Source organism: Pinus tabuliformis, chromosome X (assembly GCF_031772625.1).
Source record: "Pinus tabuliformis cultivar Carrire ecotype Pingquan chromosome X, CPIR1, whole genome shotgun sequence".
Classification (NCBI taxonomy): Eukaryota; Viridiplantae; Streptophyta; class Pinopsida; order Pinales; family Pinaceae; genus Pinus; species Pinus tabuliformis.
In genome coordinates this window covers 1616091656-1616163744 of record NC_142308.1, presented here as the reverse complement: position 1 = coordinate 1616163744, position 72089 = coordinate 1616091656, and the positions used below count along the sequence as shown (strand labels likewise).

The window sequence follows — 72089 nt, the reverse complement described above, 5'->3', positions numbered from 1 at the left end:
TCGCATCATATCACAAGCATTCTCTTACTTGTTAAGCGATCCTACTATACACCTCGATTTCGAAAATCTGCTCCTTTTGTAAACATGGAATTTCGGCATACGTTGTTCCTTTATGACTTTGTACCATGGCAGTTCAGTATGTTGCTCCCTCATTTGACGACCGAGGATGGCCTATCACATTACAAGGGGAGGCAGGTGAGCTCATAATTTGATGGTATACGTGTCAGACTATTATTCGGAAAACTTTTTACTTGGGAATAGCAAGGCTTAACGATATATTGTTTTTCAATTTGCATGGCTTGTTGTTCCTAAGCCATTTCCGTATTATGCTCTGCAGCAATTAGTAAGTGACTCAGGATTTGAACGAGCCTTGTTGTTTCGTTATTTTCTCTGTGTTTCTAATAGTTGGAACAGCCTGTTGTTCCATTATCGTCTCTACGTTTTTAAAGTGAGCTAAAGCATGGGAGGAAGATCAATTCGGAGAGAACCACAGGTATTGACAGTTTCTGATGTTGCACGGGAAATCCTGGCAAGGGCAGGATGGTTAGTTTATCTTAACCGTTTACAGGAATCCAACGAGACTGTAGCAATAGAATTCCTGCAGAATTTGCAAGAATATCACTCCACAGGAGACACATAGCAATCATCGATGACATAATTGCAGAGGTCTCAGGATTGCCAGCCATTGGACCTGTGTGGACTCTAAAGCAGGAGAGACTGCGAAAGATCATAAAAATCTTCCAAGATGAAGGCCATAACCTAACAGTCAGAGGAAAGGGAGTCCTACCAGTAGCATTGGAGGAGCCGTGGGCATAATTGGCAAAGATCATCCAGAGCTACATCACCTGTGAAGGCAGGAAAGACATGGTAAGACCACGACACCTTAAACTCTTAACCATATTAAAACAGAAATGCTCTGTGAACTTGCCTGCATTTTTAATTTCATTACTTCATGATGTTTCCCGAAGCATGAAAAATCACAACATGTAGAATCAGTAGTAAGTCACCATAGGCTGATACGACTGATAGTTAGTCACAGTCTTGCTCAGCAATAGAGCAGCTGGGAAGAGCTAATTGCCATGATAGTCGGGGGACTGACTCTGCCAACCCAAAAATGTAAGCATGCTACCAGTACATCGAATAAACCATTGAAACGAAGGAAATCAGTCAGATTGGCATGGATTAGAGGGAGGCTGGAAAATTCCCATGGGAATACTAGCCAACCAGTGGAGATAGATGATTTAGGGGATAAGCAACCCCCGCAATTGGAAGGAGAAGAGAACGAGAAAGGATTGGAAGGAAATGAGGAAGGAGAATTGGAGGAAGAGACCGAGCAGCCTTGGCAGGCAGAGGAAGAGACAGAGCAACGCAAAGAAAGCCCATTGCAAAATCCATTGCAAGAGGATGAATTGGCCCAAATTCTGGCCAATATGGGTGAATATGCCTAGCCTCTCAGCCTGCTAGACCTCCATATTGAAGAAGAACCAAAGGAGAGTTCTTCTCAGGACAAAAATACACTTGAGGAATTATGCAACGAGGAAGAAAAATAAGAGATTCATTATGTTCATGATGGAAGTATGACAGCAGAGAAGAGTGATACAGAAGAGGAACATTTTTTTCCCAACCAAACTACGCCGGAAGAATTTCAGGGAGAAGAAGGGGTGGAAAAAGAAGTCACCCAGGAAATAACAGAACCGGCTAGGGTTTTTACTCCTGAGCAACCCTAGCAGGACAACGAAGGAGCACCCCAAGAAGAAAACCAGGGAATTGGCCAAGATGACAGTCCAGGTCCGAGTAAACAGACAGTTGTTCCTTCTAACAAAACAGAAGAAATTAAAAGATTACGAAAGGAACAACAAAGACTCCTGAATGTGATAGCACGACTTCGACAACAAATCAGGGTTTTGAAAATGAGAAAGAGAGCAAAAAGGACTTTGGGGGTAAGACATGCAACCATTCTAGCGAGACCCCTCAAGAAAAAGGTTTGGAGTACTCAAGTCCAGTCTGTTGTTCAAAACCCTGTTGAAGAGCAGTCTGCTGTTCAAAACCCTGTTGAAGAGCAGTCTGCCATTCAAAACCTTGCTGAAGTGCAGTCTACCGTTCAAAACCAAAAGGAACAACATTCAACTGTTTCCCATGTTGAAGTGCAAACAGATGATATATCGGCCTATGATAAAGAAGTTCAAACAGAGGCACAGCCCTCTGAAGGAATGCAAACCATAAACACTAGGCGATGCAATAAGAAGATTCAAGTAAATCTTCCACTTGCCACTACCATGTGGGATAGTAATCCGAGGACAGTAACCCTATGAGAGGGTTTGATGCAAGCTTAACAAGCAGTAGAAAAACTCACAGAACAAGTGGTTTCTCGAGAAAAGTATGAAGAATTACAACAGCTAAGGAATGTCAGTTTATCCGAAAGTTGGGCTTTTGAAGGATGGTGAAAGGAAGAAGATAAAGTCACAAAGGTAACTCATAGGTTAGATGTAGTTATCAAGCATATGGATACCTTATGCTCTTTGTACACTGACGTCCTAGCATTTAGAGCCCTTGCTAAGAATTATGCCTTGTTTTTAATGGAACGATATTTGCAATTGAAAATTAAGGCTGTCAAAGCAGGAGCCCCTATACAAATTAATATTATTGATGATTTTATAAATTGTTGTAAGCACTATGGAGTAAAGGTTCAAATATTATTGTGTGAATTCTATCTGCATAACCTTGTGTTAGATCAAGAGATAGAGCAGAACCCCCGCCCTTTCGTTGGGGATATCCAACTATAGGCATTTATTTCGTTTGGAGTTAATCAAATCAAATGGCTTAAAGCCTATAATGCCTTCCAAAGATAAGAAAACAGATTAGACATATGGGTAAGAGCTGAGCCTAGAGATCCATTACAGTTGTGGAATAAACATAGGAATCTCATGAGGACTCCGGGCGTGATTGAAGCATTAGGACCCATTCATACAACAATCAATCGGCAAGCGATAGAATACTTCTTTACCATTAAGGACCTTGCCATTGCAGCTGCTAAATTTCGATATCAAAACTCTAATCTGAATATCCAACTCAGGGAACCATTTAATTATGAGAACTTTAAGTTAGTCGCTGACCACTTGAGCCGCTATCGTGAACTTATCTTGAGGGCAGGGCCATCTTGGTTAGGATATAGGTTCAGAAGTCTGATTATTTTGCACCCTGCACCTAGGTACCAAGCCCTGTATGAGATGCCTGAGGGTCAGACAGACCATCTTTTTGAACACCTAGTTAGGCATCATGGTTGTAGACCACCACATGAAATCCCATCTCCGGCTTACTCTCTCACTGCCTTACATGTCAACTACAATGTTTTCATGAGGGCATGAAAAAGGGTAAGCAAGGGGGTGTGTGGAGTACTAAAGAAGGTATGTTTTTATTGATTATTTTGTCATCTTTTCATTAAAACTCATAACCCCTTTGCGTCATGAACTAGGTAGATAATAAGAAATTATGGCAAAATATATGGGATTTGTATGTAATGCAAAACAACTAATAATTTCCATTTTCTTATGCAGAAAAAGGGAAAAATGAAAGATTGCCATCCCAAAGAAAAAGACAGGGCAAAGTTAACTGTTGTCCCTTTGGCAGGGAACCACATGCAGACAAGGCGATCCAAATTGAAGTGTATCAGCCAAGGAAAGGAAAAGGAGATATCGAATCGGCGCAAGAGAACAAATGGATAACTGGGAATTAACAGTTTGGCAAATCCCTCAGGATCCTTTGATCCTGAGGGATCGCTATCTTAACTATTTTTGCATCATTGATATCTCTGCTCGGTTGTTATAAAAAGGGGCAACACTGCTAGCCCGAGGAGGACAACCTGTCATTATTCTTATGTAATTTCTCTTTGTATTTAAAACTTTGATCATCGACTCTCGTTGAGAAGTGATCCACTGTAACTCTGATTTGATGCTTTAATATAAATCTGGTTGTTGTTCCATCTTTGATCTTGGAATAATCTCAAGCGGTGTGTCCCTAGAGGCTAAGGGCCTAGCCTGGTGGAACACTTGCTCTTGTACCATTATCTTTAATTCGTGCATAGTTTTCATTATCAGCTTTGTTCGGTAATCTGATGTGTTTTTTATTTTACATCACAGTTCTGTTATATTTACAATATCATTCTCTGTGACAGGAATGTCATATTGTTCATTCTGACTTTGTAACGCATTGTTGATCCTTTAATCATTGATATAACACTATTGTTCCTCACAGAATGCTACTATTGTTTAATTACAGAGTAACTGGGCTGTAACATTCATAAGTTGGTATTACTATATTCATCTATGGTTTACACTTAATCGCGATTGTTGTTCAACTGACATTTTTGTTCCATTACAAATTGCAATCGTTATTATTTGTAACTGAGATTAATATTTGTGGTATCGAAGTCAGATTCCTGTTTCTCTTAATATCAAGGCATGCTGTGTGTGTTATTTATTTGGTTTACTATACATTCACAGTTGGCTCTAAGTGTTGTTCTATATTTCATTGCTAATTAGTTGTCATTCTATTTCCATTTGTTGTCCAATTTATTCTTAGAGTAAAGATTAATATCTGATTTCTGTACGATACGATTGCTACCTTTGTTTCCTTAGAATAAGGTTTCGTTGTCTATAATAATTAGTTGATGTTCCATTTCCTAGTTGCTATTCCATTTCCTGTTATTTGTGTTGTCATTGCTTTGAACGATATGAGACTGTAGTGAGAATTGACATTTGTTGTCTAGTTCCTAGGTTGATGACCTGTTCCTTAATTATCTTTAGTTACATCAGTTTACATAGGGATGAGTTACTGTTACTGTACCCTTGACTGATAATTCGCTTAGTTTTCTGAATGCATGATTTAAGTCTTAAAGTGCTTTGTTGTAAGTAGATATTGTTTTAAGCATATGTTTACTCTTGTATTTTGAGCACTATACTACTAGCATTACTCTGACAAATGACCGCCTCAAACTGAGTACACTCTTTCAGATAACAGATCGTTCTTGGATTGATAAGTTAATGTGGGTTAAATAGAGGTGAAAAAGGCCCTTTTTATGGCTCGACAATGAGTACTCCCCCAGTCTTGCAAACTCCTCTAAATGAGGAGAAAAACCTCAAAAGAAAAAAGGAAGAGGCCACTACTTTAGGAAAAGCAACCACACAGGCATATGCAGAGACCACCTTGATCAAAAGGCAAAGGATAAATCCTGTCTCTGAACAAGAATTCATAGAAGAAACAGTTGGGGCCACTAACACAGAAAGAGAAGCAAGCAAGCATGCCACTCCCTCTGGAGGCACACCAGAATGTTCCACATCACACACTCAGATGTTGGAAAGGCAGCAGAGTGTTGAAGTGTCCTCATTTAGGATGCCAGCTGACAGAGAACAAGATATCAGAGAAAGATATAAGGACATAAAAGCTAGAAATGAGAGGCTAAAAGCCCAAACTTATGCACAGTACTTAAAGATGGCACCTACCAATTAAACAAGGCTTATGTCAGCCTATGATGTGAAAGAAGGCAAAATCCAGATGACATTTATGAAGCCTACTACTCAGCAACCAAGAACAGCAACAGACTTCAAAAAGATAGATTTCGAGGTACTGGCAAAGGATATTCATACTATTGACCAAATTGAGCTACACAAGCAGACAGGGAAGATGATTTACTCCACCTTGATAGGGAAAGCCATTGTAGCCCACCAATTGCAAAACTCCTTGAATAACATATCAGATCAGTTCAAATTGGAGAAGGCCTCTTCACAGGCCAAAGACACTGGAATCAAGTCCTTAGAGTACTTAATCATTGAGTTGGGACACGATCCCAAATATGTAAAGGCCACTGAAAAATTAATAAATAAGAAGAATGATGACATAGCTGCTTTGAAGAAGAAACTCAAGATTCCAAAATTACATCACCCACAAACAGCAGAAGTCCTAGAGACACAAAAGGGCTAAGAAGAGCTCATGGACTTGGTCTTAAATCTAAATGACCAACTAAAAGAAACAGAGAAGGAATTAGACACATTGATTCAGTCCAAACAAAGTGACTTGGCCACCACTTCTAGGACTGCCATTCCCACTGTTTCTACTACAGTTCCTTCAACATTGGCAGCATCATTGGCACCCATAGCTCCACCTGCCATAGCACTGCCAATCACCACTGAATCTACAACAGTAGGTACTTCAACGGAGAAAATAGCAGAGCTAGTAAAAGCCATGGAGGATATGTCAATTTAGGCAACAGAGCTCAAAAGGCTAAAGGCGAAAGTGGCAAACTTAGAAACTGACTGTAAGCTTGCCCAAATTCAACAAAGAGAAGAAACACAAAAAGCCCTAAGGATGGGTTAGAAGATCAAGGTCCTAGAAAAAGATTTAACTCTGCAAAAGCCACTAGGACAGACCAAGGAGATGCTCTGGGCCAATATCATTGACTCTGTCAATGATATTTGACCATCAATTAAAGTTATATTTGAGCAAACTGAATTGGTGAAAGTGGCCATTGAGGCTATTTAGAAAGTAAGGGAAGATTTAGGAGATCAACTTGAGGATGCAAATCGACTCATCCAATTCCTGAACAGTAAGAACAGACATGAGCTTAATGAGCTTGGTGTAGAGGATAGGGCTAAATCCATGGGCTAAAGCCATCGTAGGGCTAAAGCCATCAACTTAGAAGAAAAATGCCATAATATGCAGGTGGCCATTAACAGATTCATGGCCAAATTTCAAATTTTGAGGGACAAAGGCCTTCCCAGTCCTATGGTCATCCATGATAAACTTATGACCCAATTGGACTACACTAATAGACTAAGGAAGTTTGCCAAGGAACAAGCGAGCACTTCAGGTATCAAAGCCTTGCTAACTGGAAAAGTATTGTATGATACTTTGGAGAATCTGTTTTTTCTAGTGCATGAGGTGAAACATTTGTTTTTCGCCAGGCCTAATTTTTCCAAATAAACAGAAGTAGAAGAAATCTACAGAAGAATGCTGAAAGTAAAGTTACCTTAGGATGAATGGTGGGAAAAGATGACAGATTTACTATAAGTTACCACAGTAAATCTGAAGGCAGCCAGATAAAACAGGTAAAAGAAAGATTAGCAGGGTCAAAGAGTAGCAGGTTAAAGAGTATCAGTGAAAGATTAAAGATAAATATGATTCTAGCGTACAAATATCAACCAACTTAAAGGGCTCAAATTCAACTGCAACAGCCAGCACTACCACAATAAGAGGGACAACGTGATGCAGTTTTCCATCTGTCCCTACCTTCATGCTTGAAGATATTTTGATTCCCTAGATTAAATCTCATATTGTTATGAGATATTTTGTAAATATTTTTTGTATAAATACTTCACATTTCGAAGTATTTAGGGTGGATTCAAAGACATTTCTGTAGACTTTTCTCTCAAATCAAAGTCTTATTGTATCAAAACTGGATTGGCTTGCTAGATCATGGAATAAAGCTCAGATATCTTTTAGGATTCTTGTGTTAAGCGAAAATCAAATAAGTATTCTCTCATGTTTATTATTGTTTTTCCTTATGTTTCTTAATAATCATATGTGTTTCTATTAAATCTGAATGTTAAACTAGGAATGATATTTCAGAACTTGCTTAAATGCACTATGTCTTGACTGTTTACATTCTTAATGTTTTCTGCTAAACTATTTTAGCTAGGAAATTCTTAGCTGCTCCTTAGCTTCCATAGTTTTCCTTTTGGTCTATGTAGCAAAGGATTCTTAATTTCCCTTTGTTGATGATCACCCTCTGTTCCTCATTCTAATCCCGGTCCAAGGATTCTTAAGTGCCCTTCACCCTGGTTAGAATCATTTCATCTATCAACCCTTGAAAATTTGCCTTTTGCTTTGCTAGCCTGCCCTGTGAACACTCCCTTTAATGATCTGATCCAGTTATGCTATCCTTTTATTGACTCCATAGCCCAATGGCTTGAAGAAACTAGCTCTATCCATCTGTTCCTAGAATTCCACCACCCAACCAAAACCAAAACCTTATGAACATTAAGAACTAGCCTAAAATACCAGCCAAGCAAAGTCAAATTATAAAGAGAGAGCCCTCTCTGGACTTAGGTTGGATAGAACCTGAGTCTGAATATTGGTTTGTGGTTACCTCAGATTATTCCTTCTTTTGATAAATTCTAGGGAAGACTTCTGAGTGATAACATAGTGGCGACGATACTGGGGACTCAAATCCTCAGTCTTAATAAACCTTTAGGAAAAATTCAAATCTTTATTTCAAGCCTCTTGAAGGGTTTATTAGAAGTTATTTGAAAAATTTTACAAAAAGAAAGTAATTAGAAAAGCTCGAAACCCTAGCTTCAAGGAGAACTCACTATACTAGGGCCAACCCAAATCCAAATCCTTCCCCATTAGTGGATAATCCCAACCTGATTTCGAGAAGATCCAGAAGACAAGAGAGTTTAGTAAGCCCAATACCTTCAATCAAATCAGGTTCATGCTTTGATGAGTGGTTGTTTTTAGAAGACCTTCCCTTTGATGAGTCATTTGACCTTTCCCTATTTAGAACTAGGTCTGAAAGTGCACTTGATGACATAGTTCTAGATCCAGAGTTTATTGCAGATCTTGAAGTCCAAAAGGAAAACCTGTCAATTGATCAGTATATTCTAAATTCCCCTCAGTCATCCCTTACTACTGTTAAGATCCCTGAGCTTTCTGAAATAGTTTCAACTCCATTTGGTTCACCATTATTCCCTTCCGCCTTTGAATTTCATTTCTCACCTCCATTTATACCTTCACTTCCCCACCAACCTATCACTACACATCAATCACCTATTACTCCTAGCTCTCCATCAACTACTGTATCATCTCCTAGTACCCCAACCCCACTTCTTAGTCCTACCCAACTTAGAGCCATGGAAAATAGATATACTCCTCTTGTGTTACCTGCTCCACGTGGTGCCATGCCCCAATATTACCAAAACAAAATTGTCCAATTCGATGGCATAGGAACTTATACAACACAACAACATGAAAACAAAATGACGGATTTCTTTGAATTACATGAAATTGACATTGGAGATGTCCAAATGATACTTTTTGCTTAGACTCTAGCTAGTGATGTAAGAACATGGTTTAGAGCTTTACCTGCTAATAGCATAGACACTTTAGAAATATTTTATCAACAATTTTTAAATAGATGGGAAAATAAAAAGAACCCTCTACAAATCCTTTCAGAATATGAAAACATCAGGAGAGGACCAAATGAATCAGTCCATGATTACTGTAGTAGATTTAACAATATATACAATGCAATACCAGTCAATCTTAGACCCCCACCTGGCTTAGCTCTGATAAAGTTTCTTGATGGGTTTGATACTGATATGGCATTCCAACTTAGAGAGAGAAATCCTCCAACTTTAGAAGACATGCAGAGTGTAGCAGTTAGTGTAGAAGCTAATTTGCTAGCAAAAAGAGCTAGGGTTAGGAATGAAAGGAGAGGACCCCTAAAAGATGAAGCCTCACCCTCTGACCTTAAAATAGATGCCCTAACCAAAGGAATGGAAAAACTGATGGATAGGATAGAGAACATTGAAAGGAAGCCTCACTGGGATAATCAACAAGCACCTCTGGTGAGAAATCCAAACTTTAGAAAGAATCAAAATCAAAATACTGGGAAAAATGGACCTGATCAAAATATTAGGCCTCCTTTTCAAGAAAACTATGTTGAAACATCCCATTCAAAAGACCCTGAACAAGACACACAAATTAACTTAATGGGATTAGATGATGAGGAAACTGTCTTTTTGACCCAAGATGATCAGGAATTACATATGCTTCAACAATTACAAACCCAATCCGGAGAATCATTCGATTACAAGCAAGGGTATGATTATGATATCTTCGAAGTGCACAAATAATACAACTTGAGGAGTAAAAAGAACACTGATACTACTGACCAAAACAAGAAAGCAGTACCAAATCGACCTAAAAAATCAAAACAGTTCTAGTTACTAAAACTCCCCAAATCCTCCCTGGACCAAACCAAAAACCTTCTGGTCCCACCATTGTAGATATAACCAATTACCAACCCCTTGATGATAAATCTTCCACTTCAATCCCCTCCAATGAGACAATGGAGAAATCTCCAAACACCATCTTAGAAAATCCACAAAAAAAAGATTTCAAATGTAGAAAAAGAAGAGCAACCTACTCCAATTCCTGCTATGAAAATTCTAAGCATTCAAGTAGAAAAATCCCCTTTGCCTTTCAATTTGGGAGTAGAGGTGGCTAAACTGAAAATATTCGTTCCCTTAACAAAGGTGATTAAAAATGAAACTTATAAATCTCAAATAAGAAAAACCTTAAACTTCGTTGAGAATGAAGACTCTGTTAACTTGTTTGATGATCAGTCTAAGCTTATATTCTGTCCTGATGTTGATGGCGAACCATTAGAAGGAGGGATACCACCCTTTTATATTAGCCTTAACATTCATGATAAAATCTTACACAATGCAATGTTAGATTCTGGGGCTTCACACAATTTAATGCCTAAATCTATTATGGAAAAATTAAACTTGGACATTACTAGGCCTTACAAGGACCTATTTTCATTTGACTCAAGTCAAGTAAAGTGTCTAGGGTTAATTAAAGACCTGTGTGTTTCCTTAGTACAATATCCTGCTAAGACCATTCTCATGGACATAGTTGTTGCTGATATACCACCTAAATATGGCATGTTATTGTCTAGATCATGTGGGGCTAAGCTCCAAGGATATTTGCAACTTGACATATCATATGCCACAATTTCAGTCTTTTGACATCCTAAAAAATTGTACAGAGAGACCCTAATGAAATATCTAGTGAGTAGCCAGGATAGGCCTCAGAACTTTCCTATCTATTCCATGCATTCTGACATCAATTCTTTTATTATGTAAAATGTTGAACAAACACAAGAAACTACTTCAAACAACATTATTTTAGAACCAAAAGAAATTGCAATTACAACTCAAAATGAAACTGTCCAAACTCAAGAGCTTTCAGATAAAAAAGATGATCAAGACACCTTAATCAATGAAGATTTTGTCCCCCCAGATAGTAAGAATTATGAACATGAAATATTATGGCATCTTGAATTTGATGGGTCAGTGAATAAATTAGGAGCAGGAGCAGGAGTGTGGATTTACAATTTAGAGAATGATCACTCAGAGGGCCATGCTTACAGACTGAATTTCAAATGCACTAACAACATGGCTGAGTATGAAGCACTTCTTTTAGGTCTTAAATTAGTTAGAAAGTTAGGAGCTATAAGAGTTTCTATTATGGGAAATTCTGATTTGGTTATAAAACAAATTAATGCTGTATATATGACCAGAGATCCTAGGTTAAGTTTTTATAGAGGAACAGTTATAGAAATATTGAACACTTTTCTAGAAACTAAGCTTGTAGTCATCCCAAGGCAACATAATATGCAAGTTCATAATTTAGCAATGTTTGCCAGCATTTGTAAGTTACCATTTCAACCTAACCATCAGTATACTGTTGAGGTTAGGCATAGACCTACTATCCCAGATAACTTGAAAAACTGGAAAGTATTCACTAATGACCAACAGATAAATAATTTTTTAACTTTAGAAGAAGAATTTGTAAATAGTAATATAGATACTGACATAACAATAGATCCTCATCTTAAATATAAAATAGAAATTAATGAAATAGAAGATGAAGAAATAGATAGATTCCATCCCACTAAATTTACAAAATCAGATGTACAAAACCTAAAGCAAGTTGAAATTGAAGAGATAATTAACGAAGATTCTAAAATCATCAATCTCAAAGACAACTTTTTGCCCAAAGGATTAACCCCTTTGGAAGACTTGTTTGATTCAAATGATGTCCCTAGAAAACCAAAGCTGAAACCCTTAAAATATGATATATAGGAGTGTAATATAGGTACTAAGGAGAATCCAAAACTAATAAAACTTTCGAAGTCCTTACCTCCTACTGAAAAAGTGAAATACATTGAACTGTTAAAGGAATTCCAAGATGTCTTTACTTGGAGTTATGAGGACCTCAAGTCCTATGACACCAGCATAATACAACACACCATCCCCATAAAAGAAAACTAGAAACCTTTTAGACAGAAGCTTAGGAGGATTAATCCCATTCTATTTCCTTCTATTGAAAAGGAAATCAAAAGGATGTATGAAGCTAAGATAATAGCACCAATTAGATTATCTGATTGTGTTTCAAATTTGGTGCCAACAAGGAAGAAAACCGGTGAGATTAGACTGTGTGTTGATCTCAGGAATCTCAATAAAGTTTCACTCAAAGACAATTACCCTCTCCCTAAAATGGATCATATATTACAAAGGGTAGTAGGGTCAACCAGAATCTCACTATTGGATGGGTTTTTTGGTTACAATTAGATTTTAGTTCACCCAGATGACCAAGCTAAAATTGCATTCACTACTCCTTGGGGCACATTCATGTATGTGAATATGCCTTTTGGATTAAAGAATGTAGGGACCACCTTTCAAAGAGCTATGGACATAGATTTTGCTAAGGCAATTCATGACTTCCTAGTAATATACTTAGATGATATCACTGTATTCTCAAAATCTGATAAACAACACTTATATCATCTATAGCAGGTCTTCATCAAATGTAGGAAGTATGGAATTTCTTTGAATCCTAAAAAATCTTTATTTGGGTTAGAAGAGGGAAAACTATTAGGCCACATAATCTCTAAAGGTGGTATCTAAATAGATCCTGCAAGAATTGAAGCCATCTTACAGATACAACATCCTAGGAGCATCAGAGAATTACAAGCCGTTTTGGGAAAGATAAACTTCCTTAGGAGATTTATTTCCAACCTAGCAGAATTAATCAGATCATTGAATAACATGTTGAAGAAATATTCGACCATAAAATGGACTATTCAGGCTAAGAGATCCTTTGAAGATATTAAGCTAGCCCTAACAAAAACACCAGTTTTGGTCAGTCCAAAGTTTGATAGGGATTTCATTATATTTTCTTTTTCCTCAGAACACACAATTGCTACAGTCCTACTGCAGAAAAATGATGAGGGTTATGAAAAACCTATTGCCTTTTTTAGCAAAGCCCTGAGAGATGCCCCTTTAAATTATAATATAATGGAAAAGTAGGCCTTTGCTCTGGTCAAAGCTATCAAAGATTTTAGAGTTTACATTTTATATTCTCATATAATATCCTATGTCCCCAACACAATAGTCAAGGATATCCTAACTCAGGATGGTCCAAATGGAAAGAGAGGGAAATAGATTGCTACTATATTAGAATGTGACCTAGAAATCAAGCCAACAAAGTTAATCAAAGGCCAAGGTTTAGCCAAGCTAATGGCTGAATCAAATTGTCAGGCCTTAGATATAAATTTTATTGTAGAAATGGATAATGGAGAGGAGATGGAAACTCCACCAATCAGTCAGGCCTTTATTGAATCACCATGGGATGCTGACATCATATATGTTCTACAAAATTTACAAGCTCCTCCTAAATTATCCAGGACCAAAAACAGGTTTTTAAAAATGAAATCTTTAAAATTTTACATAATTGACAATGCTTTGTTTTGGAGGAATCATGAAGGTATCCTTCTTAATTGTTTACTGAAAGAAGAATCTGACAAGGTGTTACAAGAGTTTCATGCAAGTGATTGTGGAGGACATCTTTACTAGAAAACCACTACTAACAAGATTCTTAGAGTCGATTCCTATTGGCCCACTTTTTTTCTGATGTAATTAAATTTGTAACCTCATGTCATAAATGCCAAATTTTTTAAGGAAAGAAAAAGCTTTTACCCCTCCCCCTAAAACCAATATCTGTTGAAGCACCGTTTCAACAATGGGGTCTTGACTTAATTGGTGAAATCTACCCACCTTCCTCTGCCTAACACAAATGGATCCTCACTGCTACAGATTATTTTACCAAATGGATAGAAGCCATACCATCAAGGCAAGCCACTGATACTATTATAATAACATTCCTTGAGTCCAAGATCCTATTTAGATTTGGGTGCCCAACCAAGATCATCACTGATAATGCAACAGCCTTCAAGTCTATGAGAATGATTGATTTCTGTAATAAGTACCATATAACATTGGGCCATTCCACAGCTTATTACCCTCAAGGAAATGGGCTAGCAGAGTCCTCAAACAAGAGTTTAGTGAATATCATCTAAAAATTGTTAGAAGATAACAAGAAAACATGGAACAAGAAGCTAGTAAATGCCTTATGGGCAGACAGGCTAACCACAAAGAAGTCTGTTGGTAATAGTCCTTATCAATTACTTTATGGAATGGAAGTTGTTTTCCCATATTCCTTGGGAACACAAGTGATGAAGCTACTCCAAGAATTGCAGGTTGAACCAAATGACATCCAAAGAAGAATCAACCAAACAATTCATTTACAGCAAACCAGGGAAGAAGTGTACATCAGATCTTAAGTTGTGCAGGAAAGGATCAAGAAGACTTTTGATAAAATGACTAAGGCAGAAGATTTTTACCTAGGAGACAAAGTTTTTAAATGAGATTCAAGAAGAGAGAATAAAGGTAAACATGGGAAATTTGATTTCCTAGGGAAAGGCCCATATATCATCTATGATTTTACAGGTAATAATGCTTTCTTCCTCAGAGAAATGGATGGCACAGAAGAAGAAGGAGGACCAGTTAATGGTCGAATGCTTAAACACTACATTGAACCTAGTTACTGATTTCACTAATCATTTGTACATATTCTGTTTTTCAAAATTCTAGAGTGGATTGGATAGTAATTTTTGAAGTTGAAGATCGAAGATAATGCCCTAAGCTTCAAAGGTTTTACTATCATAAATAGAAATAATGCAGAAAATTGAAAAGGAAAGTTACAGGAGAACATCACAGCAATTCAAAAGGCCATTGCTCTACAAAGTTCTTGAAATTTCACCAGGAAATGCCATCCCCAAGTGGAGCCACTGTTAGGTTCCTATACCAATAGGAGTTATAATTTTTGAATGACTGAGATTAAAACTGTAATATGTACATGCCTTTTCTTTATACAAATGTTTTCCATATCCAAAAAATTAAAAAATGTAAAGAGGGTATGTCCTAAAATAATAATCAAAGGACAAAAAGAATAAAAAGGTCAAAAAAGATGAAAAACATGAACCCCAAGAAAAGAAAAGACCATGAAAGTGAGCAAGCCAAAATGCCACTACTATTTACCTTTTGTGCAAAATAAATGATTGTGTGCAATTTGTAATCCTTGCCACAATCCATGATAGTCAAAATGTTTAAACTTGGTTATTTCATGTTTTAAATTTCATGTTGATAGTTAGAGAATGAAATCTGGCCAAACTATTTAATCTTGGCAGATAATTACATAGGTAGAGTAAATAAAAGAGCTCAACTGTTTAAACTGAGCCCTTGGATGTAATAAGGTTAGATTTAGTTAGTTTACTATTGTAAAGAAAAATAAAAAATGTTTGACAAGGGTTTGCTAGCTCAAATGCACCCTGATAAAGAGAAGTAAAAATGGTAGGATGAGTAGATGGGCAAGTAGAAGAAAGGTTGCAGAATTTTGATGATTGATTAGACAAAAGCATGTGTATCATCTTTTTCATCATAGAATTTCCAAATGTGAATGGGCACTCAAGCATGTAGATGGATATCAAAGTCAATTAATTAATTCCCATCATTCATTTCACCATTTACTTAACTAAGTTCCCACAATAAAGATCAAAGTACTTAAAAACCCTAAGTCAAAGAGGCTTAGAGCATTTCTCTAGATTTTGGAGGGACCGGACCCTTGGCTCAATGACTTATAGGCAATAAGTACTAAATCCCTTCATAAGAATTCATTCCCCCCTTTCAGTTCATTCATTTTCCCCTAATAATATTCTTTCATAAGGATAAATCACTTTTACCTAGGAAAAGTATTTATTCCCCCACATAACTCATTTTCACATCAAAAACCCACAAAAAACACTATATCCTATGTTTTATCGGAAAGCATTAAAAACATGAAAATCGTATTCTTTGGGTATGGTGCCCCTTCCACTCATTTGACTAAATTATTAACTTAGTTATTAAATCCCTAATGAAAATCCATTTCCTGTATATATATTAACTCCCACAATATTAATTAATCCCTCCCTAGCTTAATTATATAAACTAAGGTTTTCTACCTCGGACCCACTAACTAATCGATCCTCGATTAAGTTTGTTAAAATGCCCAATTAAATCCCACCCAATACCTTAACCCCCACTTTAATCTCGCATTAAGCCAAAACCGTCGTGCTTAAATGCCCACCGGGCCCCCACATTACCTTCTGTGCAACTCCATTACCCAACCACCACACGATCTCTCCCCTCCCCATCTGATGACTTGTGTTGATTTTGAAAGGGCTCGAGATCCGAACGTTACTTGCCCAAAATGGGTTGTTTTCCATTGGGCCCCCAAGGCGATGTGGCGCTCGATGAATGGAATCAGGCAGCCTCCCCCCAATACCGCCAGGAGCCCAAAAGCTATGCAAAGAAAACCACTTACCACCAGCCCGCTACATGCCAAAATAGCCACTGTTCATCCATACCCACCAAATTGAATTTTCACGCATAAATCCAAAAAGCCCAAAATTATTGTTTTTATCATTTTTTTTTTAACTGAAAACTTCCATGCACGCACCTGTGAACATCAAAAGTTGTCAACCCATGTACAATTGCACCTTGAAGATGCCATAAAGCTCCCATATTGCCTTCTAGCCTGCTTGAAGCTTTTTCGACCATTCATGGTTGCCATTCACCTAGTTCATACCTAGTTTTCTTCAAATTCCAGGTATTTAACCCAAAATCCATTGAAAACCCTGTCAATTTCCAGACCAGTCACTAATTTTTCAAAATTGAAATTAAAGGGAAACTCTAGTAATTGAGACCCACCTGGAATTGAAACACCTTTTCCCTAAAAGACTGACAATTTACCTCCCCCATTCTCAAATCCACAAGAATTGAGAATGGTTGCCCCAATTTTTCTACCAGTATTCAAGTATTCCTCAGTTTTGTACCACATTTTTCTATATTACCAAGCTGACAAGTTCCCCTTTACTCTCCAAAAGCTTGATACTAAAGGTCACCCTAGGTCAGTGATTTTCTGGACTCCTTTGATCCATAAGTATGACTCACCATATCCATACACAAACTTCATAGATCTTTTTGTACATCCTATAGTAACAATGCTGATAGGCAGCCCTCCTCCAAGAATCAGTTCAGATATCAGGAGGATCCTACAGCTTTCAAAACAACACAAAGTGGGAGATTGGTACTTGTACCAAAATCACACTGAAATTAGGATTTATGGCTGTGAGTTGGCCCCATATAAACTTCCCAGATACCTCCCAATGAGGTTATTTGCTCTGGAGTACTACAGGCAAATAATCAATTCAGATGAGGTACATTTTGATAAAGCCATAAAGAAGGCCCAACTCAGAGTCAAAGATCAACTAGGCCCCTTTGTGTGTAATAGTTGAGAAGTCGAAAAGGAAGCAGATCAAATCCTTTAGAGACTCAATCTGCAACAGAAGACAAAAAAACAAGATGGCTCCCTACATTCACCACTGAATCCCTGAAATAGAAAAATATGCAAATCAATTGGAATGGGTGGAGAATACTTTAGTGGATAGGGATAGCACTGAAGTTGTTGTTGAAAATACTCTAATTGATCTAGAGAAACAACTTGATGAAGGTTCTTTCCTGTAGGTGCCAAGAGAATCTCAAGCCCAAGGAGAATCACAGGAACAAGGGGAATCATAGGCACAAAGTGAATCACAGGTAGAAGAAGAATCCCAAGTACAAGAAGAGTCAGAACAACCAAACCTATCAAAGGAGCTAACTCAAACAGGTATACCAGAGCCCATCATGAGTACTCCCCCAGTCTTGCAAACTCCTCTAAATGAGGAGAAAAACCTCAAAAGAAACAGGGAAGAGGCCACTACTTCAGGAAAAGCAACCACACAGGCATATGCAAATACCAGCCTGGACAAAAGGCAAAGGATAAATCTTATCTCTAAACAGGAATTCACAGAAGAAACAGTTGTGGCCACTAGCACAGAAAGAGAAGCAAGCAGGCATGCCACTCCCTCTGGAGACACACCAGAATGTTCCACATCACACACTCAGATGTTGGAAAGGCAGCAGAGTGTTGAAATGTCCTCATTTAGGATGTCAGCTAACAGAGACCAAGATATCATAGAAAGATACAAGGACATAAAAGCCAGAAATGAGAGGCTAAAAACCCAAACTTATGCACAGTACTTAAAGATGGCACCTACCAATTAGACAAGGCTTATGTCAGCCTATGATGTGAAAGAAGGCAAAATGTAGATGAAATTTATGAAGCTTACTACTCAGCAACCAAGAACAGCAGTAGACTTCAAAAAGATAGATTTCAAAGTACTGCCAAAGGACATTCATCCTATTGACCAGATTGAGCCACACAAGCAAATAGGGGAGATGATTTACTCCACCTTGACAGGGAAAGACACACAATGCACCAATTCCAAAACTCTCTAAATAACATATCAGCTTAGTTCCAATTGGAGAAGGCCTCTTCACAGGCCAAAGACACCAGAATCAAGTCCTTAGAGTGTTGGAAATAATACTGAGAGGGGGGGGTGAATCAGTATTATCAAATTCTTTTCAATATATCTTCCTTATTTATACTTTGAATAATTCTTCAAATATTGATCATTACTTTGTATGTCAGTATCATAAAATAATGAGCAGGAACAAGAAAAGCAAATAGTCACACAAAAGAACACCAGATATAAGGTGGAAACCCAATGTGGGTGAAAACCACCTGCTGCAATATGTCTCTATCTTCTTTCAATTAGAAAATTCCTTTTATAATGATTTTGTACTGGTGCAGTCCTTTACCAGTACACAGGCTACAACCTACAGAGAGCTACAACCCTCTCTCGTTCTCCAGCTTCTTCTGGAAGGGAGCTACAACCCCCTTAGCTCTTGTACTAGCCAAGATACTAGTACGTAGGTGCTGGCCCACTGAAGGCTACAACCTTCTCTTTCTTCCAGGGACCACGTTTCATAAATTTTCAGACTGGATCCATGAACATCAATCAATCATCAAGTATATCTGCATCAAACAATCTCCTTTCCCAATTAGCACTGAATCAAGTAAACACTTCCCTGACAGCTGTACCCAGAACACAGTAACAGTAACCACACACCAAATTCTGAACCCAGAATACTGCAGCAATAGACAGAGTCAGCTAGATCATAATTTAAAGATATAGGCTACTTCAACAACCTGAAACCTGCGTGCAGATCTATAAAGGATAATTCCTTCTTTCAAATATTCAGACACTAATTAACCCAGATTGTCAGATTTATAGATCAAGCATGCGCCTCATATAACAGATCAAAATCATGCAAAGATACTATTATTCAAGCATAAAGATTATGACCCATCAAAAGAACTTATCCTCCTTTATGCGCTAAGGTTCCTCCTTCATTCAGATCCAGATCTGCACCATAACCCAATCACAAATATTTCATATCTAGCACTTATGAGAAATTCAATTCATTCGATGATGTTTTTCCAAATTATCTCCTTCCTCTTTTATAGTCTTAGGCCTTCCACAATACCACGGTCCAAAACCATAGGATCAAAAAACTGTTGGACTAATACCATGAACCAACCATGAAAGTGCGTGAAATTTTCTCTTCATGAAAGGAACTTTTCTCTGCATGAAAGTGCGTGAACTTTTTCTCTACATGAAATAAACTTTTCTCTGCATAAAAGTGCATGAACTTTTCTCTACATGAAATAAACTTTTCTCTGCATAAAAGTGCATGAACTTTTCTCTACATGAAATAAACTTTTCTCTGCATATAAGTGCGTGAACTTTTCTCTACATGAAGGAAACTTTTTTTTTTCTTCATGAAAGAAACTTTTATCTTCATGAAAGTGCGTGAACTTTGTTGCACTATAATTTATCATCTGAGATGAGTGGGTTGCCATCAAGTACAACATATGTATCATAATGCCAACAATCTCCCCCTTTGGACTTGATGGCAACAACAACCAATCATTCTCCCCCTTTGACATCAAGGGCAAAGGGTTATGCTCCCCCTAAGAACATGCTCCCCCTGACTATAAACCAGATCTGCAAAGAAGAACCATAATCCATCAAACACCATAAATGACCATGAAAGAGATAGAGACGTATTGCAGCAATATTTAGACTAGCATCCATGATCTCCTTCTTTACTTCCTCCATAATGCCAACAATGCATGATATGCTCCCCCTGAACCTGTGTCATTCGATCTTTGACCAATCCGCAACCCAGCACATGTACGCATATACTTCAGATGAACCTTGCGTACAACCAACAATCAGAAGAGATTCAACAACAAGATGATGCATCAACAACCCCCAGCTTTTGCCTGAGGTATTCAAAGGTCTCCCTAGGCAATGGTTTGGTGAGTATATCAGCAACCTGTTCCTTAGAAGGAACATACTCCAACTTGACCTTTTGTTCAAGCACTTGTTCTCAGAGAAAGTGATACTTGATTGGTATGTGCTTGGTTTTTGAATGCATGACTGGGTTCTTTGAAATGTTGATTGCACTTGTATTATCACATAAGATGGAGATGGGTGGTGTACAAGTGATTTGAAAATCCTGCAAGGTCTGCATCATCCAAAGGAGTTGAGTGCAGCAAGATGTAGCAGCAACATATTCTGCTTCAGCTGTAGACAAGGCAATCGAACTCTGTTTCTTGCTGAACCAAGATACTAATCTGGAACCCATAAATAATGCACCACCACTTGTGCTCTTCCTGTCATCCACGCTTCCGGCCCAATCTGCATCAGTATAAGCATGAAGTGTGAGATCTGTATCTCTAGGATACCATAAGCCATAATTTTGAGTCCCTTGAAGATATTTGAAGATTCTCTTTACTGCCTGAAGATGAATTTCCTTTGGATTTGCCTGAAATCTTCCAACTATTCCCACTACATGCATGATGTCTGGTCGGGTACCTGTCAAATAAAGTAGACTTCCAATCATAGATCTGTAGGTTGGTTGATGTACTGCTGCTGATTCATCATTTGCACTGAGGCTACATCCTGTGACCATGGGTGTACATACTGGTTTTGCATCTTCCATGCCATATTTCTTCAAAATCTGCTTGAGATACTTGGTTTGAGACAACAAGATCCCTCCTTCCTTTTGTTGGATTTGCAGGCCAAGAAAATATGTCAATTCTCCAAGCAAGGACATTTCAAATTCTTTCTGCATCACCAAGGCAAAGCTTTGACTCATAGATTCTTCATTGCTGCCAAAGATAATGTCATCTACATACACAACAAGTATTAGCAATTTTTCATTTTCAATTTTTATATAAAGATTGCTATCTGCTGATCCTTTTGAAAAACCTTGTTGATGAATATATTTGTCTAAACGATAGTACCAAGCCCTTGGAGCTTGTTTAAGACCATAGAGAGCCTTTTTCAGTCTACATACAAGATTTGGATCATTTCCAAGAATGAACCCATCTGGCTGCTCAATGTATACTTCTTCTTCTAAGTCTCCATTCAGAAAGGCTGATTTCACGTCCATTTGAAATACTTTGAACTTTTGAAAGCTTGAGAGAGCAAGGAACATTCGGATGGCCTCAAGTCTTGCAACAGGAGCAAAATTTTCCTCAAAATCTATTCCTTCTTGCTGCGCATACCCTTTACAAACAAGTCTTGCCTTGTTTCTAATTACTTCCCCATTTTCATTCAACTTATTTTTGAAGACCCATTTTGTCCCTATAACATTCTTATCCTTTGGTCTAGGAACCAACTCCCAAGTGTTGTTCTTTTCGATCTGCTCAAGTTCTTCATCCATTGCTTTGACCCAACATTCATCTTTGCAAGCCTCTTTTACATTTTGTGGTTCAGTGGAGGAGAGTAATGCCAAACAGCTTGAAGCTTCTGCAATTGTTCTTCTTGTTTGTACACCTGCTTCTTTCTGCCCCAAAATCTGAGATTCTGGATGATTCTTCTGAACGTACCGGGATGGAGTCTTCTCTTCTATTCTTATCTGTTCCTCTGGTGCTCCTTGAGGTTCTTCTTCTTCATCATTCTGTCTTTGAGGGTAGTCTTCATCTTCTTCGATATTTTCATGATTTACTTGCCTAGGAATGTATCCCTTTTCATCAACCACTACATCAATGTTGTCAACAATTCTTCCAAGTCTTTTATTGTAGCACTTATATGCTTTGCTGTGTGGAGAATAACCAAGAAGAATGCCTTCATCTGCTCTAGGTTCAAGTTTGCTAAGTTGCTCATCAGTATTCTTAATATAGCATTTGCTCCCAAAGATTTTGAAGTGCTTTACCGAAGGAGTCTCACCATACCAGAGCTCATGAGGAGTTTGAGTGTTTTTCACTCAGACATTTGTTTTGTTGAGAATAACAACCGCAGCATATGCGGCTTCACCCCAGAAAGTTGCGGGAGTTCCAGACTCATCCAACATAGCACGAGCCATTTGTTGGACTGTTCTGTTCATCCTTTCCACCACTCCATTTTGTTGAGGAGTTCTAGCTGTAGAGAATTCTCTTCTTATCCCATGTTCTTCACAGAAATCGAAAAATTCATTTGAGGTAAACTCCCCACCTCTATCAGACCTGAGGCACTTAATTTTGTAACCTGATTCATTTTCAACCAAGGCTTTGAAGGATTTGAATTTCTCGAATGCTTCGTCTTTGTGCTTCATAAGTCCTAACCAAACAAACCTGGAGAAATCGTCAATGAATAATATCAAGTATTCTTCTCCTCGAGGTGTCCTTTTCCTAAATGGACCACATACATCTGTATGGACTAGCTCAAGAGGCATGCTAGCTGATCCTTCCTTCTCTGGAAAGTTAGTTCTGGTTTGCTTTCCAAACTGACATGATTTGCATATGGTGTTCTCTGGAATTTTGATATCTGGAAGACCACGAACTGCCTGATATTTGCATGCTTTCCTTATTTGTGAAAAGCTTAGATGCCCCAACCTCTGGTGCCATAACCAGTGTTCATCATCCTTGCTCAAATAGCATTGTTGTTGTCCTTCTTCAAATATGTATAGATTATTTGGAGTTCTTCTACCTTTGATCACTGTTTCACCTGTATCAAGATCACGAACACGACATCCGTTTGATCTAAATATCACCTCGGTTTCTTGATCACACATCTGGCTGACACTTAGAAGATTATGCTTCAATCCATCAACATACAAAACATTTCCAGCTTTGACCTTTTCTTTTAACTGAGCAGTGCCTTTTCCTTTTATAGCTGCAGGAGTATCATTTCCAAAAGAAACTTTCTTTCCCTTTTCTAAAGCAGAATATGATTCAAGTTTTTCTTTATCACCTGTCATATGTTTCGAACATCCACTGTCAATGTACCATAGATTTTCTTGTCCTTCTGCATAAAATTCTATCCCACATCTTTCTGTTTGTGGTTCCTTTATTCTCCATGTTCTGGTGCTTGAGGCTTGTTCCTTTGTCTGCTGAAACCTGCTCCTGCATTCAGAATCTTCATGACCAAATTTATTGCAAATAGAACATTCAACTTCATTTTCAAGAGCCGAAAAGTTGTTATAGGTCCTTTTTGTAATCCCGATCATACTTCTTTGTTTTTGAGCTTCTCTAGTCATGATTGTTTTATATGCAACACATTGAGCTGCTTTGTGACCGAAGTTATGGCAAGAGAAACATTGCCCATTGAAGAAACTTCTGCGATTATCAAATCTACCGGCCAAATGATTGTAATTTCTATTGTCATCCATTCTTGAAGCAAATTGAGAAGATTTTACCTGTGTCTGGTTGTAGCTTTTGTTCATCCTTAAGACAGATTGCCCCTGGTTTACCTGATAGTCTTTGTTCATTCTTGATGTAATTAGTCCCTACTTTACCTGGTGATCTCCATTGTGCTTTTGCTCATTCCTTCTTGCTGCATCAAGATAACTCTTTGAGGTGGATGCTTGAGATGTTTCTCCATTATACCCCACACCTGTCTTGTTTAGCAGAGAACGCTGTACATTGATGATCTCATCCAGAGTTTCAGATCCTTTGACAAACTTAAGATTAATAGCCTTTGTTTTCTCAATTTCTTTTCTAAGGTCAACAATTTCACCTTCTAACTTTTCAAGATATTTTTCTTTTTCATCAATTTGAAATTGTAGAGTATCAATGATCATATTCTTTTCTTCTATACATGTCTTAAGTCTAGAAATCTCTTCATAAAAACTATCCACATCTATAGCATCCATGTAATCATCATCTTCAAATGCCATTAAAAGTTTATAGTCATTACCTCGTTCATCTTCATCACTATTTGATAGACCATCACTGTCTTCATGAGTGTAGTAGCTTTTCTTATTTGCATTATGTTTCTTGTTCCATCTAGCAGGTTCCTTTCCTTTGTCAATCTTATCCTTATGAGGACATTTGGCAGCATAATGACCTACTCTTCCACAAGAAAAACATTTAAAAGGTAGCTTACCTCTGAACCTTCCAGTACCCCGTTGAAGATTTCTGACAAAATTTGATTCTTCTTCTTCTTCTGGCACGTGACTTGATTCATAATAGTCTCCTTTGCCTGAAGCCTTAAAAGCAGCTTCTCTCCTGTCTGATGGACCTCCTTTTCTCATTTCATAAGCAGTTAGAATTTCGTGTAGCTGAGACATAGTAAGAGTTCGTAGATTTTCCTTTTCTTCTATTGCAGATACTTTAGATTCAAACTTGGGGGACAATGATCTTAGGACTTTTTCAACCACAACAGCCTCTTTTATTTCTTCACCCAAGTTTTTCATACAATTAACAATCTCATCTACCCGAAGGAAATAGTTAGCCACACTTTCATCATTATACATTCTGAGATTCTCATACTGAATTCTGAGGGTTTGAAGTTTTGCACATTTTACCTGTTCATCTCCTTCGTAGCTCAAAACAATCTTGTCCCATATTTCTTTTGCGGATTTATATTGCATAACCTTCACGAATTCAGATTGAGATAGACATCCTAGAAGAGTATTAAACGCCTTTGCATTTGTTTCATATTTCTTCATCTCAGCTGAATCTGTAGGAGTAGCTGATGGAAAAGTATACCCTGTTTCTATAATGTCCCATACTTTTGTACCCAAAGATTGAAGATAGGCAGTAACTCTTACCTTCCAATATACGAAGTTTGTCCCATCAAAAATCGGTGGCCTGATTGATGCTTCCCTCTCGTAGTTGCTCATGATGTTAGATCTTCCTTCAAGCGATCAAGCTTCTTCAGAAGGACCTGATCTGATACCAATTGTTGGAAATAATACTGAGAGGGGGGGTGAATCAGTATTATCAAATTCTTTTCAATATATCTTCCTTATTTATACTTTGAATAATTCTTCAAATATTGATCATTACTTTGTATGTCAGTATCATAAAATAATGAGCAGGAACAAGAAAAGCAAATAGTCACACAAAAGAACACCAAATATAAGGTGGAAACCCAATGTGGGTGAAAACCACCTGCTGCAATATGTCTCTATCTTCTTTCAATTAGAAAATTCCTTTTACAATGATTTTGTACTGGTGCAGTCCTTTACCAGTACGCAGGCTACAACCTGCAGAGAGCTACAACCCTCTCTCGTTCTCCAGCTTCTCCTGGAAGGGAGCTACAACCCCCTTAGCTCTTGTACTAGCCAAGATACTAGTACGTAGGTGCTGGCCTACTGAAGGCTACAACCTTCTCTTTCTTCCAGGGACCACGTTTCATAAATTTTCAGACTGGATCCATGAACATCAATCAATCATCAAGTATATCTGCATCAAACAATCTCCTTTCCCAATTAGCACTGAATCAAGTAAACACTTCTCTGACAGCTGTACCCAGAACACAGTAACAGTAACCACACACCAAATTCTGAACCCAGAATACTGCAGCAATAGATAGAGGCAGCTAGATCATAATTTAAGTATATACGCTACTTCAACAACCTGAAACCTGCGTGCAGATCTATAAAGGATAATTCCTTCTTTCAAATATTCAGACACTAATTAACCCAGATTGTCATATTTATAGATCAAGCATGCGCCTCATATAACAAATCAAAATCATGCAAAGATACTATTATTCAAGCATAAAGATTATGACCCATCAAAAGAACTTATCCTTCTTGTTGTGGGGAAAAATGCCTATGCAGGACGATCCTATCCACCTAAGGTGTGACAGTGCCTTAGCAACAAACAGAGATAGCTATTCTAGTATTCTTCCTTTATGAATTAAGAATGAAGAGAGAGAGATGGATGGACTAACCGGTGTCTTCCGTTTGTCCCTCGATCCGGCTTCTCTTCTCTTGGAGAGTTCCCAGCTACTTGCCTTCTCACTCGCCCAGCTTCAAGAGGTTTCTGCAAGATCACAAGAAGAGAACACTACACAAGACATGGATTCATATTCATAACTAGTTCAGGATTAGAAATAAACTAAACATACTAATGCATTCATACATCAAAAATACACCAGTATATAGGAGAAACCAAGATAGCTTTATTGATGAATAACAAGGTTCAGGAAGAGATACAACCCAGAGGGCTCTAATCCAGCATCTCCTTCCCAGCAAATGGAATTCCTATCTTCACCCCCTTCAAAGCATTAAGCACCCAATAGTTCCAGTCTCAAACCAACAGCAATTCTTTGCAATAACAAAATTCCAGCCCCCAGATCTCAAGGAGGAGAGATCCATATATAGATGTTTGGAGAGAGGATGAGTCAGCTTGAGATCTTACTAGTGTCCTCTCCCTCTGTCAGTTCTTGATTCCACTTGGAGGTTCTTGCTTCCACTTGGAGATTTGGAACCTCTTACTCATCACCAGTCGAATTCCCTGAGGCAAGTGTCATTTTGGAAGCTTCCTGGGTTTTGACACCTTGAGAAATGAGCTTGCCACATGTCCATTCTCGTTCAGCGCAGGTAGCCAGTGTTCCATTTGACATTCAACGCAGGTAGCCAGTGTTGGCTTTGACATTCAGCGCAAACAGCTAGTGTAGCCACTGAAATGATCCTGAATTGACTTGTTTTTGAGCAGTTTCTGGTGGAGAACTTCTGTGAATTGCTGTGGTTTGTTAGCCTTGTTCCTCTAGGGGTAGGAACAACATGTTTAGGGACTTTGGATCCCTTAGATTATGGACATTTCATGCTCAATGTTGTAAGGCACAAAAATGTCTATAACAGTTGCCCCCTAAAGTATGAGGCTGTTTATCGGGTGAAATGCTTTATCAGGGGGATCTGAAGTTCATCCAATGCTGGGAGGAGACCTGTAATGAGATACAATACAATACATTATTTTTCATACTGCTTTCATGATCTAGCTGAGGCGGGCATTCCCATGCTCAGCTTTATAAATTCATTTTTCTGTACATAGAACAGACAATCGTCTGATGGTAGACTGATAATTTTGATGAAATTATCATCCTTTGAGTAGGATGATTATCTGCTGCAATGATGTACATGTCAATGTCTTTATCTTTCCTGAATATATATCGCAGCCCGGATGGATGAAACTAGATTCGGGGTCTTCAAACTCGTTCGATCTTCACTCTAAGTACAAGTCGATCCATGTGAGAAATGTTCTGGAGTCGAACATGGAAAGACATCGCTTGATTACCGGTCAATGATGTAAACCGTTAACAAGCGCGAGAGGAATCACCGATAATGATAATGACCCTCAAGGTACTGCAGTACAATTCACGTGGTGTGAATAAAGGACTTGGCGTCGAACACCACGCAAAATCTTTCGGTCGAAGGCCATTGATGTATACCTATCGCCGGAAGTGAGAAACTTACCATTGAGGCATGCAAGCTTCAAAGTACTGAAGGGGTTGTTCCTAGATCAACTTCTTGGATAATGAGCTGATGTCGACAAGAAGCGATCCGTCAAAGGAGGGCCTTAATGAATCCCACATCAGTGACACGGAACGGAGCTAATGATTTTAATGGAGGTGAAAACGATCTGTGACATATGATTCAGGGTGGCGGTCATGAAAGGATGAAGGATAATGTATGGCAGTGGATGGGACACGGTTGACTTTTCTGAACGACTTCTCTTGAACATATGGCGACACTGATTTATATGGATTGGTAGCATTACCCCAAATATGGATGGTATGGCGAGACCATGGATGTGACCGGTGAATGAAACAACCCAACCCAATTGTGGTACGGAGGAAAAGTGTCATGTTCAAGAGCGACTTGCTACCATCAAAGTTTTCTTTAGTTTCTCCCAATTTTTCCCCAGTCATTGCTGACCAGTACCTCTTTATTTTTGTCAAGCTTGAGGAGGATAACATATGCTTGTTCTATAACCTGCCCTTCGGGCAAGCCCATCGCTATGTTTTAACGAGCCTAGCGATAGTGAAACTCGTTCTCATCTAAAGACAAGTTTGTCGCTATTTAATGATTTTAACGAGTCTAACGACAAGGATAACTCGGTCCTTTTCAGTTTTAGAGAGTCTGAAAAGGTACATAAAGTTAATTCCAAAAGTCCTTTTTCGTCATCTAATCCCTTAAGTCCGAAAAAGTATAAAACAATACAGAAGGGATGAGTTTTCGATAGTTTTAACGATCCGAATAAAACAAGCGCTCGATCTTTTTGTGCAATAATCCCTCAGGTCCAAAAAGATTAAAATCTAGAGGAGGGATAGCTCTTCCGGTCGCTTTAACGAGCTGGAAGGCCAAAACTCGGCAATCTTTTCATATTTTACGAGTCAGATGAAAAGAGCTTAAAGAAGACTCGTCTTTTGAGGAACGAGTGATAAACAGGGTTAGCAGCTGATTCCAGGTACAGGTTGGAATTTTCCAATCACGGCAGTGTCACAAGGATGGCTAGGTGAAATCACTCTTCGCAGTTGTTCCTCAAAATGGGTAAACAAACATATGGAGGTGAACGATCGGCCAATGGAAAAGTGGAGGTGACGGTGCAAACACGACCAAGGCTTTAATGGCTGATGATATTACATTCACAGTGGTTATTTACCGGGATAGTTCATTTTTTAACGAGCTTAAACGCGGGTGGAAACATTTGCTCGGATCTGTTTATTTTTTAACGAGTCATGAACTATGGGCTAAAACTGCTCGGATCTGTTTATTTTTTAACGAGCATGAACTATGGACTAAAACTGCTCGAATCTTGCGTTTATTTTTTAACGAGCATGAACTTTGTGCTAAAACTGCTCGATTAACCCAGTCATATGATAAGAGTGTCTCATCAAGATTCTATTTTTTATGGAGCTTCATCTCACTAAGCTTTGCTCTGCATCCTTTCTTTATGCAAGTTAGGAAACGGCTAGTCCAAAAAAACAGATAAATAACCGCTCTTTGCTTGCACTCCAAAAGGTTTGCATGCCCCCAGGTATAAAGTATGATTTCAAGGTTACCTCTACTTCTTTTCCTTCAAAACAATTGTTTTAAAGAGAGAGGCTTACCTCTTTCAGGTTACCCAAAGATTGTCTCGTTAATCTTTCAAACAAAACACTTCCTCAGCAATGTCTACCGAAATAGACAAAGGTGAGCGACGATGCCCGCCAACTCACATAACTTTGACAAAAGAATCTTATTCCAGAACAACCCCTCTTCCTAGACGGACAGGGTACGGACTAGTCATATTCTCCCGCGGAAACCTACTCTATACCCAAAGTTTTCCTGCCGAAGCAGACCAGGACGCATGCCCCCTGGGTTCCAGTCATATCCTCCCGGATTACTCGCGCTCATCAGGAGGACGGACCGTGGGTTGAGACACTTCTTGCGTGAATAGACCATTTAGGGATGGTACATGACTATTTGCGATGCGTGATCCGGGAAATGAAAGTTGGTCCACGAGCTTGACCACTCTTCCTTCATGCGGAAAACACATTACTCTAAAGAGTGAGGAGACGATGGCTCCCATGCAATATATATAGTCTCGTCCAAGGAGTAGGTTATAATCCAAGGGTCCTTGAACGACCATCACGTTCATTTGAACGGTCTTCCCTTTCAATGTTATGGGCACATTGGGGAGGATCCCTAAAGGTCGACTGGTTCCTTTATCAAAGCCTGATAGACTTCTCATTTCATGCAAAAGCGCTGGCGAACCAAGCGCTTTCCAAGCAATAGAGGAAACTTTACTCACAGATGCCCCCTCATCAATGATAGTGCCAGCCATTACCATTCTGTATATTTGAACGACAATCCTAAATGGTATGCTGGCTGGCAACCGGGGTCTGCCTAGTTGGTTCCAATCGAACAAGACAACTAGGTTGCTTGGTGGTGGGACCAAATAGACGGCCGGATATGACTCTGACGAAGTTCCTTCCTGCGATAAAGGAATGGGAAAATTGCCCCCTTGTTCGTCAGAGTCTATGTTGACGAAGAGAATTTGGACGGTGTCGTCTTTATTCTCCTCTGTGATGGTATCATTCGAAGATAGAGCCTCTGAAGGCAAAACCGGGTCAACTGCCGTCTCAACCTTTTGACTTTCGTCAGGTATGGATTCAGACGGTTCATCTTCAATGATAGGTGTTTCGGCTGACCACCTGGGCGGACTAGCCGGATTCTCAACTAGTGAAGGACTTGGCAGGAGTTTTTGATATCCAGGAGGAAGTTGCGCTCGTAAAACCGGGCGATCTTCCAAAACTCTTTTAGCCTCGTCTAAGAAGGGACAACGGTGGATGGCGTGATCGCCTTCACACAGTTTGCAGGGAAATCTAGCTTTCCCCTTCTGTCCTATGGCTCCACTTTCACTAGTTGACGGTGAGCAGTCAACATGGCTATCAGACGTTGATGCTACCGAATTGTGCAAACGGGGAGACCAGTCCCTTAGTATCCGAGGGATGCAGGGACAATCTCTGTGGAAGTGGTCTCCCTTGCATATGACACATGGCGATTTAGGCCTTGTCAGTGCTGTGTGTGGATTTTTGTCAGACGACACTTGTTTACCCCCAGTCGCTTTTGGCTCCTTCCTCTTCTTCTCTTTCTTCTTCTTTTCCTTCTTCTCCTTAGGAACTTGGTTTTTTGTTTTACCAGTTCCGTCAAGCGAAGAGGAAGGAGGAGAGGAAGAGTTAGATGAAGTAGAAGGCTGGTTGGCAACTCTGGTCTGGCCTAACTGTTGACTCGATTGTTCAGGAACAGTGGTGGTTTGAACGACATTGGTTGAAAAGAGCCAGACCGGCAGGCCAATTGTCAGTCCTGGAAGCGACAATGTGGCCATATGGGGCGCACCAACATCTCCCCAAGAGGAGAAGGGACTAGGATTTCCACCAAGGGGAACTCCTTGGTTGGTGTGCTCCATTTTTTCAACCTAAAGATCAACGCAGGAATAAGGGGTGATTGTTCCGTTTAAAATAAATTTTAACGACGCTTTAGACACAACTTTCTTTTTCACTTTTAAAGAGTCGAGAAAAAGCTAAAGATGACTCTAGTCTCCTTCGATGTTTTAACGAGCCTGAAGTGACAAATGCTCGGATGGACTTTTTTTGTTATAGAAGCTGAAAAAGGCCAAAAGGAACTGCTCTGGAGTTCTAGGCAGAGGGTGTGCCAAACTTTTCGCAAAACCGCAAAATACTTTTTAGGGTACGGGCGGTCAATCTTCCTGAATGCTGTGTTCAGTGCATTGCGATCAGTAGGGCGGCCGACACGGCTTCCTAGGGATAAAGGTTTTATGCCTATAGGGGTCTCCCAATATATACGCGACGGTACGTGGGAGCACAATCCGTACTGGCGCTATCGTCCCTCAGGAGGAATCACCCACCATCCATGAGATCGACAGTCACCAGGCTTTACGACGCCGGAACACGTCTCTAGCCTAGATCTCTATGTTGTGCGTTATGTTGCAAAGCGTTGTTAAGTTCATTCAATTTATTTTAGGTTGATCTTTTTAAAGTTCGCCTTTCAAGGTTCACCACGAGATGTATGATACAAATTCCTAAATGCAGTCTAAAGATGATAAGCAAGCTTTATATTTTTTCAACTTTGAAAATCCTAGCTACTAAGGGAAAAGAAAGACACCATCTTTTCTCAAAGAGCAATCAGCACACTCTAATGCACTTTTCCTAAATCAAGCATGCAAACTATCAAGATGCAAATGCACAATGCAGGTGTTTGTTTTCCGCTTTCTTAGTATTGATGCCTACAAAGAAAGCTTTTTGCACAACTTTGAATTTGCTTTTAAATGACAAATACAAACAAGTTTACTTTTTCGAAATCAGAAAGGGTAGAAGAGATTACAACACTTAACGATTTTTGAAATAAACTTTTGTTTCGACACTTTAAAAGAGACAAACTCAAACCAATAAGCAAAAGCAAATGTATAATCAACTGTAAACAGCCAATGAACTCTCTCCTAAGATCACAATCAACAAATCTGAATCAAGGGCTACAGGATGATTATTTCACTCATGCAAAGGAAGACTGTAAATGACACCACAAACACATAAAAACACTCACAGTCTTTTTGTACAAAAGGAGGCGGAATCTAAGCAGAGAAAAGGAGTTATCAGACTGGTACCTATGCTGGTTACAGGCTGCAAAAATCAGAGATCAAAACAGGGCAAAACAGAGCAGAGAACCCCAGCTGCACTAGGACAAACTGGTTCAGCGCAACCTCAACACAGGGGTTTTGACATTCAGCGCAGGTAGCCTTCACGGGACCTGCGTTGAAATGTAGAATCCCTTCATTGGGTCTGCGCTGAAGGAGAAACTCTCGTTTCTCACTGGTTCTGGGTCACAGATTGCTATGTAATTCACTATTTCAGGCCAAATAAAAGCAACAAGCAAGGTACAATCAAAGGGATGCTTTGAGGGAGTACTAAGATCTATCACAAAGGATCATCAAATCATTTGTGAGTCCATTGTTCAGATCATAGACAAGTCCAGTGGTTGGATCAAAGCAGCAACTGTCTACTTTTCATCCAGGAATAGCAGATGCAGTTCGATTGTTGCTGTCGAGTCTATGAAACAAACAATGATAGAAACACAAATAAAATGGCTAAACAGATCTCCCCAGCAGAGTCGCCAATTTGTTGTGGGGAAAAATTCCTATGCAGGACGATCCTATCCACCTAAGGTGTGACAGTGCCTTATCAACAAACAGAGACAGCTATTCTAGTATTCTTCCTTTATGAATTAAGAATGAAGAAAGAGAGATGGATGGACTAACCGGTGTCTTCCGTTTGTCCCTCGATCTGGCTTCTCTTCTCTTGGAGAGTTCCCAGCTACTTGCCTTCTCGCTCGCCCAGCTTCAAGAGGTTTCTGCAAGATCACAAGAAGAGAACACTACACAAGACATGGATTCATATTCATAACTAGTTCAGGATTAGAAATAAACTAAACATACTAATGCATTCATACATCAAAAATACACCAGTATATAGGAGAAACCAAGATAGCTTTATTGATGAATAACAAGGTTCAGGAAGAGATACAACCCAGAGGGCTCCAATCCAGCATCTCCTTCCCAGCAAATTGAATTCCTATCTTCACCCCCTTCAAAGCATTAAGCACCCAATAGTTCCAGTCTCAAACCAACAGCAATTCTTTGCAATAACAAAATTCCAGCCCCCAAATCTCATGGAGGAGAGATCCATATATAGATGTTTGGAGAGAGGATGAGTCAGCTTGAGATCTGACTAGTGTCCTCTCCCTCTGTCAGTTCTTGATTCCACTTGGAGGTTCTTGCTTCCACTTGGAGATTTGGAACCTCTTACTCATCACCAGTCGAATTCCCTGAGGCAAGTGTCATTTTGGAAGCTTCCTGGGTTTTGACACCTTGAGAAATGAGCTTGCCACATGTCCATTCTCGTTCAGCGCAGGTAGCCAGTGTTCCATTTGACATTCAACGCAGGTAGCCAGTGTTGGCTTTGACATTCAGCGCAAACAGCTAGTGTAGCCACTAAAATGATCCTGAATTGACTTGTTTTTTAGCAGTTTCTGGTGGAGAACTTCTGTGAATTGCTGTGGTTTGTTAGCCTTGTTCCTCTAGGGGTAGGAACAACATGTTTAGGGACTTTGGATCCCTTAGATTATGGACATTTCATGCTCAATGCTGTAAGGCACAAAAATGTATATAACACTCCTTTATGCACTAAGGTTCCTCCTTCATTCAGATCCAGATCTGCACCATAACCCAATCACAAATATTTCAGATCTAGCACTTATTAGATATTCAATTCATTTGATGATGCTTTGCCAAATTATCTCCTTCCTCTTTTATAGTCTTAGGCCTTCCACAATACCACGGTCCAAAACCATAGGATCAAAAAACTGTTGGACTAATACCATGAACTAACCATGAAAGTGCGTGAAATTTTCTCTTCATGAAAGGAACTTTTCTCTGCATGAAAGTGCGTGAACTTTTTCTCTACATGAAATAAACTTTTCTCTGCATAAAAGTGCGTGAACTTTTCTCTACATGAAATAAAATTTTCTCTGCATAAAAGTGCGTGAACTTTTCTCTACATGAAATAAACTTTTCTCTGCATATAAGTGCGTGAACTTTTCTCTACATGAAGGAAACTTTTTTTTTTCTTCATGAAAGAAACTTTTATCTTCATGAAAGTGCGTGAACTTTGCTGCACTATAATTTATCATCTGAGATGAGTGGGTTGCCATCAAGTACAACATATGTATCATAATGCCAAACTTAATCATTGAGTTGGGACACGATCCCAAAGATGTAAAGGCCACTGAAATATTAATAAAGAAGAAGAATGATGACATAGCTGCTTTGAAGAAGTAACTCAAGATTCCACAATTACATCACCCACAAACAATAGAAGTCCTGGAGACACAAAAGGGCCAAGAAGAGCTCATGGACTTGGTCCTAAATCTAAATGACTAACTGAAAGAAACAGAGAAGGAATTAGACACATTGATTCAGTCCAAGCAAAGTGGCTTGGCCACCACTTCTAGGACTACCGTTCCCACTGTTTCTACTGCAGTTCCTTCAACATTCGCAGCATCATTGGCACCCACAGCTCCACTTGCCATAGCATTGCCAATCACTACTGAATCTATAATAGCAGGTACTTCAACAGGGAAAACAACAGAGCTGGTAAAATCCATGGAGGATATGTCAATCCAGAAAAATAGAGCTCAAAAGCCTAAAGGAGAAAGTGGCAAGCTTAGAAACTAACTGTAAGCTTGCCGAAATTCAGCAGAGAGAAGAAACACAGAAACCCCTAAGGATGGGTGAGAAGATCAAGGTCCTAGAAAAAAAATTAACTCTACAAAAGCCACTAGGACAGACCAAGGAGATGCTTTGAGCCAATATCATTGACTTTGTCAATGATATTTGGCCATCAATTAAAGTTATATTTGAGCAGACTGAATTGGTGAAAGTGGCCACTGAGGCTATTCAGAAAGTAAGGGAAGATTTATGAGATCAACCTGAGGATGCAAATTGACTCATCCACTTCTTGAATAGTAAGAACAGACATGAGCTTAATGAGCTTGGTGTAGAGGATAGGACTGAAGCCATCATAGAAGTCAAAAAGGTTCTTTCCAAAAGAAACCTTATGGTCAACTTAGAAGAAAAATGCCATAATATGTAGGTGGCCATTGACAGATTCATGGCCAAATTTCAAATTTTGAGGGACAAAGGCCTTCCCAGTCCTATGGTCATCCATGATAAACTTATGACCCAATTGTACACTGACAGACTAAGGAAGTTGGCCAAGGAATAGGCGAGCACTTTAGGTATGAAAGCCTTGCCAACTGGAAAAGTATTATATGATACTTTGAAGAATTTGTTTTTTCTAGAGCATGAGGTGAAACATTTGTTTGTCACCAAGCCTAATTTTGCCAAATACACATAGGTAGACGAAATCTACAGAAGAATGTTGAAAGTAAAGTTACCTGAGGATGAATGGTGGGAAAAGATGACAGATTTACTATAAGTTACCACAGTAAATCTGAAGGCAGCCAGATAAAACAGGTAAAAGACAGATCAGCAGGGTCAAAGAGTAGCAGGTTAAAGAGTATCAATGAAAGATTAAAGATAAAGATGATTCCAGCGTACAAATATCATCCAGCTTAAAGGGCTCAAATTCAACTGCAACAGCCAGCACTACCACAATAAGAGGGACAACATGATGCAGTTTTCCATCTGTCCCTACCTTCATGCTTGAAGATATTTTGATTCCCTAGATTAAATCTCATATTGTTATGAGATATTTTGTAAATATTTTTTGTATAAATACTTCACATTTCGAAGTATTTAGGGTGGATTCAAAGACATTTCTGTAGACTTTTCTCTCAAATCAAAGTCTTATTGTATCAAAATTGGATTGGCTTGCTAGATCATGGAATAAAGCTTAGATATTTTTCAGGATTCTTGTGTAAAGAGAAAATCAAATAAGTATTCTCTCATGTGTATTATTGTTTTTCCTTATGTTTCTTAATAATCATATGTGTTTCTATGAAATCTGAATGTTAAACTAGGAATGATATTTCAGAACTTGCTTAAATGCACTCTATCTTGACTGTTTACATTCTTAATGTTTTCTACTAAACTGTCTTAGCAACTCCTTAACTTTCGTAGCTTTCCTTTTGGTCTATGTAGCAAAGGATTATTAATTTCCCTTTGTTGATGATCACCCTATGTTACTCATTCTAATCCCAGTCCAAGGATTCCTAAGTTCCCTTCACCCTGGTTAGAATCATTCCATCTATCAGTCCTTGAAAATTTTCCTTTTGCTTTGCTAGCCTACCCTGTGAACCCTCCATTTAATGATCTGATCCAGTTATGCTATCCTTTTATTGACTCCATAGCCCAATGGCTTGAAGAAACTAGCTCTATCCATCTATTCCTAGAATTCCACCACCAAATCAAAATCAAAACCTTATGAACACTAAGAACTAGCCTAAAATCCCACCCAAACAAAGTTAAACTATAAAGAGAGAGCCCTCTCTGGCCTTAGGTTGGATAGAACCTGAGTCTAAAGATTGGTTTGTGGTTACCTCAGATTATTCCTTCTTTTGATAACTTCTAGGGAAGACTTCTGAGTAATAATAGGTTCATTGACTCAGGTGCATCTTTTCACTTCACTCCCCATAGAGAGTGGTTCTGCGAGTATGAGAAATACGATGGTGGTGATGTCTTCTTAGGGGATGATAGAAAGGCTAGAATTGTTGGTCACAGAAAAGTAAGGTTGAAGTCAAGGAAAATTTTAAGGATGGAAATTTTTCTTGAAGTTTAAAAACATTGGCGAATCTCACTAATCCCTAATATACAAACCATAAAAATTTTATTGATATATTTGTAAAATTATTCAAATTTATAATGATTTTATATATAGCCTATATATAATGTTGGTGATTTTTAAGGTAAAATAATTTTATATTCTAAAATTTGGGCAAATCTTCTTTTATAAAAATTGGAAATTAGCGAATCTTTTTTGTGGAAAAATCATGGAAAATTAGCCCATTGGGCGAAGATTAGCCCCTAAACTTTTCCATGGTTGAAGTTGTAAGGTGGAATGATTAGAACACTTCCGGGTGTTCTGCATATTCCTGCATTGGCCAGAAATTTGATTTTTGTAAGAAAGATGGATGATACAAGTGTAAAAATAGTGTTCGAGAAAGATACCTGCAGGATGGTTCAGGGAGCATTGGTATTGATGCGGGGAGTTTGGATTGGAACTCTGTACAAGCTGCAAGGTAGCACGTTATTAATGGGTGCAACAATTTGTGGTTCCTGAAAGTGGAGCAGAAAATCTAGTGGTCTCTGGAGAAAAGACCATGTTATGGCATTAAAGGCTTGGACATATTGGAGACAAGGGCCTTCAAATACTTCATGGTAAATGTATGGTAGAAGGTATGAATATTAGCTCTATGGATTTTGATTTCTATGAAAAATGTGTATATGGGAAGCAGAATCGAGTGAGTTTCCCCTTTGGTGGTAAGAGGGCGAAACAGATATTAGAGCTTTTACACAGTGATGTGTTTGGACCTGTGAACGTTCCATCACTGGGTAAGTATGTGTACTATGTATCATTTATAGATGACTTCTCAAGGAATACATGGATATATTTCCTCAAGAAGAAATCTGAAGTCTTTGACAGGTTTAAAGAATTTAAGGCTTTGGTGGAAAACTAGACAGAGAAGAAGATAAAGCTTCTGAGGACAGATAACGATGGAGAGTTTTACAAGAAGGAATTTGAAGAGTTCTATAAGAAGTGTGGTATATCACGACAAAAGACTACTCCATACACACCTCAGAAAAATGGAGTTGCAGAAAGAATGAACAAGATGTTGATGGAAAGGGAAAGAAGCATGCTCAGTGGTGTCGGGTTAGGACAGGAATTCTAGGCAGAGGCGGTGGAGACTACATGTTACCTGGTCAACAGATCACCTTCATCAGTGTTGGAGGATAAGACTCCACATGAGGTATGGGCTGGTAAGAAACCCTCTCTTTCACATCTGAGGGTATTTGGATGTGATGCATATGTACATGTTCCAAAGGAGAAAAGAACAAAGTTGGATAGTAAATCTGAAAGGTGCATACACTACAACAAAACCAGCAATTTGCGCCAGATTTAGCGCCAGATTTTAGTGCATTTTTTTTGTAATTGTGATGAGCAACCTGGCACTAAATCTGGCTCTATTGTACAATTTTTAAAGCGCCCTTTTTTGCACCTGATTTTGCATCCTTTTTTACGCTAGATTTTGCATCATTTTTTACACCAAACTATGCATCATTTTTTGTGTCAAATTTTGAACCAAGATTTGCATCTTATTTTATGACAGGTTTTGCTTCTAGTTTTGTGTCCATTTTTGTATCTATTTTTCATTCTCTTTTGCTTCCTATTTTGTGTCATTCTTTGCTTCCATTTTTGCACCATCATTTGCATCAAATTTACACTGTATTTTGAATCCAATTTAACGTCTTTTTATGCATCCATTTTGTGTCAGTTTTTGCATCTAGTCTTACGCCAGGTTTTGTATCTAGTCTTACACTAGTTTTTGCTTCTATTTTTGCACCAGCTTTGGTGCCTATCTTTGCACCATGTGCTAAATTTGATTTAGCACCAAATTTTGCATCCATTTTTGTGCCCATTTTTGCATCTTTTTTTGGACCATTTTTTACATCCACATTTATGTTTGATTTGTCTCCATTTTTCTCATCTCATTTTGCACCATATTTTGCGTCATTTGTTTCATCCAATTTTGCATCATTTTTAACACCATCTCTTGCATCTAATGTTACATCATTTTGAGCATCCAAATTTGCATTTATATTTGCATCTTATGTTGAGTCATGTGTTGTGTCCACCTTTGCGTCTTATTTTGTGTCTAATGGTACATTCAATTTAGAGCCATTTTTTACGTCTACTTTTGTATTTGTTTTTGCACCAAGTTTTGCATCCAATTTTAAGCTATTTTATGCCCCTTTTTGCACCATTTTTTTGTGTCTACTTGTGTCCAATGTTGCACCATTATTTACACCGACTTTTTCATCCAAATTTGCATCTTTTTTTGCCTCATTTTGTGTCCACATTTGCATATAATTTTGTGTCTGAGTTCGAGCCTAAATTTGCATGTGATTAGGAATCATTTTTTACATCCAATATGGCATCCTTGGTTTCACCTTTTTTCAGCCCCATTTTGCATCTTGTTTTATGTCTTTTCTTACATCTTTTTTTTTTCCTTTTTTGCACCCAAGTTTGCATCCCAAATTTACACCATTATTTGCATCATCATTTGGCATATTAATTTGTAACGTTTTTTGCTTCTTTTTAACGCTCAACTTTGCATCTTATTTTACATCTAATTGTTGTCTTTTTTTGCATCTAATTTGGTGCCCATTTATGTGTCCTTGTTTTTGCCCAATTTGATATCCTTTTGTATGCCATGTTTTGTTCCCTTCTTTGTGTCAACTATTGCACAATTTTTCACTTCTAATTTAAAACACTTTGTATGTCAATTGTTTGCATTTTGTATTAATTCCTAGTTTAACATCCAATTTTACTTTCAATTTTGCATCCATGGTTACATCTGCATTTGACTTCTTATATAGAGTATATTTTTCTTTACATATATGACCCCCTTTATAGATTCATAGTGAAATATATGATAGTTTCTAAATATCATTAAAGCAGATATCACAATTCAAAATCATTTGTAAATAAATTTAAGAGAAATTGACAACATCCATCCAAAAAAATAACAATATGTCATTAACAACTTTCAAAACATGTATAAAATAGCAACATAATACTAATAAAATCAGTATTATTTTTAATCAAAACAAGTAAAATTCAAATATGATTAACAAATCAAAATATTTCATGAATATCGTTATTCTACGATAAATTAACAACATACATAAATCAAACTCATCGTATGATTACAAAATCAAAATGTCTCATTGATATAGGGTAAATTCACAACACCCATCTAAACATAACAATGTCATTCTACACAATAATTTCTTCATAAAAAACAATGCATGTGCATGCCTAGCTACCACCACCAAGATCATCCTCATGATCATCTTGACCATCCTCATTACTCTGATCCACATCATCACCAACACCGCAACTATCATCATCATCTCCTCCTTCACCACCATCATCCTCATCCTCATCCTCATCATCTCCTGATATATGTTGAACATAATTTGGATCATCGTCTTGGCAATCATTACCTATAGCATTCTGACAAAAAAAATCAATATTACATGTTAGTATTAATTACATAACACAACGCATGTTTTTGTTATACAATGTTAACCATAAAATGAAGTAAGATATAATATCTAATAGTACTAAAAAATAAAATGAAAATATGGTTTAAAAGTATATTGGAAATCCAACTAAGATTACATACCATGGAGTCCATCCAAACAACAAATTCAACCCATCTCTTTTCCTGCAGCACCTCCTTTTCCAAATGATTTGGAGGTCTTCCATATTTTAGTTCCTATCAATCAGTAAATAGGGAGAAATTAGATAACAATGACTTTCTTCTAGTACAAAATTTATTAAAAAAATATCACATGTTTAATATACTTACAAAGGTTGTTATCAGTGCTTTTAAACCTTTCTCGCCACTACGATGAGTGACTTTTGTCTTGGTTAACCTCGCCTTGGATGCCTTGTCCTTAAACATAAACCAATTCAATTTATTTTCACACAAATACATGTTTAAGATACTTATAAGTATTAATACATTTTAAATAATGTTTAATGAAAAATTCAATACCTGAATGCTCTCATTGCCGACTTTTCTTTGTGTCTTCTAGAAGAGATTCATTCATACTTAAACAAGGGGATATATTGTAACTTTTTCTAAGTTCTGAATTTTTGGATCGAATACTAGAGTCCAGGCCAAATAAGGTGCTTAAACAGGTTGATATATTATATCCCAGCATAACCTCATGGATCCTCAATGGAGTATCCAGTTGGGAAGGTTCCTACTTGCTCACCACAATCTGTATATTTTCTCCAACTTCGAAATTTTGGTTCTCTCCAGCTTCCTGGCCATTGTTTCCCTCAATTTTGGCAGGGTCAATGAATCCCTCATGTTTTCTGTTACTGTCCATATCAAACAATTTTTCTCTAATTGGACCTGCAGCAGTTATGCCATCAACAATAAAAATGCTTTCCTGGCATGCTCCCTTCATGGATTTGACTAAAGATCAGTAACAGGAGTTACAGGTGGTCCAGGTTCAGGAGTAGATGGGTGGGGTTCATGAAAGCAGTAAAAGGAGCTAAAGAGGGATCTCCTAGTGTCCAAACAGGACTAACTACTTAAAGACTGGGATCTGCTAATGACAGATTGCTCACCCGGGGTCTCAGGATCAGCATGAAAATATTGAAACCATATTCCACAGAAGTGAGATCTTGAAACCATCCAGCGTTCTCTCCCAAGTTCCCAGCATCTGGGAGATGAAGGTTGGTATTTCAAGTCCTTCACTTTCATACCTCCGATGAGTGGATTATCCAGAACGAGGTTTCGAGAAAGGCAGGCAAAAAAGAAAATCAGAGTGTTTTTTGTATTCAGTAGCATCTGAAGTTCTGGTCTCCAACAAGCTAATCACTCCCACTAGAAAGCCATAATGAAATTTCCATATGTGAAATTTCTATAAAGACTGAGCCTTTTGTTTTGAAATCCTATAATATGTATACCGACTGAATGTAAATGTTTGTTCACTAATAGGAAAACAAGGTTACTATCTATTAACATATTTCTTAATAGTGAAGAATTGCATTGAACTTCTTTGTGCTATACATATGAATTCTCAGATACTATAAAATATCCGCTGAAAACTAGAACACCTCTAGTTATACTTCAGTTTATAGATCAACTACAGCACAGGCAAACAACCTTATGTCAGACAACAACATCAAATAATTCTGTAGCCATTGACTACAAGATTTGACCACTTTTGACTACAAAACTAACCAGGGCCATCTGGGTGACAACAAATAAAAGAAAGCAGAGAAAATTTGTGTTATGTATATGTTATCTCTTATGCATACAATATTATTATGCGCCTATGGAAAGATGGAACCTCTGCATTTCTTTGGATTTAGGCTATATCATTTTCCTTGAATTAACTAGGTGATTTTTTTTTTATTTTCTCATGTAGTAGGTGCTCCAAGGACATAAGGACTCAGTGTATTCTCTTGCATCTTATTGTCTCAATAGGATTCCGAGCTTGGCCACACTTGTGTATTTTTATTTTCAATAAATTGAAATTGGGATTCTCACTCTAAAAAGATACGAGGGAAAAATATAAACAGTACTTGCAAATTGATAGATAAGATCGTTGTTTATCATATGGTAGTATTTAATGATAAAAGTCTGCTACAAAAAAACACTGCTTTGCATGAACGAAAACAATTGCTACATAAGATTTTCCTAGATGATATCCTTTATCCCATTTGCACAGTCAGGTTTCTGTCAAGGTCTGCACCTGACACTTTCTCTCAGAGCTTAGCAGCACCAATGAGGATACTCTTCATACAGTTAATTAAAGTTTTCATTTGTTTTCTGGAATGCAAAGATGCGGGATATACACATGCACAATCCAAAGCTCCATTTCTGACTGTATCAAAAACTGCAAGAGAAGGTCCTACTCCATGAACAGAAGAGCATCCCATATAGTCCTCTAAACCTATTGCCCTTTTCAATTCATCCATTTCGTCCACCATGGGACCTTCAAATACAACAATAAGTGAAGTGCGAAGTGAAGATGATGGAGTTAAATAAGGATGTTGAATTGCTTGGCACATAAGGAAGTTGACATCACTCATGTCTGTGAAATGTTTTCGATTCCTCATAGATGTATCAAGTGCATTTGAGCATTGTCTGGGCAGCTCCCAAAAGTCCCCTGTTTCATTGATATGATGGGTATTCATAATAGCAGAATGGTAGAAACCTTCGTGCCCACAAGAAACCAAAATAAGGGTCAAGGGAAGCAATACAAATATTCACACAACTGATCAGAAGAAAATTAATAAAAAAATAAAGGGTATACAAATTGAGATATACTAATACTGTTTGTAGCTGATAGAACCACACACAATTGCTTTCTTACTGAATACAAGTGTATCTGTACAACATATATACCATGAACAACATGACTGCTCACACTAGAAAAACCCAATTCATAGAGTGCAAGAAATCATGCCATAAATAAATTAAACCTACAGAAACCGATAACTGTAAATAAATACAAAAACATACTGTGAAAACTAGACAAAACTTTGAAGCAGCAGTGGTAATTCAAAATAAAATAAAGCAATGTGCAAATATGGAATTGGCAAAACCTTACCAACACTATGATCAGATAGGCTGCTGCCAACGAGGCTTCTGCAGTCAACCAGAGTTATGACAGAGTAATGCTCCCAGCGATTGCCAAGCTCCTTGAGAACGAAAGTGGCTTTAAGCCCAGCTGCTGTTAAAGCTCCACACATTGTTGTTCTTTCTGTCTTGCAAACCTGTGATGGCAATCCATCAACATCAAAATTGATACTCATGAAATCATAGAACTTATAGTTCATTAATTTATAATGATATAACGTAGAGAACAAAACCTAGTGTGCATTTACTGGCATTAACAATGCACAAATGTAAGACCTCATGGACTATAAACTCTTTGTGGACAATAAACTCTATTAACATGGAAGATAATAGACTTTATGGCCTAGCTATCACTAGGCTATAGACCTTATGGACTTCCTATCCACAGTTACAGAACAATTCCTATCCTCTTCATTGACCTAGATACTAGGAAATAAACCTTATGGACTTCATATCCGCATAACATAATTCCTATCCTCCCCATATGACTTCTCTGACACTACTAAATCAAACAGTACACAGTGTTGGATATTGACTTGCAGCAATGCTACAAAACTATCTATAAATCTATCAGTACATATTATCAACTTACATTCTCAAGCTGAGCTGTCCTCTCTGAGCATAAGCACAGACGAACGATTTGCGAATGGCGAGGAGAATTAGGATCTTCAAATGGCAAATTGGCATGCCTCCTGGACCCCAAAGAATATCCCAATAAGTCAACCCCATGAGCCCAGAAGGGCTTGTTGGCCTGGCCTCTGGGAATTGCATCCTCTATAGCCATAAAATTTAGGTTTTCTTCATGATATCCATTCTTCTCTGTCTGAGAATTGGTTTCATATAAAGATCTATAAAGATCTTAGAAATTTATATAAAGATCTTAGAGGCTAGATCAGTGTGAAAGAGGGAGAGAGCCAACAAGTACCATGGATAGTGAGTAGGTTTCATATCTATAGTCTCTTTATTACAGGATGGTATAACATTACTAATCAGTGAGGCACATAGACCAGTGTACATGTTTCCACCAAGAAAGCTCATAACACAAAGACTAATCGCCCGGTTGGATTCTTCCCTGCACTTGCTTTGGCTGGATCGAATCCCTATATCGGGAGTAGTGCCAGCGGGGAGGTGGGCCGGCATCTAGCTAGTCCAAATCATCCATCCAGGCACATCAATCTCAATTTTATGTTTGAAGTGACAGGCAGGCCCCTGACTTATAAAGGGTTCATTCATGCGCTCGTTCTCGCTTATTGATCGGATTACCTTATGGATGCTCGACACCTTGATGAGGTCTGACCTAGATCGGATGCCCAGCTGTATCGGATGGGCGGCGAGATGAGGGATGTTTCTGCTCAAGCATTGATTGACTAAGCCAGTTTTTTCCTACAGGATTCCAATCGGGGCCAACAGGATAGATAGATTGGGCTGATTCCATCCATAGGTTCAGATTAGTGCGTCGCCCTACTTACTATTATTAGGCGACCCCTATTCTTATTTGAGCTCTTCCAACCTTTTCACAATGGCAAGCAATTACCGAATCCACAATGGCTGGCAAGAGCGCCCCCAGCTTATTCCTATAGCTATGGCCAGATCTTCCAATCACCTGGGAAAGCCGAACAAAAGAAAGTGAGGGGCCCTACCGCTCCAGGAGCAATCAGCCAGCACACCGGTGCTCCACCTACTGGCCAAATTAGATATAAAAGGAGGACGTTAATACCAGTTCCCCATTCATCCCAGAATTCAGATCTTTTGACCGGGAATAAGAATCTCGCTTGACCATATAGAACATCTAGTTTTCAACAGAATGAAATGCCACAAGAATTAACGGTCTCACCTACTTCTTGTTGAACTACAGTTATCAATATCTGATTTTTGGACAAACAGTTATCGGGGGTACCTCCATAAAGGATTATATCTCTCCTAGCTTCATAGTTGATCCATTGGCTGGAGGTATTCCACAAAGGGAATTGCTCTTAGTTGAATTTGGGCGCTGGTGAAAGTTTTAGACAAGATTGGGGACGACTTACGCAAGCACTTCAAACTCACTACTTGTGCAAATAAAAATGGCTGATTTAGGGAGGGTTGTAACCACAATCTTGAACTGAAAGAGTTAATTAGAAGGGCACAAGGAAAGTCTTTTCCTCACCTCATCAAAATTCCAAAACTCGAAACTTTTTCAAATTTCCTAGTATATTATTATTTGAAAATAAAAAATCAAAAAACAAAAAAAAAAAATCACTAGCTTGAGCTTAAATTTTCATCATTTAGATAGTTTTGGCACTTGAGTTTGATAGTTTTGGCACTTGAGTTTTCCCTCAAAGATTTGTCTAATTGGCCCAAGATATGTATAATGACTTTTTGTGTATAGGGAAAGAAAATCTCAGTCTACTCACCCATCTTATTTTCTGAAGTTAATCAAACACTTGTTTGTTAAAGCCACACTTTATTTTAACATTGAGTTGTTATTTCCTAGGGTTTAGCAATCCTATCTTAGGGAAGCCCCCATTGAGTTGGAGAAGAGTCACCCTAAGGTTAAGAGGGTTGGTGAGGTGACATTGGCATCCCTCTTAGTTGCCAATAGGCTAGTATCATTTTTTTTAATTTAATCTAAGGGTGCTAGTTTGTGAAGTAACACCTCCAATCAGAGGCATTTTAGATGCAAATCAGCAGACCCATGCACCCAAAACATATCAGGTACAGGTGTGGCAAATGTAGGAGTTCATTCCAGTTAGCCTGCTTATTTCATATATAATTTACACAACCCAAGCTATTTCTACGAACCACTTCAACACTAATTTGAAACGAAACAGTTAATATAGGCAGCCACTAGAGAAAATATGCTTTCTCAATCCAAATTCCTAAATCATGCAGGCTATTAATTCCAAGCACTAGGGTATCCATCATTGAATATAATGCTGTGCAGCACTTGTGTTAGCTGATACAAAGTTACCATGCTCATTGCATATGTAATTCACAGAACCTGAGCTATTTGTAACCACTACTTGACACTTTGAATTCAATTGAAATAAAATATAGGCAGGCATTGGGAGAAATGCAGTATTTCTCAATCTCACTTCCAAAATCATGCAGACTATTGATTCCCACCAGCAGTGCTTCCACCATGTAACAGAACAGTTTCCTTGTAACCAACATCAGAAATGCTGGATAGAAATCTTCACTCGCATAAGATTAGAAATGAAAGGAAAGAAAAAAAATTTAATGTTCTCTACTGACCAAACAAAGTCAGTGGAAGAGAATACAACAGTTAAGAAGGATTAAATTTGTGGATGAGAATATAGAGTCTTACCTTTTTCTCTTCTTCAAGAAGTTCTTGAATTGGCCTGTAGGCTGCTGCGATGCATAGGTTCTACAAGATTAAAATTTTCTGTAAGATGAATAAACTATGTGGAAGAAATAGACAGTGAAAATTTTGCAAATTGAAAACAGAAACTATTGCATGCATACTTTCAAGTCACTCCCAGAATAACCTTCCGTTGCACAAGCTAATTCATTGAAATTGAAACCATCCACCACTTTCTCCTGAGCAAGAATAACCCGCAGAATTTTCGCTCGGTTCTCAGCATCTGGTAAATCTACATATATCCTAAAAGAAAAACAGCAATTTATGATGACTTACAAATAAAGGTCTGACAAATTCCTTCATCTAATAATAGATATTCCACAAATAGTGAATCAGAAAACAAGCAATCATACTCCTAGCGTTCTCTGTCCAACAGACCTTCTAGGTAAGCGACGGATAACTGCATCATCAAGATCGAATGGTCTGTTGGTAGCACCCAGCACAAGTATTCTTTGACTTTCTTTAGACCGGAGGCCATCCCAAGCTGCCATTAATTCATTTCGCATTCTTCTTGTTGCTTCATGTTCAGAAGCACCACCACGAGCCCCAAGAATGCTGTCTACCTACAAAATAGATAGAATGTAACTGCAATAACCCATAGAAATCAATGACCACTAAGTAATTTAAGCACCAAATGCAGTGCATCAAATAAAGAATTATATGGAGAAGACCTAGAAATCTCTGATGAACAGCAATCCCAGATAAACACATAAAATTATATTAAAGAAGCCCTTTTTGCAACATATACCATAAGGTAAATCTAAAAAAAGTGCAACTCTAAATGCTTCATAATTTAAAACGATAACTAGAGATAGGATAACTAAACATAGCAAGCCTGGGACAACTATATCGAAATATACCATAAAATAAATGTAAATATGTTGCAACTCACTTTAAATGCTGCATAATTTAAAAGATGACTAGAGGTAGGCTAACTAAACATAGCAAGCCTAAGACATCTGCGAGTGCAGAAAACAGAATACAAGCAACTAAGCTCACCTCATCAATGAATATGATAACTGGAGCTAGCCTGCTTGCAAATGAGAAAAGGGCCTTTGTCAGCTTTTCAGCATCACCAAACCACTGCATCAAAAGAAAGACCCCTCCAGATCAATAACCACCTCAATCACAAACACAATGCAATTTTAACATAAGAAAACAGAACATTGAATTGGAGAAAGGAAAATGCACGGAAAAAATCCATACTGCCATAAAAACCAATGTGAGTTCAAAAGCCTGGAAGCTGCATTAAGAGAGAGGCTGTCTTTCTCTATAGGCAATCATCAACTGAAAACTCACTGCTTCATAGATGTCAATCATTTCCCATAAAACCCCCAATTTTTACAGACTCTTTAAAAATATGTAGTATTTACTGCCCTTGCTATTGAGTTGCTATTATCACTCTTTAAAACCTGCATTATATTTTGAACCTTGCTCTTTTCATACTTAGATTCCAGGGACTGTTCACTCAACCCTGTTCAGGAAAATCCCAATTTAATTGACGATTCCTTGTTTTAAATTTCTAATACCATATCTCAATAAAATTCCTAGCAATTTAATTATTCCCAAAAAAATATATTCACCCCAGTAAATTATTTTCTGAATAACTGCTGAAAAGAAAATAATGGTATTTTAATTTTTAACTTATAAAAACATTTGCAACAGAAACATGAATGAAAACCAACCACAAACACCAAAGAACTTGTTTTTCGGCCCTCCAATTTATCCTTCATTAAAATGCTCAGGAAAAATAAGGGCTCGCTCAAGGAAAACGGCACTCAGAGAAATACAGAAATTACACAACAAAATGGAACCTGGGGATCTCAGCCCCATGGAAGTTTTGTCCCTCTGAAAACTCAGCCTCCTGGAATTTCCATTTCTTTATGAACCTTCTGCTGTCGAGCAATTGGTGTTATTTTGAGCAAAATAATTTGTAAACGAAGTTTCTTGGTTAGTGAAAAGCCCGCCAAAAGTACCTCTACGCCAAGTAGATCCCTTGAAAGTGTCTATCTCTCAATGTTAGTGACATCTCAACGCATTCACCCATTCGGGAGCTTTCGTAGGCAGTCAGCGTCGTATGTAGAGCATCTAGCTCGGCGGGCCTCACAGTTTGTGAGGAAGAGTAAGCAGATCGCAGAGTATTTGCTTATTTCACTCTTTTCGGAAAACCTATAAATTTTTTAAAGTAACTGCTACTTACGAATCATAAGTTTTTTAAAATAAATTCTACTTAGTTTCAGATTTTTAGATTTTTAAGGGGTTTTACCGACCCAGAAATAGAGATTCAATAAATGGAAGAGAAGCTTACTGATGGTGACATCGCCGTCGGGGCTCTGGAGCATCTTGTCCATTCCCTTGGGGCCGAGTGAGGTGCGGAGGATTCTCGCAACGGACCTGGCGGCCGCAATGTTGGCCTTCTGAGCATCTAAGCCTCTGATTCGGGTCTTCTGCTCCTGCTCCTTTATTATGATAAATGGCCTCCCGTACTCATCAAATGCCAGCGCCATCCCTGCAAACAGTGACAGATTGCAGCACAGAGATTAAAACCTAAACATACAAGAGTGGCTGCTAAAAACACACTGGATTTTGAACCAGAAACCTGAAATGCGTGTACTCCTCTCTGTGTGGAAGACTGAATGTGCGGGTGGAAATCCATTGAAGTTAAAAATGGAACATACCTTGGCGCCGTCAATGGACTGAAGAACCGATCGTGGGGTTCGAGTGTCTGCTACTGGTGAACCCTAATTCGCAAATCTCTGCAATCTCGTTTTCGCTCCCGCCCTGCGAAAAGCGAACAGATCCTGCTTCTTGTTCTAGAACGTAAACGAAGTTTGGGTTGGGAGGGGTTTTGTAAAGAAAAGTAAAGCTTTACCTTTTTCAAAAATGTTAATTTCATAGTGAAAAACAGTAAATACATTTTTTTATTTTCACATCACTAGTTAAGTAGCTATATAATGTTTTTGGTTCTTGGTTAGGTTGGAAAATATTTATAATAATATAATTTTATGGTTGTTGTTTAAGTTTATTAGGTGTTATTAAAACAATAAATATATATTTTTTATTTTCACATCACTAAAGAAGTAACTATATAATGTTTTTGGTTATAGGTTACGTTAGAAAATATTTATAATAATAATAATAATATAATTTTATGGTTGTTGTTTAAGTTTATTAGGCGTAATTTTTATTAATTTTAATTTAATAATTTTTAAATGGAAAAATATGATTTTAATTTGGTTGTATTGAAAATATTTATATGTTTTTACATATAAGGTGGGTGCAAACAAAGGAGAATATATAGTAAGTCTATTTAATAGTTAATAACAAGTGTTAATTTCTTAAAATTATATGATAAATTTGAAAGGAGTAGGGTATGTATCTTTTTTCGGGTGAAATATATTAAAATTATTGTGTGAATGGGGTTGTAAGACCCTATATTTTCATCCTGGGAAAATATAGTCCTCTCTTAGCCACTTGCATAGTTTAGATTGTCATAAGCAAAGTAGGTACATTGTCTTAAGATGTAAACATTTCATTTTAAGCAGTGCCATAATGTGGTTTCAGCGAAGCATTAAAAGATGGAATGAGCATGCACATTTGGGATGCTAGTGTTATATTCAGCTTGAGGCATGATTGCACGTCTAAGAAGACTCTAACAAGGGTTGCAGAGGAGAGGTTGGGGGATTGTAGTCTCACTTAGAAGTGTATACAAGCAAGTTAAGCCCTATGAGAAGTTGTGAAACAAAATTAAGGGATTTGACAAGTTGCACGAAGGCAACTTAGTAGTGGTACTAAGTGAGCAATCCTTGATTCAACTTGATACTCTCTCCTTGGCACTACCACTTTGTAAGATGGAGAAGAAATGTGAAATAGATGTGCAACCCACTAAAGAAGTTGAAGGTTGTTGTAATGTATATCGGTGGTTATGTCATGATGTGAAAGGAAGTGTTGGAACTTGGAAGGTGACCATTAGAGTAGATTTACCATGGAGTGCAAGGAGGTGCAAGGATCTGATAAGGAGGGAACTACACAAATCTAACAAGTAGGCCATATTGGGTTAGGATATTACTATTTTGGGACATCCAAAGTTGAAGGTGCATTTTATGGAGGTGCAGTCGAAGTGCTTGGGTGCGTGCCACAGCGTAAGGGTATCTAGGACTTTTAGTGTGTGTTAGTGGTGTTAGTGCATTGTGTTTGATCAACACTAGCTAGAATGTGTTCCATGAAGGAAAAAATCCCACAAATTTGGGATGACTTAACCATTTGGCATTTAAGGTGTGTTATGTCCTAGTTTTGAGGAGACAATTAGAACCATCTTAGAGTGTGATGGGTTGTGCAATGGACTTAGGTCCACTTATATGGGTTGAGGTGTAAAGGTACCGTGTGAGTTGAGGAAAATGATTACAATGCTTACCTATATAAAGTGTTTATGATATAAGATTAATAAGTTTTTGTTGGAGAATGGAAGAGGAGGATAAGAAAAGAGAGGCATTAAGGTTTGTTGTAAATCAATCAAAAGGAACGAACTTGTTAATCTTATTAGCAAGATTGTTCAAGTTGTCTCTTCAATAGGAGTGAATTTTGGCTAGGACTAGGGAGTTAAGCATTGATTGGGTACTCTGGAAATCCAAGACCTAACATATCCAAGCTAGTCCATTAAATAGATTCATCTTGGGCAAGGGTTGTTAAGGCTAAGGTGCAAATATCCCCTCTGCTCAAACTATTTAACATGCAAAGTTGGATCTGATTCTTCAACTTGTCCTGACGATGAACCACACTCGTTGATTCGAAACGCCTAAACAAATGATATATCTTGTGATTTACGCTGGAAAAATTTCTCGTAAACTACACATTAAGAAAGTTTGTGCACTCCTATATGGATAAACATGCTTATTATCTTTCATGAGTTTCATCAAATATTTAACATATTATTCATCAACTTTATTTAGATATTCATCATCTCCAATTAACAAATATACATTAAGCAAGTTCATGCACTCTTATATCGATAACATGCTTATTATTTTTCATGAGTTTCATTAAAGATTTAACATATTATTCATCAACTTTGGATTTGGCGAGGATGAATTCTAGTATATTACCAAGTGTGTTTTTTTCAATTGTAGTTCTTACTTTCATGATTAATTTGGTTGTAATTTTTACTTCCACGATTAATTTAGTCTAAGTTCTCTAGGTAGTCATTAATGATCTATTCAGTGCTATGTGGGGGTTTTACTTTTCAACAAATATGAAGTATCTATGTTACATTGGGACCTAGTGACCTTGTTGAAAAACCCTAGCAAACATCTTTGAAACCATTTACTAGCACTAGTTGAACTTGAGATATCTCAAAAACTAAAAGGAACAAATAAGGGTTGCTTTGCCAATCCACTCATAACCTAATCCACTTTGGTGTACTTATATTCTCAAAGTGAATCAAATACCAAGAATGATCTATGTCTGCTAAAACCTATAATCACATTGTTTCCCTAATAGCAACTAAAAACTTCTATACCCAGTTGTTGAACTTTTGCAACCAATTATAAACCTTCAACAAGAAGTAGTTTTCTAACGAGAATTATTGCCATATCTTCCTTGGTTTTACGAGGAAAAAGAAATAAAATTTCATTTGTTATCAAAGGTAAACCAAATTCATTATTTGCATACTTCCAAACCTAGGGTTTCGTATCCAAAGTAGATCCTAACCACATCAATGAAACAAACTTTGTTTTTATGTATCATCCAAACATTATGTACAATTACAGACTCACCTCTAATCCATTGTTTATAAAAATGTTGAATATTTTCATACATGATATACTGAACAGTTGGACAATGAAAATAGTTGTCATCGCTATTCTTCCATTTATATGCTTTTTGCAACTTATTTGAAAGAGCAATTTTGTCCCAACAATTAGACTTGTAGTATAAAGAACATGGTTAATACATATGATTAGACCAAAAACTAGTTACTACCAAAATTCAACCAAAAAAATAATTACTGCATAAAAATAGAATTAAAAACAAAAAATATAAAAACAAAAATTTCCCAAATTAAAAATAAATAAATGATAAACTTTTTTTTACCAAAATTTAGTGATTTTTTTGGTGCTAATACTAACATCACCATTACAACAACATATTTTTCTAGTGCTAATACTGCCATTACAACAAGATATAAGAGGGATATAATGCAAAAAGTTTAATAATAATATGTATGTAGAAGATGGTCTTCAGACTGGTGAATTCATGATAATCAATGGGACTACAGTCAAAATAATTGGATGTTATTTACTTTTTTACATAGATTGTCAAAATAATTGCATAAATCGGTTTTTTTTAACCAAAATTTAACAAAAACTTTGCTAGTGCTAACATTAGAACCACCATTACAACAAGATATCTTTCTAGTGTTGACAACACCATTATAGTAAGATACCTCAAGAGAGACAGAAAATCTAAAAAGTATGATAGTAATACGTATCCAGAAGATGGTATTGAAACTAGTAATTGTTCACGAATCCATAAGATTGTAAGGTCATTCTCATTATCATAATCATTGTCATCATCATCACATCCTTGTCATTGTTATTGCCATCATTACATTATCATCATAATCACCATTCATGCCATCATCATCATCATTATGGACATTGTTTGCAATTGTTCATAATTGTAGATGTTGTAAGAAATATCATCAACCCAAAAAATGTGATCAGTGCTAGAAAAGGGTTGTTTAGGACACATTGATATACGTAAGAGAAATAACAACTCTATTTTTGAGAGATGATCGATGATCATCATCATCACCACCATTATCATCGTCATTGTCATTTTTATCATCCCCATCATCATCATTAATGTAATTTCTATCGACATTGTTGTAATCATCATCATCATTCATGCCATTATAGTTTTTGATGATGACCTAGATGAAAATGATGATGATGACACCAAAGATAATGCTTATGATTATGACAATGACAACATCTAAAATTGGGAAGATTCGCCAACGTCATTAGCATCGTCATCATCATAATCATTGCCATCAGCATCATTGTCATTGTAACCACTATCGTCTTTATCATCATAATCACAATTCATGTCATCGCCATCATCTTCATTTTCATCATTGTCAATATTATTGACATTGTCATCAATTGTTCATAATTGTCAATGCCATAAGGAATATCATCAATGCAGAAAATATGATGAGTGTTGGAAAAGGGATGCAAAAGCGAACATAGAAATGAGGGCAACAATAGAAGTAAAATTGGATGAAAAGTGGATACAACATAAGTAGATGCACAACAACATGAAAAACCTGACACAAAAGTGGATGCAAAAGTAGATGCAGTTGTCAATGCAAACTTGGATGCAAACATGAAGGCAAAAGTGGAAGCAAACATGGGTCCAATGGTAGGTGTAAAACTTGGCACAAATTGTGGTGAAACAAATGTGGATGCAACAACGGACACAAAAGCAGATGCAAAAATGGATGAAACAAAAGTGGATGCAATAGGGGATGCAAACGTGGAAGCAAATGTGGTTTTCAATGGTAGGCGCAAGATATGGTGCAACAAAAGTGGATGTAACAATAGACAAAAAATATGCAAAATAAGATGCAAAAATGGATGTAAAAGTGGAAGCAAACATTGATGCAACAGGCAAAACAAAATTGGATGCAAAAAATGGATACAATGTAAGTAGATGCAAAAGTAGATACAAAACGAGATGCAAAACCCAATGCATAAACCTGACACAAAAGTGGATGCAAAAATAGATGCAATATTTGATGCAAAAGAGGATGTGAACATGGATGCAAAATTGGAAGCAAACGTGGATACAACAGTGAGTGCAAAACATGGTGCAAATTGTGGCATAACAAAAGTGGATGTAATGATAGATGCAAAAAAAGAATCAAAGTATGATGCAAATGAAGATGTAAAAAGGGATGCAAAAAGTGAAATTTAAAATGGGTGCAACAGTGGATGCAAAATTGTGTGCAAAAGTGGATGCAATAGAAGTCGATGCAAAAGTAGATGCAAAACGAGACACAAAACCCGATGCAAATCCTGGTCCAAAATTGGATACAAAAAGGGATGCAAAAATAGATGTAGTAGTTGATGAAAACCTAGACGCAAATGAGGATGCAAACATGGATGCAAAATTATAATCAAAAGTGGGTGCAAAAGGAGGTGCCAAACTAGGCGCTAATTGTGGCACAAAAATATTAGATGCAATAGTGGGTACAATAATAGATGCAAAAGAGGATGTAAATATGGATGCCAAACAAGATGGAAAAGTGGATGCAACAAAAGTAGATGCAAAATTATATGCAAAACTAGACACAAAACTCGATGTAAAACTTGGCGCAAAAGGGATGCACAAATGGATGAAAAAATGGATGCAAAAAATGATTTAAAAAATGATGCAAAAAAGGATGCAAAAGTCGATGCAAAAGTTGATGCAAGTGTAGGTGCAAAAAGTGGATGCAAATGAGGATGCAAAAGTATGTCAAACAAAATTAGGTGCCAAACTTGATGCAAAACCTGGAACAAAACCTGGTGTAAAGGATGACACAAAACTTGGCATAAAATTTGGTGCAAAACGTGGTGCAAAACCTATTGCAATACCTGGTGCTAAACTTGGTGTAAGATTTGGTGCAAAACTTGATGCAAATTTTGCGTCAAGTTTTGCACCATATTTGATAAATGGATGCAAATAGCACCAAAAATGGGCTCTAGATGCAAAAAAAGAAGTAAAAAGGGACGCTAATCGCTGGTTTTGTTGTAGTGATATTATTGGGTATAAGGATGGTTTAAAGGGTTATAAGATTTATAAACTAGTAATAAGGAAGGTTGTGTACAGTCGCAATGTGGTGTTCAAAGAGGTGAAAGATGTTATTAAACATGAAGTCCAACCAAAGGAACCTAAGAAGATAGAGTTTGAGCTTAAGGAGGAAGAATCAGACTCTACAACAGAAGAGGAATCGGAAGATGAAGAGCCACAAACTCTGCTTGTGACAAGATCAGTTCGAGAAAGAAGGCAGCCAGAAAGATATATTCCATTTACTTTTTGTTAAAATTTTGCTTTATCTATTACTAATTATGATCCCACAACTTTGAAGGAAGCAATAGATTTAGAGAACGACAAACTCTGGAAAGAGGCCATGGTTGATGAAATGGCGTCTTTGCACAAAAATGAGGCTTGGGATCTAGTGGAGTTGCCGGCTGGAAGGAAACCCATTGGCAGCAAATGGGTGTTCAAGAAGAAGACGAATGCAGAAGGAAAGGTGGAGAAATACAAAGCTCGTTTGGTAGAAAAAGTTTATTCCTAGGTGCCGAGAATTGATTTTGGTGATATCATTTCTCCTGTTTCCAAGGTAGCTTCTATTAGATTACTTTTATCTGTTGTTGTTTCTTTTTATTTTGAGGTAGAACAGATGGATGTGAAGACAACATTTCTTCACGGGGATCTGGAAGAATACATCTACATGAAGCAACCTGAAGGCTTTGTGGTGAAGGGTAAGAGAGAACTGGTATGCAAGTTAAAAAAGTCTCTATACGGGTTAAAACAGTCAACAAGGATGTCGTATCAGAAATTTGATACATTTATACGGGGACTTGGCTTCACCATAAGCAAAGCAGATCAATGTGTCTATTTTAAATTAATTGGTGACTATGTTATTTATCTGGTCTTGTATGTGGATGATATGTTGCTGGATGGAAATGACAAAGAAATTATCCAAGATTTGAAGACCTAATTGTCCTCCAAATTTGACATGAAAAATCTTGGTGCTACAAACTATATTTTGGGCATGGAAATTAAAATATATCGGGAAAATAGGAAGCTCTCGTTAAACCAGAGGAAATGTGTCGAGACAATATTGTAGAGGTTTAATATGCAGGATAGTAAACCGGTGAAGGTTCCTATTCCTGTAGTGTAAAGTTATCTGCTGAACAGTGTCCCAAGACAAAAGAAGAGGAAGAGGACACGTCCCGTGTTCCATATGAAAGTGCAGTCAATAGCCTAATGTATGCGATGGTCTGTACTAGACCGGAGATTGCACATGCAGTGGGAGTATTGAGTAGGTTTATGTCAAAACCAGGGAAGAAGCATTGGACAACAGTGAAGCGGGTTTTTAGGTATTTGCATGGCACTAGTGATTATGGTTTGTGCTACCAAGGAAGACCAGGATTGGATAGAGTTTTGGACATCTGTGGCTTTGTTGATGTAGACTAGGCTGGAGATCTGGATCAGAGAAGATATACAAGTGGGTATGTGTTTAACCTATTTGAAGGTGAAATCAGTTGGATGAGTAAGAGACAATTTGTAGTGGCACTTTCAACTACAGAGGCAGAGTACATGGCACCCACTCATGAAAGCAAAGAAGCAATTTGGTTGCAGAGATTGTGTTCAAGTATGGGGTTAGTACATCGAGCTATAAGGATAGACTGTGACAACCAAAGTGCAATTTTCTTGGCAAAGAACCCTGCTTATCATTCAATGACAAAGCACATTGATGTTCAGTATCACTTTGTGAGGGATATGGTAGAAGACAAAAAGGAGTTGTTGGTAAAGGTGGACACTTTGAAGAATATTGCAGATGCATTGACAAAATCTGTGAGCTCTGAGAAGTTATCTTAGTGTAGAGAAACAATGGGTGTTGTAGGGCTAGATCAATGAGTAAGATCTCATGTGGCCTGTTACACAGTAATTTGTCACTCTCTTGTCACTCCCTGTTCCTGACCCATGAGAACCCTAGTAGTGACTGTTGTGTTATACTTTCACCATGAAACCTATGCTCTTGCATCCCTTGAAGTTTGAAGAAAGTAGCCCCCACTCCCTTCACAATATTTACAGAGAATCCTTCTTAAAACCTATTTTTTAAGATCAGCTCTCTTTCCTAGTGTCTCACCCACGCTGATGGTAGAGTTTTACACTATGACCCGCAACGATCAACGCTACTGTTAGCCCAATACCTTCGTCAATCTACTTCTAGACTATTTTTTTATAAAAGGAAATAGAGTTTCACATCTAGAAACTTCTAGTGGTGATGTGTTCGATGTTCGTTTGGTTGGATAAGGGCCGAGAACTCCATATAAAGTTCTTTCCCCCTTAAAAGTGGACCTTCCCAAGGAGATAAGACCTTCTTCCCCCTTGAGTGGATCTCATTCTTATCCTCCTCTCCCTATATAAACCACTTCCTCTTACCCTTTTTGGTTACAATACAACACATAGTGAAAGTGGTGGAGAGATATAACCAACTGCAAAATTTTGAAATCTTTAGCTTTTGATAGAAGAAGATTAGTCTTAGATGAAAAAAGACTAGTCTTTGGTAGCTAATGTTGGGTTGTGTTATATTCATTCCACGACTAGCCCACGTAGTTAACTGGGGGTTAGACGGGGGGAGGTCATAGGGGGTTTGAGGGGTACCCATAACCCCACTTTATGGGGTCTGGGGCAGCGCCCCGAAAAATTTTGGTTTTGGACCTTATGTTAGGTTGGGAGTACCCACCTATGGTTTTGTGCATGATTTTTGCACATGTTTTTGGATGCGATGGTTTTTGGTCCATGGTTTTGGATGCTTCGGCATGTATAAATATGTATTGTAACATTGAAAGGAACATAACGAAAAATCAAGCTGGTAGTCTCGGTTTTGGGATCCAGCGGAAAATCTCTGTGTATATGTGTTTTATGTGTTATGCTCTTGCATTGTTTATTTTTTGTGCTTTAGAATTCGTATGTAGGTAATTTCTGTACGGGGTTAAAACCTACAGCTAAATCATGACGAGAGAGAGTTAGAGCTTGGAAGCCATTTCATGTCAAGCTAGAGGAGGAAAAGAGTGTTGAAAAGGCATGTAGTGGGACTTGGATACCGTAAAGGAGATCTCCAACGTCAAGGCTTCAGTTGTATTTCTGTTTGAATTTTATTTTAATCAACTAATGGTTTATTTCCTATATTAGGTGTAATATCACATTTGATAGCTTAGAACTCCTTTACCTTTTAAGTAGATTGGATTCGATTTTATGCTATCACGTTTGATGTTATTTCTTACAGGTTTGTTTCAGGTACTTGAACGAAAGGAATGAAAGGACGCTGGAGCAAGGAAGCAAGATCACCATCAAGTGGATTAGCATTATAAGAGGTAGGCCCTCTTATTCAATTCTAATTTAAGAAAATTTACATTAGATCGTCTTATTTGTAGCTAGACCCACTCTCTTGGGCTAGAGGGATCGTTTTTGTCCGCAGAGAAGATACTCCTACACCACAAATTGGTTACCATACTAGGGAAATACATCTCCTTTTCGTCACTCTAATTTTTTCTACTTATGTGCCTAATTTGTTTATTTATGGTCTTTTGGATCTACATTGCCCTGTTTGAAGGCATACAGACATTAGCCCACCCTCTGATGTGTTAAGTATGGCCCTGTGTGAAGTTCTTTTTTATTTTTTCTTTGAATCTCTCAATCAATGTTAGTTTCAGCCAAACAGTCATGCATATCCCCGATTAGTGCTAGTTTCAGCTAAACAATTGCGCCGATTAGCGCTATTTTTAGCCTAACAGTCACACCAGACCCCTTTTCAGCACTAGTTTTAGGCAAAAAGTCGTGCCTATTTCTAAGTTAAGAAAAATCAAAGTTTCACCCATTCCAATGCCAGTGTGTCTTGATCCCCAAACTCTCTTCTTCCGCCCAAAGGTGACTAGGATGCTTTGTTTGCTAGGTTTTATTGATTGATTGGCTTGAAGTTTCATTCCTTGATTTTTTCAGTTTTTTGGATGGTCTCTATTATTCTAGGGCATATAGGTCAATTACCATTCATTTGTTTTTTTTACTCATTGTGTCAAGTTTTTGATTTGTTGCTTCATTTAATCCCTCTTTTAGTCGCAACATCTTCATTGCTTCATTTTCAATTGAATGGGTGAAAGTGTCTTGTTTGTTCTCTTATTTCAAGTGTCTCTTTTCTCTTTCCGAGCATAGATTACATCACTTGGTTTGTTGATTGAAGCATTTATGTGTTTGGTTTGTTCGATTTAGGGAAGAAGTTGCTTTTAGTTTCATTTATCATGCTTTGGATTTGATCAATGCTTGTTTGTTTGGAATTGTGAAAATTTTCGTTAAAGTGCTTTATGTGAAAGATTCATTTTGCATTTTATGAAAAGAAGAACATCATTCTAGTTTACTTAAGCGAAAATATTGCATTAGTAGCGTTATTGAGAAGCTAGAATTGCATCATCATAGGCATGAGAAATGAAATAAACTTTTTGTTGTTAAAGGAAGATTAAGTGCATTTAGGACATGTATTAGTAAAAGATTTCATTCTTTGGTTTTTGCATTGATTGTGTGTTCTCTATGCCTCAATTAATGTAAACTTTTATCGAAGACAAAAATTTATTTTCTCATATAGCTGCATATAGAAGTTTTCATATGACAGTGGTAGGGCCTTGAAATTGAAACCTAATTCAAGATAAACCATTAAAATTTATTGAATTAACCTAAGGAAGCATTGAAACTTAATGCTCACATTTATTGTTCTAGGCTAGAGGCGTGTTCCAATGTCTTTAAACCTAGCCGATGTCATTCGCAATGATCTTGCATTAGACAACACTAGCACGGACTTATGCCCCCCATACCATCTTGTATATAAAGAGAGACCCCTATAGGTTGCAATCCTTTATCCATAGGAAGTCGAGTTTGTCGCCTTGTAAACGTGATACACCGAACACAGCATTCAGGGAGATTTCGTGCTCATACTTTTTAATTCACCTGGAGGTATTCTGCAGTTCACAGCTACCTAGTAATCCTTTATGCCTAGAGTACCCTGAGTAGTCATTTTTTATCTTTACTAACTCTTTAAATTTGAAAAGATCATAGAGAACTTTTCCTTTCAAGCTCATTAAATCTGAAAGCGACTACAGATTTCGTCCTTTTCTCAACTCTTAAAACATGAAAAGGCAAAATTTTGTTTCAGTGTCTTAAAATTAACTTGCCACGACATATTCTTGGTTAAATTTATCTTACTTAGTGATTCTTTAGGGTCGATTCCAATGGAAACATTTTCGGAGTTTACCAGTCAAGGATTCCCCTCCAATGGGAGTCCTGGTCCTTTTCCTTCATTTGGAAACATTGGCACTCCTTATATGGCAACATTGTCCCTTCCTGGGTTAACTATTGGTTTATTTGTCTAGTTATTTTTTACCTCGGTGGTCCCAAGTGTCCCAACTTATGCCCAGCCATCTCCTTCACCTGATTAACACCAATTTGATTCTAAGGTTGACTTGTCACCTTCTTCACCTATTTCTTCACCCTCTTCTTATACTTCGCCTGGTGAAATTTGAAATCCAGTAACCAGGAGGCTAAGAAGAAGAAGAAGTCAGATAATTGAGAGGCCAACTGTGCAGATATTGCTCCAAATGTACTTCCCATTGACAAACCTTTCGATCCTTTGCAGAAGGTAAAATTCCCTTGCAGGCTATGTAAGGGTGACCATCTCCTTCAAGACTGTCCTAGTATTCCCAGAATCTTAGAGGTATGGTCTCAAAATCTGGATCGACCATCCCCATCGACCTCTGGAGGTCATGTCGATGCTACACACTCGGCTAGCGATGGTAAGAAGAAGGGAAAAAATAAATTCCCCTGTAGTTTATGTGAAGGAGAGCATATTCTTCACCTTTGTCCTATTATGGATAAAGCTTCCAAAGTTTTGGAAAACCATACAGCTCCTCAACCCCAACTTCCTGTTGGTTATTAGAGGCTTTCTTCTAGCCCTCTCCTAGTTGGTAAAGAGATTGATTTGGATTCATCTCTTTCCCATCCTACTCTTCCTAAGCATGACTCTCTTGTGTTTGTTCCTAACCAACCATTGGTCGAAAAGAGTGTCGACTTGGCTCCGTCTTCAGTTGTTCACTATGTTCCCGAAAAGAGTAGTGATCATACTGCTCATGTTCTTCTCGTCTCCTCAAATTCTCATGAATCGAAGAGTGGCCCTCCCGTCCCAGTTTTTCAGGGAGTCCTTCTCCTATTCCTGTAAAGCATGGCGGCAATCCTATGATACCCCCACCAAGTAGTTATCTTGTTTCTTTTGATTGGAGTCAATTGACTGCATTCTACTTCTCATCTTATGTGCCTTTCCAGATTATGATACAAGCCTATAATATGGTAGTACATGGTACTCTATTAGATGAAGGCTCATCTGTTAACATCATGTCTTCTACTACTTGGCAAGCTTTAGGATCCCCACAGCTTGTGCCTATCACCCAAAATTTGTTGGCTTTCAACAGAGGATCCAGTCAACCTTTAGGGATCCTTCCAAAGTTCCCTATTAATTTGGGAGGAAAGACCATCTATGTAGACATGATGGTAGTCCAAGGTCCCTTAGACTTTGATCTTCTCCTTGGGCATGACTATGTTTATGTCACGGGAGCTCTTGTTTCTTCGCTCTTCCATGTGGTTTGTTTTCCACGCAAAGGGAGAATATTGACCATTGATCAGTTATCGTTCGTCGGTCACCAAATGGCTCCAATCGTACTGTCATACGCTATTGGTTCTCGTTTAAAAGCAGTACGCTCCCTGCCACAGGTAAATTATGTGGCTACCCATTCCATCTCCACATCTGTTGATGATCACACATATGGCATGGTACATTATGTATTGGGGGCATTGGAACCTAATCTATCATTTGTACCAGTTGACATGTGTTCCTCCTAGAGCGTAACTCTCCCGTCTAGTGAGGACCTCTTTGGGGCCATGTTCTTGTATGGTCCATGATCAGTTGTTACAAGGATAGTTCTTTTTTTGTGTCAACCTCGTTAAAAAATGAAACAACATGTGAGGATAGTTTGTTCCTGTATCAACCTCGTTAAAAAATGAAACAGATTTCGAGGATAGTTCCTGTATCAACCTCGTTAAAAAATGAAACAGATGTCATGAGGATAGTTCCTGGTCTTGTGTCAACCTCATTAAAAAATGAAACAAGGTGTCGGAGCATGGTTCCTAGTCTTGTGTCAAGCTCCTTAAAAAATGAAACAAGGAGTCATGAGGATAGTTCCTGGTCTTGTGTCAACCTCATTAAAAAATGAAACAAAATGTCAGAGCATGGTTCCTGGTCTTGTGTCAAGCTCCTTAAAAAATGAAATAAGGAGTCGTGAGGATATTTCCTAGTCTTGTGTCAACCTCGTTAAAAAATGAAACAAAATGTCGGAGCATGGTTACTGGTCTTGTGTCAAGCTCCTTAAAAAATGAAACAAGGACTCTTGAGGATAGTTCTTTTACTATGTCAACCTCGTTAAAAAATGAAACAACTCCCTTTTCCAAATCGAGTATTTGATTAAGATCTCGTCAAATTCCAGTCGAGTCTTTCCTTGATCTCGAAAGTGAAACTTCATTCCATCCACCTTTTAGCAACCCAATGTCTACTTCGGTGAATGAAATGAAGTTTTGGGGGCATGCCATTTTTTCATCCTCATCTCTCATCATGCTAGGGGCATGTCGTTTTTTCATCCAAGCATAGTTTTTTGTTTCAAGCTTGTGTAAACATGAAACCAAATCCAAGCATAGTTTTTCATTTCAAGCTTGTGTAAACATGAAACCGAATCGAAGCATAGTTCCCTGTGGTTCAGGCTTGTATAAAAATGAACCCATCTCCATTTTAACCCTCGTGATTGCCATTTTTATCAGCCTCTCCCATCAGATAAATCTTGGTTTTTTCTCCATTCCATTGCCACCATCTCTTTGGTCGATCATTCACTTTCACTTGGTTGTTTTACCCTTTCTTGAGGAATCACAGCGATGAGTGGTTTTACTTGCCAGCCCCTTGACCTCTTAGTTTTTGAGCAGTTCCACCATAACCAGAACCAGTTTCTACCCTTTTTACCACTCGTTCCTCCAGGACGAGTCACCTTTAAGATCTTTTCTGACTCGTAAAAAATGAAAATATTTCCGAGTATTTTTACTTTTAGACTCATTAAAGAAAATAAAAGCAAGGAGTCATATTTGAACTCTTTTCTGACTCTCAAAATATGAAAAAATTGTGGAGCTCTTTTCGTTTTGAACTCGTTAAAGGGTGTGAAATGCCATTTACTCAGTATACGTTTACCCCGTTCTCGAGCTAGGATAAAATTATTTACAAAAAAGGTATACCTTAGTCAAAAATGACTAGGAGGTTCTCTTGAATATTGTTTTCTACATTTTCGGGTTCGAGAGACAACTTTACGAAAAGGGACCCTTGGAGTTTTCTTTTCTGTGTCTTTTTCAAACTCTCTCAACATGAAAAAATTTATGAGTTTCACCTTTGTCGAACTTGTTAAAAGATTAAATGACATAGGACTTGTCATTATGACTAGACCAAGCTTATCCTTCCTAGGGCTCGTTAAAATTTACTAGGTATGATCCATCCGAAGGATGGGCTTATATTACAATAATATGTTATTCCCTTCAATCTTGTGTTTCAAAAATAGATGGGGTACTTGCCAGAAATGGTGTGGAAAAATTGGAAGTATTCATCAATTGTATTCTTCACTTGAGGCAACATGTCGCTCTTGAAAATTAACACTCATTTGTTGTTTGTGTCGGGTTTTGGGAAATCCTCACTTTGTCACTTTCCTTCCTGGGTTTGGTTTATCCATTTTAACCTATCATCTGATCTCTACCACATCATCATCACCTTTGATCCTATGATGTAAAATGTTGTCAAACTCCAGAGTCGTGTAATCCACATGTTCAAGAGAATTCTTCTCGCTTGTACATTGTTTGATCATCTATCACATTCTTGGATACTCTCATTCATTATGTTTCTCATTTCATGCCGATGATGAAGGATCCATTATGACCTTCCTTCGATGGATCGCTTCCTGTAGACTTCATCTCATTATCCAAGAAGTTAATCTAGAAACTCCTTTCTAGTACCTTAGAGCTTGCATGCCTCAATGGCAAGTTCTTTGCGCTCGACGGCAAGTTCTCATCGTTGACCGAGTGATTTCACAGGTGTTCGACTTCAGTTCCTTATTCACACTTCATGAATTGTATTGATAGTACCTTGAGAGCCATTGACATTATGGGTGGTTTCTCTCGCGCTTGTTAACGGTTCACATCATTGGCTGGTAATCAATTCATTTTCTATCATGTTCGACTTCAGCAAGTCTATTCTTATGTTAGAATTTGTACTTTGATCGGATTGTGTTGGAGCGTAAGACCCTGGGTTTAGATCACAAAAGTCCAGGTTGCGAGGAGTGATGAGTCATTCATGATTATATACATGATTCTTTAGATGGATGGTTGTGACCATGCCGTGGGTATCATTTTGATCCTGCTAAGTCGAATGGATGCGGCCATACAATGGTCTTTTCATTTTGATCCTCTCTATGCGGATGGGTGCACCCATGCTGTGGATCTATTTCATATGATCCCTTTAGTCAGATGGTTGCATCCATGCCGAGGATCCATGCACATGATCCTTTTCTTGATGGATATTTGCACCTATACCATGGATTCATGTATTGTTATATTCCTCTCATGTTTATCATGCATGACTATCAAATTTCAAATATGTACATGTATGTTTGAGTTGTAGGTCTCCTAATGCTGGTATTCCAAGTCCTCGCTCCGTCTTAAAGCATTTCAGCCATCGCTCTCAGCTCTGACTTCATGCTTTAGGGGGCATCTGTTACATAGTAATTTGTCACTCTCCTGTCACTCCCCATTCCTGATCCCGGAGAACCCTAGTAGTGACTACTATGTTATACTTTCACCATGAAACCTATGCTCTTGCATCCCTTGAAGTTTGAAGAAATAGTCCCCACTCCCTTCAGAACATTTCCAAAGAATCCTTCTGAAAACCCAGTTTTTAAGATCAACGCTCTTTCATAGTGTCTCACCCGCACTGATGGTAGAGTTTTACACTATGACCTGCGCCAATCGGCGCTACTGTTAGCCCAATACCTGCTTTGGTCTACTTCTTGACTGTTTTTATAAAAGGAAACGAAGTTTCACGTCTAGAAACTTCTAGTGGAGATGTGATGGATGTTCATTTCATTGGATAAGGGCCAAGAACTCCATATAAGGTTCTTTCCCCCTTAAAAGTGGACCTTCTCAAGGAGATAAGACCTTCTTCCCCATTGAGTGGATCTCATTCTTATCCTCCTCTCCCTATATAAACCACTTCCTCTTACCCTTTTTTGTTACAATACAACACATAGTGAAAGTGGTGGAGAGATATAACCAGCTACAAAATTGTAAAATCTTTAGCCTTTGATAAAAGAAGATTTGTCTTAGATGACAAAAGACTAGTCTTTGGAGCTAAAGCATGAGGAGAGAAAGTTAGAGCTTGGAAGCCATTTCATGTCAAGCTGGAGGAGGAAAAGAGTGTTGAAAAGGCGTGTAGTGGGACTTGGATACCGCAAAGGAGATCTCCAACATCAAGGCTTCAGTTGTATTTCTCTTTGAAGTTTATTTTAATACAACTAATGGTTTATTTCCTATATTGGGTGTAATATTACATTTGATAGCTTAGAACTCCTGGACCTTTTAAGTGGAATGGATCCGGTTTTATGCTATCACGTTTGTTGTTGTTTCTTGCATGTTTTTTTTAGGTACTTGAATGAAAAGAACGAAAAGAAGCTAGAGAAAGGAAGCAAGATCACCATCAAGTGGATTAGCATTATAAGAGGTAGGCCCTCTTATTCAATTCTAATCTAAGGAAATTTACATTAGATTGTCTTGTTTATGCCTAGACCCACTCTCTTGGGCTAAAGGGATCGTCTTTTTCCGCGGAGAGGATATTCCTACACCACATGGCCCCTTGTGGAAAGAAAACAACAAGTGGGAGAATGTTGGGTTGTGTTATATCCTTTCCACGACCCTATATTAGGTGGGCGGACCTACCTATGGTTTTGTGCATGGTTTTCGCACATGGTTTTGGGCACAATGGTTTTCATTCCATGGTCTTTTGTAGATCCGGTCAAGGGAAGTACGATTATGTTCTAATCCAGGATTAATGGATTGGGGTTTATGGATGCTTCGGCATGTATAAATATGTATTGTAACATTGAAAGGAATATAATGAAGAATCAATCTCGTAGTCCCAAGTTTGGGATCCAGGGGAAAATCTCTGTGTATATTTGTTTTATGTGTTATGCTCTTGCCTTTGTTTATTTTTTGTTTTTAGAATTTGTATGCAGGTAATTTCTGTACGAAGTTAAACCTGCAATTTTGTTATGTGCTTCAGTATGGAATTGAACTGCTCACGTGCTCATTTTAGCTCATTTCAGTTGGAGTATGACATCTTTTTAGGAGATGCTTTGTGTTGTTGTTGTTTGTAAGAGTTCTTGGTAGGATAAAATTACTTTGTAGGGGTAATATCCACTTATTTATCATCAACTAAATTTTTATGTACTCCAATTTTTCTACTGAATATATGAGTGGTCTAGCTATGTTGGCAGGCCTGGAGATGTAGTCAAGGGGTAAACTCCATCAACAAATATTTTGTTATCTATTCATTATGCCTACATGAGTTATATGTTGTTACGTTGGTTATGTTAAGTTACATGTGAAAAATAATTCATGTCTCGAAGAGACATTGGAAAAAATTGTTTGTTCAAGACCCATTTTACCTTGCAAAGTGTCAACACGGTCCTATTTTTTTTTTTTTTTTTTGGAAAAGAGGAAGAAATCACCTTCTCCAATTTCAGATCAATATCATCCCCAAAACCCACAGAGCAAAGTACTAGAGAAACCCAAACCAACTAAAAACCCCTCGATACACAAACTCAAAGGGAGTTAATATTGCTACCACAGGGAAAACTAAACCAAATTGCAATTACAGTGACCCTTGACATTTAATGAGTGCTTTTGATAGGAGGGGTAGGTGAGGAACAACAATAATACAGTGGATGAGTGTGCATGACAGGAGGGGGAGGTGAGAAAAAACAATGAGGCAATCGACGAGTGGTTTTTCTATAGAGCATATCGTGTGGCCATAATGAAGGAGAGTAGATGAGTGGGGAAAAAGTAGCAAAAGTGAATAACCTACATTATACCAAGGCAAAGGATTATCCTGTGTAAACCATAATTGTATATCACACATGAACATGAGACGATTTTACTCCAAATTAAGCTCCATAAGCCAAAAAATTCCCCATTGTGACTTCAAATATCTATAGTATAATAAAACATTAAAACCAAGTCGAAAATTTTCCTAGGTACTGGACCCTGCATACCAAAACCGAGCAACTGAAAAGATGCTTGAGAAGTCGAGGCCCTGAAGCGCCAATGAGGGGAGCACAACCACCAATTCAAAGACAGGCCCTGAGGGTGTACTATGTAAGAACATTATGAAAAGCATTGCCTTCGAAACCTTTTGAAACAAAGGGACCTTATAACCCCAATTCCTTCCCACGAACAAGTATCAATTAATGGTTGCCGACACACAAAGGATCTCATGTCAAGTATGACATGATAGACTGAAAGCAGAGACCATACAATCTTACCGACCTACGTACAATCACCAACCTTGGCATAATCGAGCTCATTTATAACTAAACAAGGAGGAGAAATAACTTTCGATCAAAAGACCATTACTCTACAAGGGAAAGACGAAAGTAAGACAAGTGTTCAATATAACACACTTGAAAACATTCTTTATAAACTGAGAGGAATCATTAATGAGTTGTAGACATGCTTCCTCTACTCCCATAGTAGACCTTATCAGAACCATTAAAGCAAACCTACCGGAAACTAACTATATAAGCTAGAGCATATTCACAAAACAAAAACCATAAATTGTAATATCCATCTCTCATCACCCTCGTATGTTGAAAACAGAACGCCACCGAAAAAATGATTCCATTATCATCGTGCCAATCTTCCATGCATCACTTTCATTCAAAAAACAATTATCCACATTCCTACACGCATTTAACTATGTACTTGATAACATCCCATGGGAGATAACGATTGCATATTTCAATATAAATAGAACTAGCATTTGCACCAAATGTTGCAAAAGAAACGCCGTAAGGCATAAATTGAGGAACAATCACTACATGGGAATGGGCAAATCTAAATGAGATGCAAATATGTAGCAGAAATGAAATTCTAACGTTGTATAAAGAGAAGTTGATTTAGGGTGCCTCACACTATTTTTTATTAATTATTGAATTAATATTGCATATAAATCTCATAAAATTCAATCAACTTATAATTTAAGGCTCCGATCTAAATTTGATTTTGGGTCTTTAACATGGTGATGCCGTGTCTCAACTACTTAACCACTAAACCACAGGCCAACAAAGAAAAGACTGCAAAATGTTACAGCCATTACCATAGTAAACCCGATGACTCTACACACAAGAATTTTTTGGGGAGGGTGTTATTGGAATTAATGAATGACATAACAGGAGTAGAACCCTTGTCTTCCTTCCAATCCTTGTTTACAAAAGAAAGCTCATTCTGAATGGTATATCTTAGGTTTGGATCGGAAGGCAGAGCTGAAGCCTCTGATAAAAAAGAAAGAGATTTTTCCTTCACTTCATTAAAGAAACTGTAAGTGGGAGTGGGAATATAATTTTTGTTAGTTTTGAAGGTATGTGGAGCATCGAATTTCAGTAATTTGTAAGGGGATGAACTGGCCTCACTACAGTTGTTGTGGTCTAAAGTGGCTGTTAGCTATTTTTGTGGTTGATGTCAGTAGTTTTGTGAGTGTGGCCTCAATGCAGAGTGTTCTTTGTCTTTTGTGCATCTATTGCATTGTCTACAAACTCATTCTGGTGAAAATTGGGCTGGCTAGGAATTTAATACAGGACCTGCTCTACCAATGAGCTACCTGCCCTTTTGAAATTGGGCATCTTTACCGGTTTGATATCAAGGTGTGAATTGGTACCTCCAGCATTCCATTGGGTTAATGCCAAATGGTGTAGTAGCACATAAGTAACTTTTGCAGTGACGTTTCGGGGGAGTAGTTCAAGTTCTGCTGATATTCACCTTCTTTTGCTAGCTAAAAACGTGTTTTAGGTATGGTTACTCAAGGTTGAAGTTATGATAATGAGAAAGATCAAGGCCTAGGTTTTGGGCCGAGTTCTTTGTATGTTTAATCTGCTACATGTGCCTCTGGTTAGAGTTCCTTCTTGAATACTTACTTGAGTTGGTGGAACTTGGAGTTCATAACACTTTCCCGCTTAGTTCAAAATTCATTCCATATTTTCATGCAGCATTGCCTAAAAGTTTCCATGGTGGAATGGATGTTAGCACTGGTTTCCTTTTCTCCAGACGAATCCCGGTTCAATTATGAAAGTACTCTTCTTTATAGCATATGCTGTGTTGGGTGCCAAATTATACATTTCTGTTACTGAAATTCAACTCGAGAATATGGTAATATGGTCATATGTTTATTGTGTTTTCTATTTTCTAGTTGTGGTCTGCCAATCATGTACACGAGCTTTTTTTTCTTATCTTCACAAGATAAGATAATGCATGCTATGTACGTTTAGGAACATCTGAAATATTATCAGAATTGATGGAAACAAGAGACGTTACTATGGAAACATCAGATGAGTCCAAATTGATATCACATGGATCTTTTGATGAACTAGTAGTTGTACCTAAGCTAACCTTAACTGACAACACCTACAAGTCATTACCAACTCCTGTGTTTTATGATGCAAAAAGATAACTTATAGCCTTATATGTTACAAAAATGGTTCTCCATCAACAAAAGGAGCATTCTACATCTGCAAGTGAATGGATTTATTTGGATTTCCATCACTCACAGGGAGGGGACTGCAACAATCATAGTTGTTTTTCTCTTCAGAAAAGTATACAAGATGAAGACAACTGCAAATTGATTAATTTTACAGATCCTTCTTTGAAAGCGACTTCAAATTTTTTGAATATAATGGAGTATTTTGATAAGCACCATGATAGTCAACCTGAAAATAATGGTCCAGAGCTCTCTGAAAGTGTTGGTATATCAGATATTCCAAGGTTCAAGCCTGAGGCTGTTCTGGGTGGGGTACCTGACAACATTGACATGAAAACACAGGATAATCTACAAAATACACTTCAGTCAAGAACTAAGAAGGTCTCTTTATTGTTCAACTCTATGTTTGTATCCAGTGATCTGTCATTTTACTTGAATGTGAAAAGAAGTTTTGTAAGATGTGGAGATCCTTTAGCAAAAGAAACAAGTAGCATGCAAAATTCTTTGCATACCGATCTCAATGAATTCTCAAATACTATTTCATCTAATTTTTATTGTCAAAAGAACATGATACAACTTCATCATATTGAGATGTCCAAATCTGTCATAGACATTATTGATTGCATTCAAACCGATTCTGAAATGGTTTATGAGTTAGATAATGAGCTAAAAAGAATAGTACATACATTTCCAGACCTGAAAAAGCTTTGTATTCCACATGTTAATCAGGTAGATCTAATGAGTTTGATCAAGGACAGGGTTCCCAAATAGGTTCCTTGAAATGTGATACAACTTTGAGAGGACTAGGCACTCTGCATATATTATAGAAGACAACTTTTGATGTTTGTTTCTAAGTGTTCAGGTAGCATATATGTATTTGATAGAGTTGGTTCAAAGCATAGAGTTTATGGAAGATTCTATAAAACAGCCCTATTCTTTGCTTAAATATGCCTTTCTTGACCATCAATAAGCACTTTGGATGTAACATCACCAAAACAAAGAACTTTTGGAGGAGAGTCTACCATGGACTTCATTTCCATTTTCTTATACATTTGGTTAGAAGTACCTAATTTGTTTAACACATATATAATTTTTTATGAGTTCCAATATGATGCTCACTAAAAACAAACAGATAAATCTGATGCAGCCTTGCACCAATAAGTAAACG

General features: G+C 37.8%; 1 protein-coding gene across 8 annotated transcripts; it reads right to left on the bottom strand.

Annotated features, from left to right (window-relative positions):
- Nucleotides 1–40398: 40398 nt before the first annotated feature.
- On the bottom strand, nucleotides 40399–50060 carry LOC149146232 (uncharacterized). Of its 8 annotated transcripts, none has more exons than XM_089451818.1 (9): nucleotides 49905–50060; nucleotides 49497–49735; nucleotides 48226–48309; nucleotides 47605–47789; nucleotides 47331–47469; nucleotides 47173–47232; nucleotides 41070–41156; nucleotides 40884–40976; nucleotides 40399–40711 (listed from the first exon to the last, which is right to left on the bottom strand). In XM_089451818.1, the coding sequence occupies exons 2-9, from the start codon at nucleotides 49731–49733 to the stop codon at nucleotides 40514–40516; spliced, it is 1083 nt and encodes a 360-aa protein (XP_089307944.1). In that variant the 5' UTR covers nucleotides 49734–49735; nucleotides 49905–50060; the 3' UTR covers nucleotides 40399–40513. The 8 variants fall into 8 exon arrangements, with proteins under 8 accessions (XP_089307944.1, XP_089307945.1, XP_089307947.1 ...); XM_089451821.1 differs by lacking the exon at nucleotides 41070–41156 and adding an exon at nucleotides 43837–44002 and having other exon boundaries at nucleotides 40641–40711; XM_089451822.1 differs by lacking the exon at nucleotides 40399–40711 and adding an exon at nucleotides 43837–44002 and having other exon boundaries at nucleotides 40895–40976.
- Nucleotides 50061–72089: the final 22029 nt, after the last annotated feature.

Excerpts from the sequence above, each read along its gene's own strand:
- LOC149146232 (XM_089451815.1), bottom strand. The coding sequence starts at position 49,733 with ATGGCGCTGGCATTTGATGAGTACGGGAGGCCATTTATCATAATAAAG. Across the intron at positions 47,470-47,604 it reads ATCCGTCGCTTACCTAGAAG|GATATATGTAGATTTACCAG; the intron begins GTCTGTTGGACA and ends TTTTTCTTTTAG. Across the intron at positions 43,441-43,836 it reads CCTATCTGATCATAGTGTTG|GTTTCTACCATTCTGCTATT; the intron begins GTAAGGTTTTGC and ends GTGGGCACGAAG.